The sequence below is a fragment of the Vicugna pacos genome, chromosome 14 (assembly GCF_048564905.1).
Source record: "Vicugna pacos chromosome 14, VicPac4, whole genome shotgun sequence".
Taxonomy (NCBI): Eukaryota; Metazoa; Chordata; class Mammalia; order Artiodactyla; family Camelidae; genus Vicugna; species Vicugna pacos.
This window is the reverse complement of record NC_133000.1, coordinates 30359453-30431541: the sequence shown is the minus strand read 5'-3', so window position 1 is coordinate 30431541 and position 72089 is coordinate 30359453. Positions and strand designations below refer to the sequence as shown.

At 41.5% G+C, this 72089-nt stretch overlaps 1 protein-coding gene across 1 annotated transcript; it reads left to right on the top strand.

Moving 5' to 3' along the window:
- Nucleotides 1-15720: 15720 nt before the first annotated feature.
- Nucleotides 15721-68293, top strand: LOC116283379 (uncharacterized). Its single transcript, XM_072976339.1, has 11 exons — nucleotides 15721-15832; nucleotides 17498-17593; nucleotides 25272-25309; nucleotides 26711-26853; nucleotides 27628-27775; nucleotides 28523-28808; nucleotides 31364-31485; nucleotides 52018-52127; nucleotides 62622-62804; nucleotides 64213-64310; nucleotides 68059-68293. Exons 2-9 carry the CDS (start codon nucleotides 17557-17559, stop codon nucleotides 62773-62775), a joined length of 1038 nt encoding a protein of 345 aa, XP_072832440.1. The 5' UTR covers nucleotides 15721-15832; nucleotides 17498-17556; the 3' UTR covers nucleotides 62776-62804; nucleotides 64213-64310; nucleotides 68059-68293.
- The last annotated feature ends 3796 nt before the right edge of the window (nucleotides 68294-72089 follow it).

The window sequence follows — 72089 nt, the reverse complement described above, 5'->3', positions numbered from 1 at the left end:
ATGACGTGTGTGTGCACATGCGCGCACCTGGGACGTGTGTGGTACATGACTGTGACTGTGTGTGTGTGCGCGCACGCGCACCTGGAGATGTATGTGGTTCTGTATGTTATGTGTGTGTGTGCACCTGAGGACGTGTGTGGTTGTGTGTATGGTTTGTGTGTGTGTGGTACATGACTCCATGTGTGTGTGCACGTGGGGATGTATGCGGAGCAGAGCCAGTGTGTCTGTATGTGTGTTTGCGTGTACATGCATGCATTAATTTTAATAGTAGAAGCTGTCCTTTAGAATTATGTAGTAAAAAATGTATGATGTCCTTTGCTGTATAATTCAAAATTAAAATAATCTTCAATCACCAGAAATTTAGTCCCATTCAGATTCTGATTATTTTTCCATATTGATTATGTCTTCATTTTACTGATGAGGAAACTGTAGCTTAAAGATGTTAACTGACTCAACCAAGGGCATGAAGTTCACGAGCCCAGGGCCAGGACGGAGTCAAAGCCATGCTGCTCCAGAGGCTTGGAGCCCTGCTCACGATCACGTGTGGCCTCTTGGCGGCGGAACAGATTCTGATGGGCTGTGGCCAGCGTGCAGGCTGCCCAAGCTGGGGACTCGGGAAGCCGGGCGGAGAGTACCAGACAGCAGACAAGAGTGAAGGGCTGCTCAGAAGTCAGATAGGTTTCTAGGTCTTGGATGAGGAAGGAGGCTCACTGCTCATCCTTGATCCCTTTGCTGGTGGCTAAAAGGGACAAAGGCCCACGAGAGCTCTTCTGGAAGCTGCCTGCCAAAACCTGGAAAAGGACTGCTTAGGACTGGCTCTGCAGTAGGAGCAGAGGAAGGAAATGTTGCCTCCTGGTGGAAATCCTTTGTGATGGCTGTAGGAGGCCTAGCAGCCTTGGTATGGGGGTGGCAGGACTGGGTCCTAGTGGATGATCGTTTTCACTTCTCTTAAAAATCATTGCTTCATATATTGTATGCATTTAGTGGTTTATTTTAGGATGGTAAATATGGTCTCTGTTACTCCATATTACCTGGATTGATTAATTTTTTATTGTTAATTTTCTCTTCAGTGATTTGGAAGCTATATTGCCTCTTAATGAAAATTCTCTCTAAATTTTTATAAATCATCTCTAAGTTCATAACTTTGTATGCAATTGGACCAGTATCCCTATAAGAGTCTCAAAATGAAACAATCTATTAGATCCTGTTCCTCAATAATGATAAATTAAGCATATTTTACCTCTCTGATGTCCCAAATTCTGTGTGTGTGGTGTGTGTGTGTGTGTAAGTGTTTGTGTGCTCCAGTTACTACTTTTTAGAGAGTTGCTTTAAGTTTGTTACATTAACAAAGAAAATATAGGTATAAACATCTTGGATTTCATTGTTCACTACCACTATTTAATCCCATGTCTTTCCCACTTTTGAGTTATTTACTTATCGGGATTTCCCAATCAACTGGACTCATGATTGACTAATTTTTTTCGAGTGGTGGACTTGGAACACTTACATATCTATATGCAGATTAATGTTCTCCTCATCAACAGCTCTCAGCATGTTGTTGATGGCCCAAGCCTTGTTTTAAAATAAGGCATTGTTTTTCATCATCAAAAAAAAAAAAGTTTCTTAATTTAAGGTGTTGTCTTTTTATGGCTGGCTAGTCTTGTATGGTGAATGGATATTAATAGAGATTTCCTTACCCTCCCTCCTTCTTTTTGCCATAACTCGGATTCATTGAGAAGCATGTTTTTACCATTCCTCAGATGGGCTTCCGCTTTGACTTTCTCTTTAAACCATCATTCCATTCTTTTTCTCCATGCTTATTCCTGAAAAAGTGAGCTCTCTATTGGATTAAAGGTTTTTCCCGTCAGAGATGTGTGGCTCCCTGTCCAAAGGTCCAGAGGAAGAGAAAAGGAAAGATTCCTGTTTCTGGTGGTTACATTTTGTCAGGTTAGAGATCTAGTTATCCGTGTGGCTGCGGTGGAATCTGCAATATCTTGGCTCAGAGTTTCCTTTTTCTGGCTTAATGGGGAGCCACATTAGCTGGGGTCACGACGCTGTGGCCGTTGTGAGGATCCCGGGGCTGAGGCAGCCCCTCTCACCCCTTGTTATTTTGATCTTGCAAACTGGGTCCCAGCTATGTGAACCCTGCACATAGTGGCCAGGATCGCCCCCCAAGTGACGTGTCTCCAGTTCCTCGGCGTTCCTCACTGCTATCCGATAGCTCCAGTAAGGGTACGAGCTGGCTTCCAATGCGGTCCTTCTTCCTCTCCAGGCAGGCCCTCCTTTCCCACTAGTTGTCCCTATACCTTCTCTCCTGTGCTACATACGCTGAAGGAATTCCTCAGCATTTCCAGCAGGTAGATGGCGCTCTTCTATATTTGGACCACTTCAGTGCTTGCAGTGGAAATTTAGGAGGTGGAAAGGAAGAGCTTGGGGGTTCTCCGTATCTAGGGGCTCCCTATCCAGCAGACTCAACTAACTGTGGATTGTAAATGTTCGGGAAAAAACAGAAAGTTTCAAAAAGTAACACTTGAATTTTCCATACACTGACAACTACTTACATAGTTTTCATGTTGTATTAGATACCGTGAGTAATCTAGAGATGATTTAAAGTACACAGGAGGACACAGCAAAAGAGAATGTGACAACGAATTTACGTGTATATTCATGTTTAACTGAAAAATTATGCTCTAAGCTGGAATTTGATGCAACATTGTAAAATGACTATAACTCAATAAAAAATGTTTGTATATATATATATATATATATATATATATATATATATATATATATATATATAAATAAAAACTACATGGGAGTGTGCACATAAGTTCCATGCAAGTCCTATGCCATTTTATACAAGAGGCGTCAGCATCCATGGATGTTGACGTCTGGGGGGAGTCCTGGAACCAGTGCCCCATGTTTACCAAGGGATGACTGGAATTCCAGGCTCCTTATCCCAGCCTGTCAGGTCCCCATGTGGTTTGAATCCTACCTGTACCACACTTCCCTTGTCACTCTCCTCCAGCCCTGGCAGATTGCCCTATGACTCTTGAACAGTCCACACTCACTGTGCTTCATGTCTGGCCCCTAGAAATACCCGTTACTTTCTGAGCATGGCTCTGCTTTCACAAAACGGGCTGCATTGTCACTAGAGAAGACAGTGTGGAATTTCCTTTAAAAGCTGAAAATAGACTTAACTCATAATCCAGCCTTCCCACTTCCGGGCATATGTCAGAAGAAAACTCTAATTCAAAAAGTCATATACACCTCAATGCTCACAGCAGCACTATTTATAAGAGCCAGGACATGGCAACAACCCAAATGTCCATCGACAGGTGACTGGATAAAGAAGTAGTAGTATATTTATACAAAGGAATACTACTCAGCCATTAAAAAGAACAAAATAATGCCATTTGCAGCAACATGGATGGACGTAGAGATAGTCATTCTAAGTGAAGTAAGCCAGAAAAAGAGAAAAATGCCATAAGATATCACTTATATGTGGAATCTAAAAAAAGACACAAATGAACTTAACTACAAAAGAGAAACAGACACACAGACATAGAGAAACAAACTTATGGTTACCAGGGAGAGAAGGGGATGGGAAGGGATAAATATGGGAATTGGAAAAGTGCCCCTCTTGGGGAGATATGGAAATGATAGTTAGCTATCTCGATTGTGGTGATGGTTTTCTGGGTGTAGACATCTATCAAATTCATCAAATAGTTCATGTGAAATATGTGTAATTTACTGTACAGGAATCATACCACAATAAAGGTGCCTGTAAAAAAAAAAAAAAAAAAACAAGAAACGATTGGCGGCATTGTGTCCTACGTTTTTATGTGTCTTTAGTGAGTGGGTCTTCAAGTTTCCGGTCTGCCATATTTTCTGAACCAGAAGTGCCCTCCTTCCCTTTTCTTTGATAAACTGTCAGTGGGTGGCATTTATTCCCATGGTTTCAACTTCTCTCTGCCCACTGATTAACTGTCAAATCTTTTCCAGCAAGGACATTTCATTTCAGTTCCTGAAATATACTTATAATTGACAAGTAGACATTCCCAATTGATTAGCCCATAAAAATCTCAAGCTCTGTGTGTTTGAATTTTTACTCGCTCAGAACTAGTTTTACTTCTTCAAACAATGGCATCACTATCCCATCTGTTTTCCGTGCCATACATCTGGGAGTTTTCCTTTACTTTTCCACACCCTCACCCCCGTCAGTACTACAATTCTATTCCTTAATCTCCCCCAAGTCCCTGCTCCTCGCTTCCCACTGCATTAATTCACACCCCTTGCTAGGCTCACCAGTGCTGTTCTTTAGAGGGAACAATCCATTTTTCTCATTTGTAATGACTAATCTGTGTCACTCTCCTCCTTAAAACCCCAGAGAATTCCCCGCTGTGTATGTGAGGAAGTCCACGCTCCCTGATTTAACGTTAAACCTACTCATCACCTAGTTGCTGCCTTTTTTTCAGCCTCAGCTTCCTTTAGTTCCTCACAGCCTCTAGCCTCACTGACCTTCTTTCCCTAAGTGCAAAGTGCTCTTAGACACGACCAGACATCTGCACGAGACACACAAGCTGCCGAGAATCCCGTCCCCACCATTCACTCTCCTGGTCTAGAGATTTGCTGTAATCTTTCAGATGTCAGTGCAGAAAGCATTTCCTCTCTGACACCTTCCATACCTTCTAGAACCCTGCCCCAGGCAGTGCAGGAGCCCCTCTGAACATACAATATACATGATGCCGAATGACTCTTAAAAACATTGTTTTGAAAACCTATTTAAATTTGTCTCTTCCACGACTGTGATCTCCTTAAGGGATGAGGTGCTGTGTGTTATTTGTCTGGACAGCTAATGTCTGGCACAGACCCAGTGTCATCGGAAACAGTCTGCTGACTCATCAAGAAGAATTGTTGTTTTTGCGACGTAAGAAAGACTACATGCTCTCTGACTTTACACCATGCGGCAAGGGTCAAAATAATTTCCCATAGAACTACACAGGCAAAATATGTGGATTCTTTTCCTCTTTGTGAGCCCGAGATCATAGGCATCCTGGAACATAGGTATCACTCTAAGCTGTTTGTCCTCTAGGCTGTCACATCCAGCATCAGCATATTTTTTAGAAGTTGTAGGGATACGTGTACATCACCCCATCTCACAGCAAACGACGCTTCAGCCTGACCCAGTTTAATGTTCATGTGAAAATCAGAAATCTTCCAAACTGAAGCCTGAGGAAACATTTCCCGTCTCTCCTTGCAGTCTGTCTGCCATCTGCATCAAACATCCCCACTGCTCACCTGCGTCACACCACCTTCCATCTAGAAACATTTTCGGTGGGACACTTGGATGAGAACTAATTACAGCAGTCATAAAAATGGTCCCATGAACGTAGGCTCTGCACAACAAGGATGCTTTGACCGGAGGCCTCAGCCGTGGCCTGCAGGGTCTGTTAAAATTTTCTTCCTGGCTTCAATGCAGACATTGTGCAGAAAATCAAGCCAGCAGTTAAAGTCATAGAAGGCCCACAAAATCCAGAAAAATGCAGTAAGAGCCATCTCCTTGGGAATATTTTTGAAAACCATCAACTAATAGCAAGAAGAGGTTTAAGAGGTTCATTTCAGAGCAGATGATGTCCAACTGCAGGTGGGACAGTTTTGTCATTGTTGCTCGCTAGTTGGCTTTCTGCTGCTTCTAACACGCCTCTGTTTAGAGAAGTGGCTGAGTCGGCCCTCAGAGCAGAAAGGTGAGCTGGGTCTGGCGACAGCCTAGCTCCTCTGCTGTGTAGTAACCCGCTGAGAAGGAAGAGATGGCCCAGGGCTTCCTCTGACTCTCTCTCCCTCCATTATAAAGTCTCTGAAGGGAAAATGGAGTAAAAAATTCTTGATTCAGAATGGTATTGTCAAAGTATAAAAATAATTGTCTTTGAAGGGGAGGATATAGTTCAAGGGGTAGAGTAAGTGTTTGGTTCAATTTCCAGTACCTCAATTTAAAAAAATAATAAGAAAAATTCTTCTTTAAAGAAAGAAAAAGAACAAAGAAGAAAAGAGATCTCAAACAATCCAACTTAAAAAGGAAAAAAAAAACATTTTATACATAGTAATCAGCTCGGACTTTTGCTAGAATAGGAGTTTGGGATTAACAGATACACACTACTATGTGTAAAATAAATAACAAACTCTCAGGTCCTTAATAACCTAGTTCAACCTGAATCTTTTCTCTTTTTTCCCCTAAGCAACCTGTGGAAATATCTGAAATTCTCACCTTATAAAAGAATTCTTTTAAAGGTGGTTTGAAATTTACTGCTTAATACATTTATATGTGGTTCCATGAATATAGGTCTAGTAAGAAAGAAAGATAACAAACCAGTAAGCAAATAAATATATTATGTACAGCCAAGTACTAATAATTGCCACAAAGAAACATAAAGCATATTAGTAGAGAAAATGATTGAATAGGAAAATTGTGCGTGCTATTTTAAATAATGTGGTCAGATAAGTCCTCTCTGAGGGTAAAATAATTTGAACAAAGTCCTGAATGAAGCAAAAGAATAAGCCACGTAGGTAACAGACAAGAAAAGCCTCCCAGGCCGGGAGAAGTGTAAGTACGAGACTTGGAGTTACAAACACAGCTGTCCTGGTGGGGACCATCGGGGCGGTGAAGGTGGGCTGGAGCAGAACGGTGAGACCTGAGGCTGCAGAGACGGGTGAGGGACCGGATCACACAGGGCCTTGGTAGGGACTCCGGATATCCTTCTGAATACAATGGAAAATCACGAAAGTATTTTGCAAAGCGGAACGTCTTGATCTGATTCATACTTTAATAAGACCGCTGTGGGTAACATATGGGGAATAAGCAATGGAAGCAAGGCAAGGTAAGCTGATGGGAAGCCAGTGGGAAGAGTGCTGTTGACCTGGAGAGAGACACCGAGGTTGGGCTGGGATGATGACAGGAGACGGGCTGAAAGGGGGACACGATTTGTCAGTAATGGTCACAGGCCTTAATGCTCGAGTTGGACACACACACAAAGTGGTTCAGGGTGATGGGTATGTGATATTTGGGGCTGAGTCACAGTTTTTGTGCAGAGACCTGACAGGAGAATAAATTGGGGACGTTGACGTCGGTAAGAAGGGTTGGTGGATGTTGAATTCCCCCTAGAGCCACGTCTCTGTTTCTCTGTAGATGAAGTCAGCAGAGCAGGGATGGGTGTTCCTACTTCTGCAGAGAATTGCGTGTCCTCCTCATCGAAAAATTCGAGAGGCCGACCTGCCCATCCATTCGCAACATCTTGAATCTACTTCTTTCTATCCAGGAGGAGATTTCCAACTTAGATGCCAATCAAAAATTCCCGTGTCCAGAGTTAGAGCTGTGTGCCTTTGGGATGATCTCAGAGATGCCTCCACAGAGGCACGGTGTGCTCTCTCTCCCTCAGAGCACACAGTCCCCTTCAGTCCCGTGGGTCTTAGCAGGGAAGATTTCACAAATATTCCCTCTCAGGCCGTCGTGACCAACCTCCCGCTTGGGCAAGCTCTGAAAATGAGCACGAGTTCCGGGCAAAGGGCCTTCTCCGGGGCGCATCTGGCAGATTACATGAGGACAGTGTACAAGAGAGTGGGAGGGTTGACGGTATAAGTGGATTGTAATTTTTGCTCTGAGTCTGATTCTGTCCTTCCGTTTTGTTAAGGAAGTGTTCTTAGGCCAGACATGATTCTCCTTTTTTCTTTCTATTTGATAATCCAAGAGATTTATAGAGAATATTTGTTTTAGGGTAAGAATCTTTAAAAAAAAAAATCCTTGCAAATAGCGTCTTGTTAGGTATTTGGACAAGACAACCAGTAAATTCTCCCAGCAGTATTGAACCCCCTTCTTCCTCCAGGGGGTCTCCAAAGTATACATGTTCCAAATCTGACCCTAAATCGATGAGCCTTTTTTTTAAATCACTTCACAATGGACAAAAGATATCACTAAAGAAGGTAAGAAAACAGCAGGTCCCCATCATCCAGAGTCCCTCCCAAAAGCCCACAAAAGTAAAGAGGAGATGAACGAAACAATTTTTTTTAAACATTCAGGAGCCAACCAGAAAAGTAACTAGCATGTTAATTGGTGAAAGTTAAAGGCTTTTTTATCAACCTATCTTAATAGGGCAAAGGGGGAGGAGAGAATTGGCTTCCATGACAGGTTTTCTTCTACATCTATTGAATCTCAGGTATCTTCAGATTAAAGTGTTTTTGTATTAACCATGGGTTCCATCTGACTTTCCATTCTTCGAACTTTGTTCTTCTTTTTCAAGATTCACTCATGTATTCTGAGCCCCTGGATTTTCCACGTGAATTTTAGATTGATTGTCAACTCCTGCGAAACACCACCTGGGATTTGGGTAGGCATTCTTTGAATGCTTAGATCTATTTGTGGGCTATAGTCATCTTAGAAGAATGAAGCCTTCTGCTCCATGAATATCGGATTATTCTCTGTGAATGTAGGTCTTAATTTCTCTCGACAGGATCTTTAATGTATTGTAGTCTTCAGTGTCCAAGTCTAGTACTTCTTCCTCACCTCTATTGGATGCTGATTCAGAAGAGACACGACCTCCTGGAGAACCTCTAATGCCACGGAGCTGACATGAAACTGAGTCCTGAGAAGTCTTTAAATTCTTTTAAAAATAGGATTAATGTACTTTAATTACTCCATAGATGAGCAATGAATGGGTCACATTAACATAGGATTTTAATCCTTTTAGAATTAGTAGAGTAATACAGACACATTACAAAAATTTGAAATATTGCCTAAAAGAGAAGAGATTTGTAATTCCCACCCAAAGAGGTGACTGTCATGAATGATTTGGTGCTTATGTCTCAGTCTCTGTGTCTCTCAGTACGTCTCTCTCCATCTCTGTCTCTCACACACTCACAATCAGATCAATTTACATTTATATAGATTCCACACATATGTGGTCGTGCAGATGCGACCCTGGATGCAGACAGTGGGTCTGCATACTTCCACCCTGAGGCCTCCCTTGACATTGGGTTGAGACCTGGCACCCACTTTTCCAACTGCACAGCATTCATTCATCCACATGAACCAGAACGAGTGGACCCCATCCCCTCTCCATCAACATTAATGTTGCTTTAATTCCTACTGTTTCAACCAGTGCTGTGATGAACATCCTTGAAAAGGCATCTTTGAATAGGTGTGGAAGAATTTTAGTGGGATGAACTGTAAGGATCAGAATTTCTGGGGAAGAGATGCTTCTGTGGCCCTTTGATGCGTCCTGCACCCTGTTCTCCTGAAAAGGAGCGTCCCTTCACTCTTCCCTCCAGGGGATCTGCTGGAGCCTCTGCCTGCTTAGATTGTCACCAGGGCTGGTTGTCACCTGACTAAAGACCCACCAGTGTGATGGTGGCCGGTGCTGTCTCTGCAGTGTTTCCATCAACCTATGTTCTCACGTGAGAGGTCAAGTATCTCTAACACACACTGGCCACCTGCATTGCCTCTCATTGGAACTGCCCATGTCTGTTCCGTTTCTGTTTAGAACACTGGGTTTCGAAAGGATTTTGGACTACAGGGATGGGAAAACTTTCTCCAAACTTGGGTTATGAAGAATGCTTTTTCCAGGTTGTGGTTTGCCTTTCAAGCAGTTTTTCTGGGTTTTTGCTAATTTTTTTGATTTGTTTGATTTTGTTTTTGCCACAGGAAAAGCTAAGCATCTCCCTTCTGTCTTCTGGCTGTGGTGTCACAGGGGGAACAGCAGTTTCTACCCTGAGATTTTGCACAGAGTTACTAAAAGGGTTTCATTTTGTACATCACATTTTTAATCCACCTGGATATACACTTAAAATAATAAAAATGCTGTTTCAAGTGAAAACAAACAAAAAAAAGTCACCAGCCCCAGCTTAAAACATGTGGGCAGGGACAATAAAAACAACTTTTTTTAAAAGTTTCATTGACAAGGAACACCCAGAAAAGGTAAAAGCACGAAGAGAGAAAGAGGACTTGGGGTTGTCAGGGGCTGGGTGAGAAGGGAGGGGAGTGCGCCCTCTGGATCCATGGTTTCACTTTGAGGAAAGAAATAGTGTGAAACTAGATGGTAGTGATGGTCGGACAACATTGTGAATGCCCCTAATGCTCCTGAATTGCACAATTTAAAAGGGGAAAAGTCTCTATTTTATTACATGAAACCCTAAAAAGAAAAATAAAGGATGCCATAAATGATGTGAAACAAACAAAGGAAACTAAAGAAAACCAAACAAAAACTTCTCCAGCGGAAGGGACATCAAGTTTGGGAGGGGGAGGGGGAGGGGACTGATGGTGGGATTTTGGGGAACATTTTGGAGAAGAAGGTTTGGGTGGGTGCAGAGGGGGCTTTGCCCCTGGTTGTGGTGATGTCTGAACTGGTTCTCGGTTGCCCAGCAGTCCAGGTGCAGATGCAGGTTCAGGAGGAGCTGCAGGAGCGGCAGGAGGGAGCTCGGGTCTCCTGCTGTATCCAGATCGTCCTTTTTTGGTCTCGGTCATCTTCCCCTGCCTCTGACTCCTCTGTAATTATTGGATGTGGGGAGAGTTTTAAGTCTTATGGAAGAGCTCATGCTGTGAGAGAGGAAAAATTTACCTACCTGCCTCCCTTTCCATGTGCCTCTTCAAGTACAGAAAACTTCCCAGAGCTTTCCAGACAGCTCCAACCCAGAAAGTGCCCACACGATGTGTTCTGTGACTGAATTTTTCCAGACAGGTGGTCTAATTCCATTCTTTGCTCTGGTCCCAAAAGTAGCCTCTGGGGACACCTCCCTGTGCGGCCCAGCCCTCGCCCCTCCCTCACCTACACACATGCACCAGCCCTGCCTTTCTGACCTTCGGGCTCTGCTTTGGGGGCTCCTGGTCCTCCACCTGACTTGCAGCGAGGTGGGCACGGTGCCCCAGGTCAGAGCCGGGGGTGCTGAGCTACCCATCAGCCCCGAGCAGGTCCCTGGGGAGAGCCCAGTGTGATGTCTGGGTCGAAGGCCTGCCCCACTGATTTCTGGGCCATGGTGGTGGGGAACCCTCCATATCCAGACCTGCCTGGAGCCTGCGCTGGCCCTCAGAAGAGTGGCACACCATCCCTTCAGTTGGGGAGGGGGCGTTTGTGTTCTTATTCATCAGCTTCTGTTCAGTATGTGGTATCTGGCACTGCAATGACAGTGACCAGCAGCTGACCCGGCCTGGAAGTCTCAGAGCCCTGCCCGGCAAAGAACACTCCTGATTCTGTCCACTCGACCCTCTGCTGCCAGATCAGACTGGGACCTTGTTCAGCTCAGACACCCTGGAGGGAAAAGACACACCCAGAATGTATGGTCTCCACCTCGGGCAGCAGGAATATTCCCCGGCTCTCCACATCCCAGCCAGCCAGCTTTGACCTGGCTGTGGATGTGACCAGCCCCCCAGCCCTATGAGCTGCTCTTGCTTGAGGCAGAAACCCATCCCCAACATGACTGCTTCATCTCCACCAGCCAGGAAGAGGCCGTGGGGCTACCTGGGTGGAATCTGAGTCGTGGCCCGGCCTGAGTGGTCCTGACCTGGGACTCCCTGTGTTACCTTTGGGTCTCTCTGGCCAAAAGGCCAGAGGCGCCTTGGGTGAGACCTGACCCAGCGCCGGCAGCATTGGCACAGCCCCTCGCTGCTGGCTTTCTGGGGGTTGCGGCCTCGAGATATTGGGATGCAGAAGAAAATGCCTCTGTCTCCAACCAAGTGAGCTGAGTAGGGACTTCTCTACAGAGTGGGTGCCTGGTGACTTCGGTTCCAAGTTCTGTTGTGCTCTATTGCCAGGGAAGTGAGGTCACTTCCTGGGGTCCACTTATCCAAGCTTCCTCCTGACACAAAACTCCCCAAGGGCCTTTCTGGGCTGCCAATCACTCGTTTCTCACTCCATGCCATGTGCACACCCAGTGACACCAAATCAACCCCCCCATAGCCGTGGCGAGGCCTGGATGCAGCCAGCACCGCAGCTCTGAGGACACAGCTGGGTTCAGACCTGGCTCCGCCCACTCAGCAGTGCTGTCACCCTGGAGAAGCCACGTGCCTCCCAGAGTCTCCCCAATCCCCCATCAGCACAGTGGGGATCATTCTGGCACCTGCTTCCTAGAGAAGCCATCCTGTCTCTAGACCTAGAAACACCTACTTCATCTGTCACCCCCATGGGCTGGCATCACATGGAGCCCGTGCACAGACTCAGCAAAGGAAGGACCCCACAGAGGACTGGCGGAGCAAAGAGCACATGCCACACAGGCCGGGGTTTGCATTGGGGTCTGTAGAAAGTCACTTTCCTTGCTGCTTGCTTCCCAGCTCCCAGTCGTGAGACTGAAATTAAATACAACTCTGACATCTTCCGCTCTGGCATACAACCTCCTAGGTCAATCTTTCATGTTGACATACAGGCCCAGTTTCCCATCTCGGCCTCTGTGGTGGGCTGCCCCACAATGGCTTCCTATTTTTTACCTTCTGTTCCCACGCCCTTGTGTGATCTCCACACACTACCCTTGAGGGTGGGTGGACTTTGGGACCAGGTTCTGTCATGTGGACTGACTTGTGAATATGTGCATGAGTTCCACTCATTACCAGCTCCAGTGTTCCTTCTCTCTGTCTCTCAGTGCCTGTCTCTCTGACTTATCTCTCTCTCTGTTTCTCTGTCTCCACCTGCTTCTCTGTGTTTCAGTCTGTCTGTCTCTTTTCCTGTATGTATGTGTGTATATATTAATGTGTATATGTGTGTATTTATGTGTGTGTATTGTTCTGGACCAGGGCAGGTCACTTCTGAAAATCCCTTGATGACATATTGATTATTTTGAATTCATGTTACTGAAGAAAAATTATCTTTGAAAATTGTGCAAGAACTTTGGTGGGATCTTCTCTAAGGATCAGCACTGCTAGGGAAGGGATGCACCTGTGGCACTTTGATGTATCCTGCACCTTGTTCTGCTAGAGAGGAGCGTCCATTTGCTCTTCCCTCCAGGGGACCTCCTGGGGCCTCTGCCTGCTCACATTGTCACCAGGGGTGGTTGTCACCGGGCTAAAGACCTGCCAGTGTGATGGTGGCCAATGCTGTCTCTGCAGTCTGTCCATCTGCCTGTGTCCTCACCTGAGAGGTCGAGCATCTCTAGCACACACTGGCCACCTGCACTGGCTCTCGTTGGAACTGCCTGTGTGTGTTTTGTTCCTTTTCAGAACACTGGGCTTCAAGAGGTTTTTGGATCACAGGGATGTGAAGCTTTTCTCCGACATTGGGTCATGAGGAAAGCTTTTTCCAGGCTGTGGTTTGTCTTTCCAGCTGTCTTTCTTGGTCTTTGTTTTCTGCTTTTGTTTGGTTTTATTTAGCCACAAGAAGAGTTAAGCATCTCCCTTCTGGCTCTGGTTTCACATTTAGAACAGCAGTGCCTGCCCCGAGATTATGCACAGAGTTACTAAAAGGGCTTCATTTGGTAAGTCTCATCTTTAATCCATCTGGATTTTCCTCTCAAAATACAAAAATGCTAATTCACGTGAAAACAAACAAAAAATTCACCCGTCCCTACTTAAGATATATGGGCAGACAAAAAAAAAATAAAGCCACCTTTTATATGATTTCATTGATAGAGAACCTCCAGGATAGGTAAAGACATAGAGAGAGAAAGGGGATTAGGGCTTGTCATGGACTGGGGGAGGTAGGATGTGGGGTGCGCTTTGTATAAAAGCTTTTACTTTGAGGAAGGATATAGTCTGAAATCAGTGGTGTTGGTCTCACAGCATTGTGAATGCACTTAATGCCCCTTAAAATTGCACAATTTAAAATGGGAAAAGGCTAAATTTTATTCTCATAAACTTAAATCAAAAATAGAATATACTTTAATAGAAAAGAAAAAAATCTGAATTCATAGAAGATCTGTTCTTTTGGCTTTAATTCTGTGCCCTCTTTTCTAGGCTTAGTCTTATTAGCTCGGCACCTTTTGTAAAAAATTTTGCCTTTAGCCTGAAATATACAGGAGAGCCTGTTTTCAAGGCTCTGATCTTTAAGGTTATTAACACTTTGGCACTTCAATAAAAACAACAAAGTGCAGAATAGAAAATAACTTTTGTTTTGTTAGAGGTTTTACAGAGGCACTGTGACCTGGTCTACGTAGACAACTGCAGACCAAGTTAATGGCAGAATAAAATCTTGGAGAACCATCTTCCCCAAGTCAGACTTCAGACTCCTTTTCTATTAAAAAGGGGAGGGGCTGTGGTTGGTTGTTGCAAACTTCTCGGTGTAGGATTTCTTTGTTCTTGGAATCCTTTGCAGCTGTCCACGTGGGTCAGATCATGGTGTTCCTGTAAAACCTGCAACAAAACAAACTTTTTCTATTCTGCAACTTGTTATCTTTATAGGAGTGCAAAAGTGTTAATATCCTTAACGTTCAGAGCCCTGAGCAAAGGCTGTCCTGTTTATTTCAGGCTAAAGGCAACATTGTTTTCAGAAGGAACAGAACTATCAAGACTAAGCCTAGAAAACAGGGCAGAGGGTTAAAGGAAAAGGAACAGATCCAATATGGAGTCAGATTTTTTCTTCTCTATTACAGTGCCTTTTGGTGAGAGCTAAGAGGATGATTCCTGGGTGGGTTCTCCACTGTCCCAGGCTGGAGTTCAGGCAGGATCCCTGCCAGATTCACCATGACTTTGGACCTGATCTCCCACAGAGAAAGGGACAATTATTGGATTCAAATAACCTGTCAAATCCCTTCAATTGCCTGTAAACTATACCACAGCAGGGGATGTCTCATTGGCCAGTCAACTGCCAGTCTCCCCCGATGCAAGGGACCAGCGTCGCGGCGGGCTCCATTTTGGCCTGGCCAGTGCACCTTCCTACTTTGCTCTCCAGCCTTGGCTTCCTATCTGACGCTTTAAAAGCTCCCGTGCCTCTCCCCTCTGGCATGGTGTAAATGAACAATGTCCTTGCACCCACCTGGGCTGAGCCCAGTCCACGCACACAGCCCCATGCACACAGCCCACCATCTGTTGTCTACCCCTGGGCTCAAGTGTACCCTCTGAACTCCCCCACCCCAAAGGTCCGCGTGCCCATTGCCTCCGCCCTAGGGGTCCAGATCACCATTCGGACCATCAAGCACCCAAGGCCCACAGGCCAGTGGCTGGCAGCCTGGGATCACCCTGACCCATCGGGTCAGTTGAGGCACAGGGTGTGGGGATCAGGGTGCCAGGGCGGGAATTGGAACTGCCTTCAGCCCTGCCTGCCTCACCCTGTAGCCTCAGGCATTAACTATGAAGGTGCACACTAGGCTGGATCCCCCACTGGTGGCAGTAGTCATCCTTAATGGCGCCCAGATTTCCCCACCCCAACCACAGGGTGAGGGGTGAGGAAGTCAGTTCAGGGTAGAGGTGCACTCAGAGTGAAGGGGATCCCATGGTGAGGGGGTACATGTTGAGGGGTATGGGGCTCACTCAGAGTGGAACTGACCTGGCTGAGAGGTGAGGGGGACAATTTCAGGATGTTGGGGGTCCTGTGGTGAGGCATGAGGGGTAAACTTGTGGGTGTAGGGGCCATAGGTTAGGACCTAGCAGGATGAAGTGTCAGAGCAGGGACTTCAGTGTGAGGAGAAGGAGCCCTGTATTCAAGGTCTGGTGGGAGACTGGGCCTGCCCAGAGGTGGGAGGGTATTAACAGGGAGGGGAAGATGAGCAGCGGAAGTGGGGTTGGCGGGGTGTGGCCTAGCCCAGGGCAGTCGTGGTTCTAGTTCAGTGCCAGGACCCAGTCGGTGGCGGGGTGAAGGCTCTGGGGATGGAGACCCGGCGGGACGAGCAGGAGGGCCCCAAACTGGCTCCTCCCCGCCCCAGTGACCAGGTCCGGTAAAGCAGGAGACCCACCCAAGGAGTTTGCGCTGCTGGCAGGTGGAGGAGGGGTGCGCACGCGCAGACGGACAGACTCACGGATGCTGGAACCCATCCAGAATGCGTGGAAGCTGGCAGGAACCAGTTGCTCCTGGACCAGCTCCTGGAAGAGGAACACGACCTGGGGTCTGGGTCGCCTCTTGCCCTCGGCTCAGCTGCCACTGCTGGGCAGTTAAGGGGGCGCTGGTGGGGGCGCGCTGCTCGGGGAGCCGGCGGGTGACGCCTGGGCCGTGCGGCTGGGGAGGAACACAGGGAGGGGTGCGGAGGTGAGGTCCCGGCCAGGCGTCCCGTTAGGACCCTGAGGCGAGTCCAAGCCGCTGCTGTGGTTCATGGTAACCCCGCTATTAGTAATTCCTGAACCCCGCGTTTTTGCCGCCGCTTATTCCCGGGTTTAGGAGAGCAGGTAAAGCCCTGGGAGGTGGGAGGGCTCCGGACGGCTCCGGAGCATCTCCGAGTGGCCCTCAGACCATGGCCTGCTCCTGGGAGGCGGGTGCGGTGCAGGCGCGGGGCCTCGGATGGAATGGGGGCTGCCCCATGAGAGCCCCTGGATTTGCTCCCATCTTCCCCGCAGCCTGACCTTCGGGGCAGCCTCTGAAGTTCCAGGTTCGTGGGACTCAGGTTACAGGTCAGTCTGCTCCTGGGAGGTGGGCGCGGTGCGATCAGTGTGCTGGGATGGCTGCAGCAGCAGCGGGAAATGGTCGCAACCCCATCGCTCTCACAAGGCAGATGCAATCCCGCCATCACAGCCGCCGGCATTCCCTCACAGCACAGCACCCGCCTTCCAGGAGCAGGCTGACCTGTAACCTGAGTTCCACGAACCTGGGGCAGCAAAGGCCAAGCTCAAGCCATGCTCTGGGGAGTTTGAAGCAAATCCATGGGCCCCCATGGGCAGACCCTATAACCCGCCAAGGATTTCGACCACACCGCGCCCTCCTCCCGGGAGCAGGTTGACCTGGGGTCCGTGCCTGGAGCAGCAGAGGCCGAGCCCTGGACAGGCCGTGGGGGAGATGGGGCAAATCGACCAGCTTTCCAGGTCGCTGCCCATCTCCCTGCCACTGCCTCAGGTTCGTGGATCACTTGTTTTCAAGTCAGTGGGTTCCTAAGAGGCAGGCGCGGTGCAGTCAGGAGGCGGGTGCTGCGGGGAGAGGGGTGCTGCCCCAGGGGTGCAGGTGGATTTGCTCCCATCTCCCCGAGGGCCAGACCTGGGGACGGCCTCTGCTGCCCCAGGTTTGCAGGATGCATGTCATGTCAGCCTGTCCCTGAGAGGAGGGCTCAGTGTACTCGGGCAGCCTCAGTGGCTGACAAGGATTTTAGAAGTGGGCTCTAGCCAAGCATAACTAACTCTCCTTTCTTCTGTTGCTTCCTCAGTTGGTGGCTGTATCAGCTTTTTCATTATAGGTTATTGCTGGATAATGAACATAGGTTTCTGTGCTATACAGAAGAAAGTTTATTTAAAATCTATTTTTATATATAGTGGCTAACATTTGTAGATCTCATACTCCCAAATTTGTCCCTTCCTATCCCCTTTCCCTGGTAACCTAAAGATTGTTTACTAAGTCTGCAAGTCTGTTTCTGTTTTGTAGATGAGTTCACAGTGTCTTTTTCTCTCTTTTTTTAGATTGCACATATGAGTGGTACCATTTGGTATTTTTCTGTTCCTGGCTGCTTTCACTTAGAATGAAGATCTCTAGCTCCATCCACGTTGCTGCAAAAGGTTTTATTTTGTCCTTTTCATGGTAGAGTAGTATTCTGGTGTATAAATATACCACGACTTCTTTATCCAGTCATCTGTTGCTACATTTAGCTTGCCTCCATGTCTCGGCTATTGTCTACAGTGGTGCTATGAATACTGGGGTGCAGGTATCTTTTCACATTGGAGTTCCTTCCAGTTATATACCCAGATGTGGGATTGCTGGGTCATAGGGTAAGTCTACTTTTAGTTTTTTGAGGGATTTCCATGATTTCCATAATGACTACACCAAACTGGTTTTCCACCAGCAATGTAAGAGGGATCCCTTCCCTCTACAACCTCTCTAGCATTTATCATTCATGAACATCTGAGCGATGGCCATTCTGACTGCTGTGAGCTGATACTTCGTTGTAGTTTTAATTTGCATTTCTCTGTTTATTAGTGATATTGAGCATTTTTTTCATGTGCCTATTGGTCATTTGTGTCTTCATTGGAGAAATGCTTGTTTAGGTCTTCTGCCTATTTTTGGATTGAGTTGTTTGTTTTTTTGGTTTTAACTTGTATATGCTGTTTATATATTCTGAAAATTAAGCTTTTGTTAGTCATATCATTTGCAAATATTTTCTCCCGTACGTAGGTTGTTGTGTTTTACTTATGGTTGCCTTTGCTGTGAAGAAAGTTATGAGTTTAATTATGTCTCAATTGTTTATTTTTTTCTCTTATTTCCATTGCCTGGGTACGTTGCCCTAGGAGAACGTTGCAAAGATTTATGTCAGATAATGTTTTCCCTATGTTATCTTTTAGGAGATTTATCATGTCTTGCCCATCTGCAACTTGAGACTCTACTCTAGATCTGTGCTTCAGTTTTGAATTTTGAGCTTCTTAGAGAACACCTACTCTTAGCTCATATGTCAGATTCAACATATCTAAAGCTGATTTCATAATCTTTTTTCTTGTAGCGTCTCCACTTATTCAGTGGGATAATCATTCTTCCGGCCTTGAATACCCAAAGGCTTGGAATGGTCTTTCATTTATCTTTCTCTCACCACCCTCCACATTTTGTCGGCTTCTGGAACTGTTTTTGGTTTCAAGAGTCTATTCTGATTACTGATACTCTGATGAAGAGCTTTCATCCCTGATACATGCATTTTTCCTTCTGTTGAATTGTTGGATATTCTCACCCCCCTCTTTCAGTCCACCTACTGTTTTGACCCTCCAACATCTAGAGTCAAGTCAAAGACTTACTACAACCAGATCTCAGCCAGGCAGTCTTGACCCTCCATCATTTTGGCCTTACCTTATGTGTTCCAATCATTATGTGACTTAGACTCCTAGGATAACCTGTGCCTTATTAAAAAGCAGGAATCATCAGTATTTCCTATCCAGTCCTCAGTTAAAACAGATTAGAATTGCCCTGAGAACTAGTTGGAGCCCCATCCCCTTCATAGAGTCTTCCCTATTTACTCCAAATACTTCTAGCTCCTCTTTGTATTCCTGCACTTTTTATGATCGGTAGCCTGTAATCTTGGCTTTGAGTACTGACATGGTACAATTCCCAAGTGGTTTCCAATGTGTCTCCTCACTTAGCTCGTAACTGGAGAAGACTCCTTTGTTCAGCCTCCTTTATACCCCTCACCCTGCTTAGCATCGGGCAATAGCAGGCATCCAGGCAGTGCTTACCTAGTTTATTTATTCGCAGGGTTGGTGGTGTGGAGTATGGCTAATAACTATTAATTCAGTGTTGTAATTAAAAAAGAAAGCCTAGAAAATCTGTAAAACTGTATCTCCATTTTCAGTTTAGCGCTTTACTTCAACAGTTTTCTTAACTCTGAGTTTACGTTCACATAGTGTTCAGTGCTTGTACAGTTCCCTGTGACAAGCAGTTGAGATGTCATTTTGTTTGACTTTCACATTACATTTTATAATGGATATATTTGTACAATGACAAAACCTTCTTTTATAAGTAAACAGCCGGAAGCACAGAGAGACTAAGAGCCTAACCCAGGGTCACCTGGTTGGTGTTTGGCACAGGCCAGGACCGCGGTTCACATCTTCCAGCTGATCCTCTTCCAGTGCCTTTTCATTGCAGTGCTGGGAAATGTAGCCTCATCGGCCAAACTGCCAAGGCACATTGCTGCCCTTTACTTGCCAGTGATGGCAGTGCTACAAAAAGTGGCAAAGGAAAGGTCAGAGATAGGAGTGATAAAAGACATGGAAGTGCTGGAAATGGATCCTCAACCTCCTCCATATTTGAGCGCCTCACAAGTGTCCCACTCTGACAAAGCTGTTCATTGTTTATAACATAGTCTTTAAAATCAGAGTGATCTTTATAGGACATGCTTTTATCCTGGTCCCTTTCCTGCTAGTAGTCACCGTCATGGGCAGAAAGTACCTGACTGTGCTCTGTTTGTCACGTAGGTGGGAGGGAAAGTGGGAGAGGGAGCGGGTTAAACTGAAGCCGAGCTTTTTACAGCTCTGTTGTTCTAGGACCAGAGCAGTTCCACTCTTGCTTTCATCACCTCTCCACCTCCGAGTCCCAGCCACCCACTCCTGCCTGCTTCCCCACATGCCACGTCCTGGGGGAGGGCAGGGTGGTGGGCAATGCCCCCTTCGCCCTCCGCTCTGGGAGGTGCAGGAGTCTGGTTTAACTCTTGAGCTGTTTTGATAATTGGGCTTTTCCAGCTTCTCTAGACATCTCCTTTCCAGCTCTGAGAAATTGGAGATGTAACTCAACCATACATGGGCTATACTAATGTATTTAGTGGCATTAATGTGATGTCTGTAAGATGTTCTGTGACTGGATAGGAGTTTTTTTTTAATCTCTTAGGGTGCTTCACATCCAATTTTAAAGGTCTACAGTATGCAGGTGTAATTCAAGTTCTTACATGTCTGTAAGGCAGACATGAACATTATTTTGTAATATGACCATATGTTCATAGATTACAGTTATTCCACTGGCTCTGTATCTAATAAAAGTTTAAATACCAAACACTTGAAGAAAATTTGTGGAACATGTCTTTTTGCCTGTAACTAGTTGCAAAAACTGAAATCACAGCTCTACCACAAGCCACAGTGTTTCCCAGTAGAGAAATCCCTCTACTTTTACAACCTCTAAGTAATGTGGTGGTCCTTTGCATGAGATGAGGGATGCCAGAGTATTTGGTTGGGAAACTAGAGTGGCATGACAAGTATTCTGGGACTGGTTACAGTCGACTCTCTACTTCCTGTATCCTGGACTACTTACAGAGGCAATGTTAGTGTGGTAACCAGCTTCTGAATGCAAGTGTAGCTAGGAAGACAACAGAGAAAAAAGAAGGGATATAAAGTAATGGAGGCAATTCAGAGCAGTACAAATGGTGATTTTGACACCACCAGCTGCTGACGTGAACTTGGCAGGAATTTGTGAGAAGTGGTGGGTGTCATTGCAAACAGGAGAGTCCTGCAGCTTTTGGGGTGAACAGCCAAAGAGGAGAGCAGATATGGTGGCCACCCGGGGGCTGAGTATTTGTGTCCTGAATGTGAAAATGTCTGGTCTCCTGTTCAATTTTGAAGCCACAACTTCACATGACTCAGGGCATTATTTCCACCAGAAAACCATAAAACACAAACAACCTCTGTTTCCCAAAGTGTTTATTCTCGATCTGAGATGATTGTCCTGTGGTAGGAGGTAAGTGGACGATGGGGCCTATTACATCACCCCCTTTCACTAAAAGTCTACCTCGCTGCTTTTCACCCTACTCCTAGAGGTGCTGTCATTCTGTTAAACCTAGACCTGTAAGACGGGCTTGCCTGAATCCTCACGTGAAGAGGGATTGTTATGTGCAGTTTTAAAAAATTGCTTGGGTCATGTGGTCCTTTGTTTCCTCCATTCGAAATCACTATTCCAGAGCAGATATTATGCATCTATAGAAACTCTATTGTTTGTAAGATGTCTTCAGAAGTTTTGCAGTAGGTTAAAAGGTTTGCTTGGTGGTGGCATCTTGATTGTTTGCAGGAGGCAACCCTCACTAGGGGCATTGAGTGCTTCCTGTCTGAGAGTTCCTTTCTTGGCAGTAGAGTGTTCGTTGGCAGAGTTAGAAAGTTACCTGGTCTGAGAAGCCGAATTTGCCCGCAGCTGGGTATTGGCAGAAGAGTCAGTTATGGAAGGAAGACTTTAGGATTATCTGGAAGCAGAGTTCTGGGATCCAAACCCTGGGAAATCTCAGCTTTTGTTGAGTATGTTCTGCAACTATAGGCTATTGGATAATTTTAACACTTGCTATGGGATGTAGAGTTGGGGAAAGACTTAAACGTGAAAGAACCTTAAAAGAGAATCTCCAAATATTTTAAAGAAGACAGTTCTCAGAATGAGAGCTTTTCTGGAAAGGACTAGTTCTTCTCTTCACAGGGGAAGCAGGGATAAAGTGTAACTGCACTTACGGTAACTTAAAAGGTAAACCTTACCCTCCCACTTAGCTGTTTCCTGTTGTACGTTCATCTTCCACATCTGTAGTTTTAGACCTGATGTGTCATTTTCTGACACTCCATTCTGCTTCTGAGTGAGAGACTGACACAAAATCACATGGCAATTGAAAAATTGCACAGAGGACTTTATTGTTAAAAATGTAGAGCTGTGGCAGGGTGCTGCATTTTCAAGTGACTTTCAGTACAGAGAACACTTAAAAGAATGCAGTGTTATTCCTTTTTTTCCCCATACCTTTAAGCCTTTGAATAGAAGGTTTTCTTTGCAGAGTTTCTGGAGTACATCAGAAAAAGCAGGAAGTAAAAACAGCTTTAAGAAAGTACCAGTATACACGTTGCTTATAGTATGGTATCTGTCTTAAAGTTAATTCTTTAATGCAGGAAGTTGTAACTCTCAATTTCTTAAGCAAATATAAACATTCTTGACCCTTAATGACATTCTTTGTGGGGTGAAGCTGCTTTTGCTTCCATTCTGAGCATTGAAAGGCCTTCTATGATACTCATACCAGTCCTCAATATTTTATTTTCCCTCTGTTGTGAACTTGTTATTAAACTTGAAGGAGATATAAATATCATTAACTTGCTATATATGTAGATATTCAGTGTTACATAGTCAGAAAATTTGCGTACATCACACGTATCTACATAATTCCCCCCTTTCCAACTGTGTTCCTGATGAAAGGATACTGGGAAATGGCATTATGGGGATATGTCTTACAGTACACAGTGTTTCCCCTGTTCCCTCTACCAGATCTGGATGTTCTTTCATCTTTCAGCTTCTAGACTTACTAGCTCTTTTTCTTAAGACAGGTGAAACTCATCCCCCTGCGCACACACACATGTGTACACACACACACACACAGACACATTCTGCCGTAGGGAGTAGCGTGCACCATCCCATTCTCCCACTCCAGCTCTGGAACCACCCACTGGAGGCAGTGTCTTGCACGAATTCATTTGTAAGTTCCTTTTTAAAACTCGAGTGGTCGGGAAATAGAACTGATATCCACACCTAGTAGGCAGGCACTCAAGGACAACTTCTATGGTTAATGCCAGGTTATCTTAATGTTTGAGTACCTGGGTTTCATGTCTTCCTCTACCACCTGTGTGACCCCTGTTTCCCACATTTTTGTCTCCCGCTAGACTTTTTCTCTCCAACTCTGGACTCTTACAATCTTCTGCTTATTTGACATCTTCACTTTGAACTCTGATATCTTAAAACCAACACATGTAAAATCTGAGCTCTTGGTCCTCCTACCCCCAAACTGGATTTTCTGCAGCCTCCCCCATTCAGTTAGTGGAAACTTAATCCTTCCAGCTGCTTGGGTCAAAAATCTTGGAGTTATTCTGACTTTCACTGACATACCACTTGAATTCTGTCAGTAGAACTGATTTAAAGCTGCCTTTAGAAAATATCCAGAACCCAGCCACTTCTCACCATGGCTCCTGCCTTCACTGCTGCTTCCCTGCCCTAAGCCACTGTCCTCTCCTCCAGCACAGCCCTTCTCAGTGGCTTCCCTCTTTTATTCTCTGACCCGTTTTGACTATTCTCACCCGGCAGTCAAGTGAGCCTTGAAAACCTAAGTTAGATTGTGTCGTCCTTCCGCAGTGCCTCCCCATTTCACTCCGGGTAAAATCCACAGTCCTTATAACGTCCTCCAAGTCCATACAGGATCTGCACTGACCCTTCTCCGCAGTTCCGGCCGTGCCCCCATTCTGGAACATGCGAGGTGCACGATGGCCTTGGTGATGGTTATTCCATCCACCGGGGACTTCTCACCTCCTAGTCCTAGTTCTAACCTCAGTCCTCAGTGTGGCCTGCTCTGGTATTTAATACATCACCCTCATCCCATACCCTCAACTCTATTTTCCTTGCCCCTTTTTCCTTTTATCCATGGTTTCTCTTTCCTAACATGCCACCACCTCTGCTGCTCTGTTGTGTGAATTGTCATTTCCACCCCCAACTCCAGCTAGACTCCTACCAAGCTCCGTGAGGACAGGACTTTTGTTTTCTTTATTGATCAATTCCAAGTGCCTAGACTAGTCCTGGGTACATAGTAGGCAGTCAAAAATTATTTGCTGAATAAATTAAAAGACTATTTTAAAAATGAATCATCCTTTCAGGAACGGGTGAGGAAAGGAAGCTGCATGAAGGAAAATGGTGCAGTAAATAATGATATTTGCCTGTTGTTCTTTGTGTGATGTATATGTGTTTTAGTCTTAGTTTGGTATCCCAGTTTCTTAATTTAATAGCTGTATTAAGGTGTAATTTATGGTCAATAAAATTCACACATTATAATTGTACAAATCAGCCATTTTAGCTATTTCTAGAGTTGTGCAACTGTGTCCTCAAAAAGTCCCCTTGTGTCCGTCCATATGCCATTCGCCCTCCCCTCAGTGGCACCCTGAATTTACTTTTTTTTGTTTTTTTTGGCAATCACATCTCAAAAGAATAAGTTACACAGCAGTACTAATATAGCTTTTTTGCTCTTTTAGAAATGACACACTTTAATATGAAATCAATGGTCATTGCTGAATGTAGGTAGTGGTATCAGACATTGGTGAGAAGAATGGACTTGAGTGTCAGACTGGCTGCAGTCTTTGCCAGCTCCACCATTTACCAAGTTACCCAAATTATTTTCTGCCTCAAGCTCTTTATCTGTTATATGGGGGTAATAATAGCAGCTTACAGAGTTGTTGTGAGGATTAAGCAAACAGGGAAACAAAATTTCGTATAGTGGCCAGTTTATGTTAATACCTAAAAAATAGCCTTGCAAGTAGAGAGCAAAATTCAAATCAGTTTCTAAAGTATGTGTAAAATATGATCCAGTTCCTCCCTGGTTTGTAAACACGTATGCCTACTGCAGAATGTAAAAGCAGTCTAATTTCCAACAGAAAAGATCATTTCTCAGCATTTCTTTCAAAGGTAGTTGAAAAATCATTTTTACTAAATTTTCTGTGCCCATCTCTGTCAGAGCTTTGACACCAAGTAGGTAATTATCTACTTTTTTGTTAAAATCATGCTGACCATCAGAAAGTGCTCTGAATTATATTTTAGCCTTTATGTTGGGACATACTGTGAGACTTCTTCTAAATTAATGGGGGGAGGGGAATTCATTGTAGCTTTTCTAGCCTGATAAGCCTGCACTAAATTATCTTTTTTTAACTTTTAATTAAAGTAATTAATTAATTTTTTGCAGGGGGTGGTAATTAGGTTTTTATTTATTTATTTTATTTTTAGAAGAAGTACTGGAGATTGAACCCAGGGCCTTGTGCATGGTAAGAATATGATCTTTCATTTGAGTTATACCCTCCACCCGAAATTATCTTTAATAAAGTCTTTTTCTCTGTTTTGTTATTTTCTTTTATGTACAGTTGCACAAAGTAGGGTCATCAGAAGCCTCTCAATTCCAAAGATGATAATAATGAAAAACATTGCACAGTGACAGTAAATCCTTGGCATATGAAGAAAGATTGTAAAGTCTTGAATGAATAAAGAAGATATTGTTACTTAACATACATGTAACCATGGCTCTCTTCCCTTTATTTTTCACTTTATAATGAAGAAACTCCCCCTCATCAAGGTTGCTTTGTTTGATATAGGGAATATCTAAAGCCTTTTCTGCAAGTTTTTAAAATAAATAAGAGCAGGTAATTTATCAGAAGTGTGAATGGTGGAATCAGCTCTGTCTAGTATGGTAGCCACCAGCCACATGTGGCTATTGTGAATTGAGATGTTATATAAGTGGAAAATACATAGTAGATTTCAGGACTTTGTACAACAAAAATAATGTAAAATATTTATTAATAAGTTTTAAAAGTGTTAATCACACTTTTGAAATGATAGTAAATTGAATATTTTTGTATAAATATAATTATTACTGGAATTAAATTCACTTGTTCCTTGTTATTTTCTAAATGGGATTACTGGAAAAATGTGACTTGCACCATGTTTTATTGACAGTGCTGGCTTCTAACTTATTGAAAATAATATGAAAAGAAAACTTTGATTAAAAATTTTGTAATGGAGTAGTTGATTTACATCATAATAGTTTCATGTGTACAACACATGAGGCTCAATACTTTTATAGATTATATTCCATTTAAAGTCACCATAAAATAATGGCTATATTTCCCTGTGCTGTATGATACAGCCCTGTAACCTATCCATTTTATATGAAGTACTTTTTACCTCTCAATCCCCTACCCCCTTCCTGCCTCCCATCTCCTCCTTTTCCCCATTGGTAACTACCAGTCTGTTCTGTGTACCTGTGAGTCTATTTCTGTTTTATTATAGTCATTAATTTGTTTTATTTTTTAGATATACATATAAGTTAACACATAGAATATTTGTTTTTCTTTCTCTGACTTATTTCACTTAGCATAATGCTCTGTAGGTCCATCCATGTTATTGCAAATGGCATTATTTTATTTTTTATGGCTAAGCAGTATTCCATTGTGTGTGTGTGTGTGTGTGCATGTGTATATTTGTGTGTGTATATATATATATATGTATATATGTATATATACATATATATATATATATATAATATACCACACCTTCTTTATCCAGTCATTTGTCAGTGAATGTTTGGGTTGTTTCAGTGTCTTGGCTATTGTAAATAGTGCTGCTGTGAACATTGGAGTGAATGTTTCTTTTTGAATTATATTTTTCTCCAGACATATACCCATGAATGGGATTGCTGGATCACACGGAAGTATATTTTTAGTTTTTTAAGGAACCTCTATACTATCCTCCATAGTGGCTGCACCAATTTACCTTCCCACCAATCGAGTAGGAGGGTTCCTTTTTCTCTTAAAAGGTAAAAAATTCTCTACATTTATATACTTTCCTTACAGTTTAGGACACAATTTGGCAAAAGCCAGATAGAATTTTATAGCAGTAAATACAGTATTTTTTTAGATGGCCATGCATTATGGATAGATATGTTATTGATGAGTTGGTTCCCTATTTTTGTAGATGCAGTTTTTATAGCTTCACAGACATTTCAGTCTTGCAGAGAGAAAAATTTCTTTGCTTTTTGCTGAACTTGTCTTGGTGGCTTTATCGAATTTGGCCCAGGCCTGCAGAAGTAAATACACACCCAAACCTGAACGATTTGAAAGTCTGCAAGATTTTAAGAGTCTAGATTGTCAGATTTGGACTATAACTCTGGTAAATGACATCAGTGAGTGGACTCAAGAAAACTCAATTTGAGTGCAAAACCTTTCATAAGCCAAAAAAGGCTTTGAAATTGTGGCAAAGCCAGAGACTTTTGTGCACTACATATGGCCACATACCCATGGGGACAACCACAGGCCTTCTGGAGTGCCAAGGGAATTCCATGTGAGGTGTCCAGCACTCACAGGAATCCAACAAGTCCCATCCAGCCAGAGCACATTCATTGCTACTGTGCTGTTTTTAGCAAATGTATTTTCATCAGGTTCAAATTGGTTTGTTGTTATTTTTCTGCATAAAAGAAAAATCAAACAACTTCTTGTTCCCTTGGTGAAAGTAAAAGCCTAACATTTTCTGATTTCTTTTGACAGAGAAAACATGAGCCTATGAATCTAACCTCATCTGTGTTGGTCTGCAGCTGGGAGCAACCAGATCAGTGTCAGTCCTTCTGTAACCATTGGCTGGGAGCCTGCATGTTACCTGGAATGATATATGAAACATGTCACCCTAGCCGTGCCTTCGCTGTGGGCTGGGATGCGAGTCATTCAGAGTCTGCATTATGGAATGTATGTTTCAGATCCAAAGCTAGGAGATCTTTTTTATTAGCCAGAGAATGTAGTCATAAATATATCTATTAATGTATTTATGCAAGAACCTTATTAAAGATATTTTTATTATAAAAATTTACCCCCCAAAATTGAAAATGAAAGAATAGTGGAATTAAAAGTCATTTGTACCTTAATTATACATAAAGAATCTTAAAATCCTTCTAAACATTTTTCTGTTCAAATGTAGATATTTTCCCTTCCAAAAAGTAAAATTATTGTTTCACATTGTTTTGTTTTATCCTTTTATTATATATTCCATAACAATAAATATAATTCTTTTAAATCCCTTTTAAAGGCTGTTTAACACTATATTGAACAGATATGTAAATTGTCCTAGGTTTCAGAAATTTAAAATTTGTCATTACAATACCACTGCAAAGAATATTTCAGTGTTTCTATTTTTAGTTACTAATTTGGACGAAAATTAACAAGTTTGCTTTCCTTCATCTAAAACATTGGTTATTTTATGAATGAAATGTAAGGATTTTAAATAACTTTTCAGTAATTTCAACAAAGAAATTATCTTCAAGGCAAAAATGTATGATGGTTTGCAAGTCTATTATTATTATATCTTCACTTTTACCAGTGTCATATTGTGTGTTTTTGCACAAGTGCTTTAACTACCAGCAACGTAAGAAAAATCTGTGTACTAAAAATGTGAAAATAGTTAGTTTCCTGGTTTGTGTTTTCATTCTCCCAATATAGGCTTTGGATGACAAGCTTGTATTTGCAAAAGTACACACCCTGTGGGAGGTGCTCTGTACATACGCTGGGATACTGCACATAAAATTGCCTCTGAAGCCCAATGATCTGAAAACCCGGTTCTCAGCCTTTGATAATTTCATCTGTTTTATGAAAGTCCTCCAAGTGTATGAAAGTATCATCAAGCTGGAGCAAGAGTTTTTCATTGCCCTATTTGAGAAGAGCTGCGTGAATGACTTTTATATTCAGGATAGAGATATATTCTTCAATCCAGCCACCAGAAGCCGCACTGTAAGTCTAAACCGAGTTTAGCTGCTGTCTTGGGGGTGATTTAGAACCTGCTGTTGAATTATCAGTGATTTGGTTTGGTTGGTTTGGTTTGGTTTTTAAAAGCTTCCCATATAAAGGAAAAAGGAGAAAGAAAAGAAACATGCCTACAGATTCCTCTTAGGATAGTAAACAGTGGCTGGTTAGTTACTCTGTATAAACCACACACTCTCTTAGAATCTTTTTAGGTTTACTTCATCCTTTCTCAGATTAAGTATCAAGGAAGGGACAGTGTTAAAAAAAATTCGGGATTAACAGGCTTGTGAGCTCCGGGATCTGCAAGGCAGCTTTCCCTCCCCTTGGTGTAAGTCAAATGGCAGAACTGAAATAAAGCACTTCATATCTCCTCCGGTGTTAACAGGAAAGGGCTAATCTTGACCTTGTTTCTTCCTGGGTAAAATGAAGATAATATGTCAGGAGGCGACAAGCTCACTTAGGGAAGGAATCATGTTGTCTTGTTCACTGCTGAATCCCAGGCACCGGGAAGGCTGAGTTTAAACAAGTGAGTGAATGAATGATCTGTAGTTCCCCCAGAGTTACCATGTGGGGCAGTGCGGATTAGCAGCTAAGAGCATAGACTCGAGAGGGGAGGGTACAGCTCAAGTGATGGGGTGCATGCTTAGCACCCATAAAGTCCTGGGTTCAGCCCCCAACACCTACTCTAAAATAGACAAATAACCCTAATTACCTCCCCACCCCCCACTAGAATTACCTTATAATCTCCCCGCCACCAAAAAAAAAAAAAAAAAGAGAAGTGGCCAAGAGCGTATTCTCAGGCTGGAACACCTGTGCTGCTTTCTCGCTGTCGACCTTTTAAAAGTCATTTAGCCTCTGTGTTTATCAAGTTCCTCATCAATAAAATGGGGATAATAATAGTACCCACCTCGTAGAGTTGCTATGGGTATTAATGAATCTGTGTCAATGTTAGAACAGCCCTGGCCAATACTAAGTAATATGTATCTGTCAGCTCTTTTCATAGTTACTGACAGATGTTATTATCGACCAAAGAAGTATTAGTTCTTTGTACGGGAAATGCATGTTAGACCATTTCATTTATCATTTTCTATAATTCAGGCTTTTTCCCTCTGAAATACCATTTTCTGTCTGTGCACTAGAAAGCCACAGGGCTTTCCAAATTTCATCTGTCTGGGTTCTTGTCATGATGGCAATACTGCCGAGTATTGACATTTTTTAGGGACTCCTTCTGAGATGACAGCAACCCCTCAAATTCAGGAGCACTTCTCTAACTGATAACATCTCGCATGAAATGAAGTTTTTAAAATGTAACTGCTTCAGACGCTTAATGATGCCATAAATGCAAGGATGTTATATCAAAGCTCTTTAAATAAATCCTGTCATTGAAATAAAGGAAATACTATATTATAGCCCTCTATGACTTTGTTATCTTTGCTATCCATTTATCTGACTCTCTAAGATCAAAGAAAGCAAAGACTGTGATTGATCATTACTACTGTGTGGTTCATGTATTTGTGGATGGAGACAATACTGAAATGCACTGTTTAAGATTTTTAAATGGACACTAAACAGCTGCTTGATGCACATGCATCAACAGAACAGAGAGCTGGGTGCAGGGAGCAGACCCTGAGCTTCCTGGATCAGAGACCCAGCATAGCAGTCCAGCCCAGCAGTCCACATGTTTTATATTTATGTCCCAGCAAAATTAGCAGTGAGAGTCTGAAATGAACTTTGGGAACACTTGCAAACAGCTGTCATTGTTACTAATTTGGGACACCCCGGATCCTACACTGTTTAGTTGGCATCTGTGCACCACCAGTTCTTTTCCACTAAAACCTGTTGTAATTGCTGGTCCCACATCCAGGCTGTGGAATCATCTCATGTGGTGTTTGGGAGGGAGGTAAGTGGAGTCAGGACCCATGTTAAGGCTGGGTGGGTAATCTGGTTCTAGTATAGGAGAAAGGAAAGTAGGTCAGGTGGTAAGGAGAATGACTGGATTTATGTTTTGTTTCTTGAGTAAGCTATATATATAACATCATGTCAAGTTTCTTTATTGTTTATATTCCATGTGCTGCCACCTAATTACTACTGAATTGTGGGGACAAAGAAGCCTGGGTTTTAGAACTGACCCTGCCCCAAACCAGCCAGAGTCCAGGTACATCTGGGTGCCCAGGGAGGGGGCTGGACCATCAGGTTTCCCTCCACTGCAGCAGTTTGGGCACTTGGGTGGCCTAGTTGTTTTTGCTGTGGAAGACTGGCCCGGTTGTAGGACATTAAGCATCTTCATGGCTCTCACCAGTTACCCACGGTAGTTCCAGGACTGTAACATCCATGCGTTCCTTTCCACCTACGTTTGCAAATGAACCTCAAGGGGTTAGTATTAATAATGGGTGAGAATTATGAAAAATTATATGGTACCTCCATCCCTTCTGGCAAGTGAGGGCCCCTTATTTACAAATGACCACGAAGTGTTAGCACCACATTTTATCAACAGAACATGTGAACACGTGGTGACAGTGACGCTTACCTGTTTGCTTCTGCTTCCCAATGCAACTTCAGCCTCCGTCAGAGGACCTCAGCTGCCCCAGCGAACAGGGCCTTCTGTACAGGGAATGGGCTCCTCCTCGAAGCATAGACAAGAAGAAACCCTTAGATCTCATCAGGTGAGCTGTTGTGGAGAGCACTCCAGTGGGAAGGGCTCAGGATTGCCCTCATGGCATCTGAGTGTGACAGTCCTCCAAGAGTGTTACCAACCAGGAGGCTCACAAGAGCTCTTAGCTTTGTTGCCCCAAGTTTATACTGGAGGCTTTATTGCAAAGACATGATTTATTGGGTCAATACCAACATGGCTAACCCAATCCTAACTGTAACTCAAACATTTCCATAGTCCGAACCATTGAGCCCCTCTCCTGGTGGTCACTCACTTGTCACAAAGTTCAAAGCCCCACTCCTCTAATCACATGGTTGGTGTCTCTGGCTGGCCAGTTCCCATCCTGAGTCATCTCATGAACACAAGCCATCCAAGGGTCCACCATGAATAGCATAGACACTCCTATCTTGGGAAATTTCGAGGCTTTAGTGGTTGCCGTCCAGGAACTGAGACCAAAGACCTACCAAATTCTTCATTAAACAGGAGTAAATGTAAGATATCACTTAAATTATAAAATAAGAGAAATACACACTGCTTTACTGTATCTGCTGTTCGACAGCATTTCACTACACCCCGTGACTGTAATATCGCGCTCAGCATGTGACCTCTCAGAGCACCAGTGCCGGCTGCTCCCCGGGAGCTTATGCTGTTTTGGCAAGGCTGCTGGGGGAGGGAGGCCAAGGACAACTGAGCAAACAAAAATAATCGGGCGAATAAGGAAACAATGTCAGATTGAAATGAAGGAAATAACACAGTGCTGAGATGGGAGACTTGGGGAGATGTGAGTCAAGAAAGCTATCTTTGAGTAGGTTACATGTGAGCTGAGATGATGATAAGGAGGCTGGACTTTGATGATCTGGGAAAACTCATCCCAGGAATAGAGGCAGCATGTCCATTGGCCCCGAAGCACAAATGTGCTCAGCAGGTTTGAGGAGATACTGGAGCCAGCGCTGGTGAGAGCGATGAGACACGAGGTTTAGAAGGGCATCAGGAACACGGAAAGGAGTGTCAACTCTAAGTGCAGTGAGAAGCAGTCATGATAGTTTAAGCACTAAAGTAAATTTCTCTCACTCACATTTTGCAGCGATAATGTGGAGAATGAATTGCAGGGACCCAGGAAGCAGGGAGGCCGGGTAGGAGGCACTTGGAGTGGGCCATATGAGAGATGGAGGGAGCCATGGAGGAATGCGTTTGGGGAGTGGAGCTGACAGGATGCAGTTATGGGCTGGCTGTGGATAGTGAGGAGAAGAGGAGGGTCAAGGTAGCCCCAAGTCGGCCTGGAGCCAGGTGCCTGTTCTTTCTAATCTCAGTGCCCCATGCAGGTGCCCACCTACTTGGGCAAACCTCCTAACCTTCAAAGTTAGGGTTTTAAAACACTGAAGTCCTTTTGTTTGTTTCACATTTTATGGAAAGTTTCAAACATGTACAGAAGTAGAGAGAACAGCACAGCCAGCCTGCCTGAATCAGTCAACCAGCTCCAGAATTATAAACTCAGAGTCACTGTTGTTGCATCTTTCATCTCCACCTCCTCCCCTCCCCCACTACGGGGTCATTTTGAAGACAATCCTACATAGCTTAACCTTTCATTAGTCAAATGACAAGGTCTCTATCAAATACAATTGGAGTATTCCTTTTTTTTTTAGGGTTACAAAATAATTCCCTGATTGTCACAAAAATACACTTTTAAGTAGTTTTGGGGTTTAAATCAAGATCCAGACTAGGTTCAGACATTGCAGCTAGCATATCTCTCAAGTGGGTTCTAATCTATAATTTTCCTGTTTCTCATTTTCCTTGAAATTGTTGAGGGGTTTCTCTATTTCCTGTTTGGCTGATTTCATTCTCCCCTGTGTTGTTAGACTTGTTTCTCCATCCTATGTATTTGCTTTAGCTAAGTGATTTGATCCTCCCCTAAAATCTAGATCTGAGTGAGGTTCAACTTTGTGCAAAAATACTTGTTATGTGAAGTTTTGTACTCCTGTCATAAGGTACATAATATCCAGTTGACTCTTTTTTGTGATGACAGCAGCCAATAATGATTGTCACCTGGGATCATTGTTTCATAAGGGATTTTATTTCATGTGGTCATACTCTAATTTCCTCCCTCAATTATCAGCAGGATCACAGTCATGAAGAGGCACTTTCCCATTAACCCGGGTTATCCTGTAGAACAGTTTAAAATGAGGATGTTTGAATATATTTAAATATTTAAAGTTGATACATTTTTCTTTTCTTTTAATTTTTTTTCTAATGGAGGTACTGAATATTGAATCTAGGACCTTATTCATGCTGAGAACACACCCTGCCACTGAGGGTACCCCATCCCCCTTGAGATTCATATTTATAAGATATTTTCCTTCTGTTATTTTTGTTTTATGTTATACAGTATTTGATGGCAGGGCAATGGGTTTGATGGCTCTTTAATCATTCTTTATGGGCTTTTGGGGTTTGTGTGTGTTTGTGTTTGTAAAGAAAACAATTTTCCCAGTGTTTTAAGTCTGTTTTGCTAAGAAAAATATGTTGATCTTTTCCCTGCTCCTGGTCCATGTGTCTCCTTTGTTGCTTCCCACTAGTGGCCCCTTGAGCTCTGTGACAAGACTAGCATGTCGTTAATCCAGGTTGAAGGAGATCTGAAGAGATTTATTCAAAGAGATGAAATTTGTAGACAATGTACTGGAAAGTATTGAGAAAGTTACTCATTAGGAGAAGGTCTGGGGTTGACTTGTTAAGTGCACAGAAATCTAAGCTCTGAACCACCAAGACAATTATTAACTCCAGGGAAAACAAAGTAGGGAAGAAGAAAGTAAGCCTAGTAGACAACTTGCTACAGCTGGGAACAGTCTGTACAGAATCCTAATAATGTAAAGCAAGGACACTGAGCTGATGAAAATTATAATGTAATTGTATCAAAAGGTTGGAAGAATGAAGGTTTGGGTGTGTAGATGAGATGGGGTTTGAAAGAGAGCTTAATCCTCATTTTCCAAAATAGAAAGTTAAATAGGTGATACATAAAGCTGAAAAAGTCAGTGGGCTGTGTTACAAGGATATTAGTCAGAGATAGGGAGTAATTATTCCAAGAGTCAGCAGTAAGAACTGAACGTGGTTGCTTCTGGCCAGGAAATGGGGCGGTTGTTGGGAACTGCTCCTTTTTACAATCGGTGATCGAGAACTGTTTGACTGTTTAATGAATGTATGGTATAACTTTCATAAAAAACATCAAAGCTGAATTTTGAAAAATTGATGTTAAGAATTAGGGTGTTTTTGACAGAGAGTGATAACAATCAGACAAAACTACATTTGAAGGGCTCCTCATTATTCCTAGCCTTTCAGCAAGGACTAGGAGGCAGACTTTCAAAAATTCTTTCTGACCTTCTTGCCGACATGTAAACTTTGGAAGTAATGAACTCCCCGTCACTGTAAATATCCAGGCAGAGGCTGCCTGACCTGCTCTCTAACTGTAGCAGGGTGTGTTTACCATTCTCCAGTTGAATCTGGCAACATCTAACATTCTTTCAGTTTTGAATGTGGCATTTTCAGGATGGAGAGTTGATAAGAATATATTACAAAAAGCTTAACAAGAAAGAATCCAAGACATCTCAAACCCATTGCCAGGGTTTTCTCTGCCAGACACCATCCTGAGCCTGCCATCCGTGAGCCAGGCCAGAAAGCCCAGTCACATGAGAATGAACACACTTTGTCCCTTCTATCTGATTTGGCATCGGGCTCAGCCCTTTTCCCCATGGAATGGTCCACGCCCAGATCTCTGACGATGGAGCTGGTCTCACAGCAGCCCTGTGACCGCTGGTCCAGCCCAAGGGGTCTCCTACGTGAAGTTTCCGAGGACTGCAGGCTCTTCTCAGAGCTGAGTCCCCCTAGGCTAAGCCCACGGAGCTCATCTCAGCTCCAGACTGAGCCGGAAGCCTCAGAGAGAACTCAGAGCTGAGGAAATCCACAGGTTTTACCCAGCACTGCCCAGTCAGTAGTGAGCCAGTTGAGGGAAGTATCAGCAAAAGCAAGACACAACTGAGCCACCTTCTCATTGTTCTGCCCCATCCCTAAACCCTCTGTGTCTGCCTGTCTGTGTCTGTCTCTCTTTGAATACCAGCCTGGCACCGTTTCATGCCCTGCCTCCTTTCTTCTAATCTTGCCTCCCTGGCCTGTTCCATCTACTCCAGGTTAACGGAGAAACATTGAAGTGTTTTTAAAACCTAGGGACAACAGACGTGCTAGATACAAAGAATTCAGGACAGTACATTCCTCCGTCACATCCCTCCTGCCCTCTCCCATTCCCACAATGAGTTTTATAAATATTTTGTCACAGAGACATTGCACTCCCAGTTGTTATCATTATCAGCCATTTCCTTATTATCTGTGGTTTACGATGCATTTGCTCAATGGAAGTTCCCGAGATAAGGCAGGAGCAGTTGTCTGAGCCAGTTGATGATGACCACTTGTGTCAAGCCTGTTAAGAATGATCATTGGGGGGATTTGTTGAATGTGCCAGACTGTCCAGTGAGTGGTGATGATCCCCTGCATCTGCTCTGGAGTTGGCATCATCCCCTCCTTTGCTCTGTTCTCATTTATCTCTCTTCAGCAGTTGAACCAGTGATCTGTACTTCTATGATACTTAAAATACTTATATAACGGTAGAATTTGGAGGCTGCTATGAAAACGCATATTTTTAAAGTATGAATTGAGTCAGAGGCTTAAACTTAAATCTCCCTTGATTTAGAATCAGAAATTAATATGATGGAGGGAGGATATAGCTCAGTGGTAGGGTGCATGCCTAGCATGGATGAGGTCCTGGGTTCAGTCCCCAATGCCTTCATTTAAAAACAAATAAATAAACCTAATTATGCCCCCCAAAAATCAAAGAAAAAAGAAATTAACATGAGGATGAAGCTACAGAGTGATTATGTGTGTCTTCTGAAACTACCTTCTGTCTTTCTGCAGGAAATTCTTTGGAGAAAAGATCGGAATCTACTTAGCTTGGCTGGGCTATTACACTCAGATCCTCCTCCTGGCAGCAGTCATGGGGGTGACTTGCTTTCTGTATGAATATTTTAATCAAAATATCTGTACCTGGAGGCAACTTCTCTTTATTCCTTGTTATCGTGCTTACTTAACTTAGAATGTCATTCTCCAGGAGCATCCATGTTGCTGCAAATGGCCCTATATTGTCAGTTTTTATGGCCGAGTAGTGTTCCATTGTATAAATATACCACTTCTTTAGCCAGTCATCCATTGATGGACATTTAGGCTGTCTCCATGTCTTGGCTATTGTAAATAGTGCTGCTATGAACATTGGGGTGCAGGTGTCATCCTGAAGTAGGTTCCTTCAGGATATATGCCCAGGAGCAGGATTCCTGGGTCATATGGCAAGTCTATTCTTAGTCTTTTGAGGAAACTCAATACTGTTTTCCACAGTGGCTGCACCAAACTGCATTCCCACCAGAAGTGTAGGAGGTTTCCCTTTCTCCACAGCCTCTCTAGCATTTGTCATTTGTGGATTTTTGAATGATGGCCATTCTGACAGGTTTGAGGTGATACCTCATTGTAGTTTTGATTTGCATTTCTCTGATAATTAGTGATATTAAGCATTTTTTTCATGTTCCCATTGATCATTTGTATGTCTCCCTTGGAGAATTGCTTGTTTAGGTCTTCTGCCCATTTTTGGATTGGGTTACTTGGTTGTTCCTTATTAAGTCATATGAGCTGCTTACATATTCTGGAGATCAAGCCTTTGTCAGTTTCATTTGCAAAAATGTTCTCCCATTCTGTAGGTTGTCTTTTTGTTTTACTTATGGTGTCCTTTGCTGTGCAGAAGCTTGTAAGTTTCATTAGATCCCATTTGTTTATTCTTGCTATTATTTCTATTGCTTGGGAAGACTGCCCTAGGGGAACATTTCTGAGATGTATGTCAGATATTTTGCCTGTATTTTCTTCTAGGAGGTTTATTGTATCTTGTCTTATGTTTATCTTGCTGAAGAGACTGTCTTTATTCCATTGTATATTCTTGCCTTCTTTGTCAAAGATTAGTTGACCAAAAGTTTGTGGGTTCATTTCTGGGCTCTCTATTCTGTTCCATTGGTCTATATATCAGTTTTTGTACCAATAGCATGCTGTTCTGATGACTGTAACTCTATAATGTTGTCTGAAGTCCGGAGAGTTATTCCTTCAGCATCTTTCTTTTTTTCTTCAGTAATGTCCTGGAAATTCTATGTCTTTGATTGTTCCATATAAATTTTATTGTGATTTATTTCTAGTTCTCTGAAATATGTCCAGGGTAATTTGATAGGGATTGCATTAAATCTGTAGATTGCCTTGGGCAGTGTGACTATTTTAACAATATTGTTTCTTGCAATTCAAGAGCATGGGATACCTTTGCATTTTTTAAATTCTTCTTTAATTTCCTTCACCAATGGTTTATAGTTTTCTTTGTAAAATTCTCTCACCTCTGTGGTTAGATTTATTCCTAGATATTTTATTACTTTGGGTGCTATTTTAAAGGGGATTGTTTCTTAACTTTCTATTTCTGTTGATTCATCATTAGTGTAAAGAAATGCAACTGATTTTTGAACATTAGTCTTGTAACCTGCTACCTTGCTAAATTCTTCGATCAGCTCTTGTAGTTTTTGTGTGGACCTTTTAGGGTTTTCTATATATAGTATCGTGTCATCTGCATATAGTGACACTTTTACCTCTTCTTTTCCAATTTAGACCCCTTTTACTTCTCTTACTTGCCTGATTGTTGTGGCCAGGACTTCCATGTCTGTTGAATAGGAGTGATGATAGTGGGCATCCTTGTCTTGTCCCAGATTTTAGTCAGAATCTTTTGAGTTTTTCACAATTGAGTGCTATGCTGGCTGTAGGTTTGTCATATATAGCTTTTATGATGTTGAGATATGTTCCCTCAATACCCACTTTGGTGAGAATTTTTATCATATATGGGTGTTGAATTTTATCAAAAGCTTTTCTTTATCAATTGAGATGATCATGTGGTTTTTGTCCTTTCTCTAGTTGATGTGAAGTATTTCATAGATTGATTTGCATATGTTGAACCACCCTTGTGTCCCTGAGATGAACCCCATTTGAGCATGATGTATAATCTTTTTTATGTGCTGTTGGATTCTATTTGCTAGTATTTTGGTAAGGACTTTTTGCATCTGTTTTCATCAGTGATATTGGTCTGTAATTCTCTTTTTTTGGTGATGTTTTTGCCTGGTTTTGGTATCAGGGTGATGGTGGCTTCATAGAATGAGTTTGGGAATATTCCTTCTTTTCAATCTTCTGGAAGAGTTTGAGAAGGACTGGTATGAGTTCTTCTTTGTATGTGTGGTAGAATTCCCTGGTGAATCTGTCCAGTCCTTGTAAGGAGGATTTTTATTGTTAATTTGATTTCATTCCTAGTGATCGGATTGTTCATGTGTTCAGTTTCTTCTTGATTCAGTCTTGGTGGTCTGTATGTTTCCAAAAACTTGTCCATCTCCTCTAGGTTATCCATTTTGTTTCCATGTAGTTTTCCATAATATTCTCATATGATATTCTGCATTTCTATGTTATTTGTAGTAATTTCTCCATTTTCCTTTCTTATTTTGCAAATTTGTGCTCTCTTATTTTTCTTCTTTGAGAGTTTGGCCAGAGGTTTGTCGATTTTTTTTACTCTATCAAAAACAAGCTTTTGGTTTGATTGATTATTTTCTTTATATTTTTTTAATCTCTATTTTATTTACTTCCTCCCTCATCTTTATTGTTTCCTTCCTTCTGCTGACTTTTGGGTGTTTTTTCTCCTCTGTTTCTAGTTCTTTTAGCTGGTGGGTTAGATTGTTTATTTGATCTTGTTCTTCTATTTTGAGGAAGGCCTGTATTGCTGTAAATTTCCCTCTTAGCATTGACATTGCTGCATCCCATAAGATTTGTGTGGTTGTATTTTCCTTTTCATTTGTCTCAAGGGATTCTGTAACTTCAACTTTGATTTCACCATTGGCCCATTGGTTTTTTAATAGCATATTGTTTAATCTCTATCCTTTCCTTTTTTTCTCCTTTGTTTCTCTGTAATTGATTTCTAGTTTCAATGACATTCTGGTCAGTAAAGATGCTTGAGATAATTTCTATCTTCTTAAAATTGTTGAGGCTTCTTTTGTGACCAAGTACATGATCAATCCTAGAAAATGTTCCATGCACACTTGAAAAGAATGTATATTCTATTTTGGGGGGTTGTAATGCAATGGAATTATCCCCTAAATCTAATTTTTCCATTGTATCATGTAATTTCTCTGTTGCCTTATTTATTTTCTGTGTGGAAGATCTCTCCAGTGATGTTAATGTGGTGTTAAAATTTCTGACAGTTATTGTATTCCCATCAATTTTCCCCTTTATCTCTGTTAGTAGTTGTTTTATGTACTTAGGTGCTCATGTTGGGTGCATATATGTTAATGATTGTAATATCCTCATCTTTTGTTGCTCCTTTAATCATTATAAAATGTCTTTATATATCTTTCTTTATGGTCCTATTTTAAAGTCGATTTTGTCTGAAAGCAGTACTGCTACACCTGCTTTTTTGGCATTCCATTTGCATGGAATATCCTTTTCCGTCCATTCACTCTCAATCTGTATGTGTCCTTCTCCCTAATGTGTGTTTCTTGTATGCAGTGTATTGAAGGTTCTTGCTTTATTATCCAGTCTGCCACTCTGTCTTTTGACTGGAGCATTTAGTCCATTAACATTTACAGTAATTAATGATAGATGAGTGTTTATTTCTATTTTGAACTTATTTTGGCAGTTGATTTGGTATTTCTTCTTTGTTCCTTCTTCCTTTTGTGGTACGGTAATTTTGCTTTGTATTATCTTGGATTGTGTTTAGTTTTTGTGACTCACCTGTAAGTCTTTGGCTTGTGATTGCACTTTTTTGTAAGTCTGTTAACCAATTACTGTAACTGTGTGCACTAGACAGATAGTAATGTAATCTCAAACCCAACCTACGAAGAACAAAAATTTAAAAAAAAAGAAGAAAGAAAAAATACTCTGTATTTTCTTGCTTCCCTCTCCCACTCAATGATTTAGATGTCTTCTTTTACAATTTCATGTTTATTCTATTTGTAATTCGTGGTAATTATCACCTTTCCAGTCATGAGATCTCATTTTTGTAGCATCCTGCTCCTTTTCTATTTAGAGTAGCACTTTCGATATTTCTTTTAGCATGGGTTTAGTGTTGCTAAAGTCTTTTAGTTTTCTTTCTCTGTGAAATTCTTTATCTCTCATTCTATTCTAAAGGATAGCCTTGCTGGAGGAAGTATCCTAGGCTGCATCATTTTTTTCATTCAGGACTTTGAATATATCTTGCCACTCCCTTCTGGTCTTTAGTGTTTCTGTAGAGAAATCACCTGAGAGCCTTCTCTTGTAGCTCACTCTTTTTTTTTCTCATGCTGCCTTTAAGATCATTTCTTTATCATCCAGTCTGGCCATTTTGATTATGATATGTCTTGATGTGGGTCTCTTTGGGCTCTTCCTGTTTTGGAACCTCTGAGCCTCCTGTACTTGGGTGTCTGATTCCTTCTTTATGTTTGGGAAGTTTTCAGTCATGATTTCTTTAAATACCTTTTCCATCCCCTTTTTTCTTTCTTTCCCTTCTGGAACCCCTATTATGCATAGATTAGCATGCTTTATATTATCCCATAGATTCCTTATATTCTTTTCATTGTTTTTTTATTTGTTTTTCTCTCAGCTGTTCTGATTGGGTGCTTTCTGTTGTCCAGTCTTCTAGGTCACTTATTCGTTTCTCTGCATTATCTAGGCTGCTTTGTACAGCCTTTAGATCAGATCTCACTTCAGCCAATGAATTTACCAATTCTACTTGGCTCTTCTTTATAGCTTCTATTTTATTTTGACATATTATATGTTTCTAAACACTATCTCTTTTAGTTCCTTCAGTAATTTGATCACTTCTTTTTTGAAATCTTTATCTGGTAGGCAATCAATGTCTATTTAATTGATCATTCTTTCAGGGGATTTCTCTTGCTCTTTTAACTGGGGTTACTTCCTCTGTTTCTTAATGATGTTCATATCTCTCTAGCACTGTGGCTTAAGGAGTATCAGTTATCTATTACGGTCCTTAAAGGAGTTTATTTATTTATCTATCTAAAGCCTATGTGGGAATAAAACTTAAAAAAGAGAGAGAGAATTTTAAAAGAATGCAGGAAAATAATGTTTGAAAACAGTGTATAATCAATAATAGAAGAGCAAGTTGAAGCAGAATAGAAATTGAGTTTAGATGTCTTTCAAACACCTTAATAAAAAGAAGAAAAAAATCAAAACACAATATTGGAAACCTGTGAATAATCAATAACAGATCAAAACCAAGAGAATTAAAGATGAAATGAGAACTGTAAACATATAGAACTCTTTTTAAAGTAAAGATTAAAAAGGTAATAGATAATAAAACATATAAAAAGATTTGAAAAAGATGTGTTCTCCTAGAGACTGTGCGCTCTTAATGGTTTTATTGAGAGGTCTTTGTGTCTTCGCCCTGTTTCACTAACTCAGGTTGCTCTGTTGGCCCCCTCGTCTGTGCTGCTCACAGTGTCTGTCGGCAAGAAGATTGCACCCCTCCAACACTGGGTCAGGTGCTGCTCTCCTTTGCGGTGGGCAGGTGGGACACTCCCCCTCCGGATGCCAGAGTCAGTGCTGTACCAATTGTTCCATTGGTGGGTTCAGCTTCAAGAATAACAGCTTTATGGTGATTTAATTCACAGACCATAAAATGCAGCCTTTTAAAGTGTGCATTTGCACTTTAAGTGCATTTGAGGGTTATATAGCCATCACCCCCAAAAGGAACCAATACATTTTAGTAAGTCACTCCCTAACCTTCCTTTCCCTTAGCCCCCAGCAGCCACCACTCTACTTTCTGCCTCTATGGATTTGCCTGTTTTGGGCATTTTCATATAACTTGAACCATACAGTATGCTGAATTTATTGATTGTTGTCTTTCATTTAGTGTGACTTTGTCATGTCTCATCCATGGTGTAGCATATATCAGTACCCACATTCCTTTTTGTGTTCAAATAGTATGCCATTGGTATAAGTACACCACATTACTTATCCATCCATCAGTTGATGATGAATAATTCTGCTGTAAATGCTCATAGACAAGTTTTTGTTTGAACACATGTTTCCAGTTCTCTTGAGGATATATCAAAAAGTGGAATTGCTGGGATGTATTCTACTTTTAACATTTTGAGAAATTGCTAAATTATTTTTTAAAGTGATTGCACCATTTTATATTTCCAGTAGTAATGTATGAAGAGTCCAGTTTCTCCACATCCTCATCAACACTTTTTATTACCGGGTTTATAGATACATATTTGTATATCATATATCATATATATTTGTCATTCTAGTTGGTATGAAGTGCCATCTCATTGTGCTTTTGATTTCTGTTTCCCTGATGCCTACTGATGTTGAACATCTTTTTATGTGCTTATTTTCCATTCATATGTCTTCTTTGGAGAAACAGCTATTCAAATTCTTTGCCCATTTTAACTGTATTTGTCTTTGTATTGTCACATTTTAAGTCTTCTTGGTCTATTCTTGATAAAAGTCCCTTATAAGGGAAAATATTGGAAATATTTTCACCCATAATGTGGACTGTCTTCTTACTTTCTTGATGAAGTCCTTTGAAGCACAGAAGTGTTTAATTTTTCTAAAGTCCAGTTAACTTGATTTTTGTCTTTTGTTGTTTGTGTTTTGGTGTCATATCTTAGAAGTATTTGTACTCCAAAATCCTGAAGATTTTCTCATTGTTCATTTTCAAAAAGTTTTATAGTTTCGGGTCTGTGATTTATTTTGAGTTAATTTTCATAAATGTTGTTAAGATAAAAGTTCAGTTTTCTTTCTTTCAGGTGTATGTTCAGGTGTCCCAGCATCATTTTTGTAAAGATTATTTTGTCCACATTGGATTGTCATGGCAACTTTGTCAAAAATTTACTGGCTATGTGTAATAGTTTGTTTATGGACTCCCAGTTCTTTTCTCACAATCTATTTGTCTGTCCTTTAGGCAAGTACCCCACTGTATGGATTACCATTTTGTTAGTGAGTTTTGAATTTGGAAACTTCAAAACTTTGTTCTTTTTCAAGATTGTTTTGACTATTCTGGGTATCTTACATTTCCATATTAGTTTTAGGATCAGCTTGTTCAATTCTGCCAAAAAGCCAGAGTTGCATTGCATCTATAGGTCATTTTGAGGACAAATGCCATAATAACAGTAATAAGGCTTCTGATCCATGAACACAGAAGAGCTTTCCATTTATTTTAGGTCATTTTTAACTTCTATCAGTAGTATTTCAGTTTTCAATATATAAATTTCATACATTTTTCTCAGTATTCCACATATTTTTCTTAATATTCCTAAGTATTTTATTCTTTTTGATGCTATTGTAAATGAAAATGTTTCCTTTATTTTATTTTTAGATTATTCACTGCTGTTGTATAGAAATATAATTACTTTTTTTCTATATTAATTTGTGTTTTACAATTTTGGTCAGACTGGGTTATTAATTCTAACAGGTTTTTTTTTCTTTTCTCTCTCTTTTTTTCTTTGTGGATTACTTGGGATTTCAATATATAATTTCATGTCATACGGAATCGAAATAGTTTTATTTCTTTCTTTCTAATCTAGAGGCTTTATTTTCTTTGTCTGGTTGCTTTGACTAGAACCTCTAGTACAATATTGATTTTGGGGGAAATAATTCAGTCTTTCACCATTATGTATCATCTTTGCTCCAGGTTTTTCATAGATGTTCTCTGTCAATATGAGGAAGTTCTCTTCTATTCAGAGTTTTTATCCATTTTTCTATCAATATGGCATATTACATGAATTGACTTTTGTATTTTGAGCTGGCTTTGCATACCGGGATACATTCCACTTAATTGTGGTCTATTTTATATGTACCCAGATTGGATTTGCTTGTATTCTGTTGAGGACTTTTGCATTTATATTCATAAAAGATAGTCTTTAGTTTTCTTGTGATGCCTTAGTCAGGTTTTGGTATCAGTGTTATACTAGTCTCATTGAATGGATTGGGAAGTGTGCCCACCTCTTTATTTTCAGAAGAGTTTGTGAAGCATTGTTTTTGTTTGTTTGATTTTGTTTTTGTTTTTTCTTTAAGGAGTTGATGGAATTCACCAGTAAAGCCATATGGACCTAGCATTTCCTTGTGGGAATGTTTTGGATTACTATTTCCATCACTACTTTTTGTAGGATTATTTGAGTTTTCTATTTCTCCTTGAACTAGCTTCAGTCATTTATGTCCTTCTAGGAATTTATCCATTTCATCTACATTATCTCATTTATTGGCTATATATTTATTCGTGGTATTCCCTTATATTCCTTGTTATTTTTGTAAGGGCAGTAGTGACATCCTTCCTTTCATTTCTCATTTTAGTAATTTGAATCTTCTCTCTTTTTTTCTTAAGTACTGGCTAAAACTTTGTCAATTTTGTTGATCTTTTCGAAGAACCCACTTTTCTTTTTGTTGATTATTCTCTGTTGTTCATCTATTCTCTATTCCATTTATTTCTGCCTTTAGTATTTTGATTAGAATGTTTAATTCATTTACATTAATGTAATTTCTTATCAGGTTGAAGTTACATCTGCTATCTGCTTCCTATATGTCTTTCTTTTTCCCATTCCTCTATTATTATACTTTTTTTGTACAAAGTAAGCAGTTTCAAGTGTGCCATTTTAATATGTTGTTTATTTTATCCTTTTCTTCTCCTCCTCCACCTCCTCTCCCTCCTCCTCCTTCTCCTCCATTGCACTGGAGATTATAATTAACATCTTGTTTTAAAGCAATCTAGTTCACATGAATGCCAACTTAATTTCTATAGTACACAAAAACTTTATTTTGGTATCTGTCTTTTCCCTCCCCCTCCTCATGCTGTCACTGTCATACAAATTACACCTTTATGCATTTATAAGCGCATCTACACAGTTTCATAAGTATTGTTTTATGCAGCTTTCTTTTACAACAAATAGAAGAAAACACTTACATGTAATACTCTATTTATACTGTTTTATTTTTTTACTCATGTAGTTACCTCTACTAGTTCTCTTTATTTTTCAGGCAAGTGTTCTTTCATTTACACCTGCTGGACTATCCCTAGTATTTCTTCTAGGGCAGGCCTGCTAGCAATGGATTCTTTCATATTTTGTTTTTGTAGGAGTGTCATAATTTCTCCTTTAATTTTTTTGAAGAATCATTTTGCTGGCTATAAAATACTTGGTGACAATCTTTTCCTTTTATCACTTTGACGATACCACCCCAATGCCTTCTGGTCTCCATGGTTTTTATCGGAAATCAACTGTCTTACTGAGAAGCCTTTGTATATGTTGAGCCACTTTTCTCTTTCTGCTGTCAAGATCCTTTGTTCTTGTCTTTTGACACACTGAGTCTGATATGCCTATTTTAGATGTCTCTACGTTTATACCACATGGAGTTTGTTGAGCTGCTGCGATGCACAAATTAATGTTTTCATCAAATTTGGGAAGTTTTCAGCCATAATTTCTTTATATAACCTTTCTACCCCTTTTTTTCTCTCCTTCCTTCTGGCGCTCCCGTTATGTGTGTATTGGTGTTGTTGATGGGGTCCCACCAATCTCTGACACAATGATTTTTTTTTTCATTCCTTTTTCTTTCTGTTCCACAGGATGGAAAATCTCAGCAGTTTTATGTTAACTGACTTTTTCTTCAATAAGTTCATATCTACAGAGAAACCTCTTATTGAGTTTTCCATTTTAGTCATTATATTTGTAGCTCTAGAATTTCTAGTTGGTTTTTAATATAAAATTTGTCTATTGATATACTCTGTACAATGAGATGTTCACATACTTTAATTCTTTAGGTATGGTTTATGTTAGGTCTTTGAACATATGTGTAATTGCTTATTTATGTCTTTGTCTAGTAAGTCCAGTGTCTGGGCTTCCTCAGGGAGTTTCTATTGACTACTTTTTCACGTGTGTTATGGCCAAACTTTTCTGTTGTTTTGTACATCTTGTAATTTTCTGTTGAAAACTGGACACTTAAAATACTACAATGTGGCAGATCTAAAAGCCAGATTTTCCTCATCTCCAGGGTTTATCATTGCTTCCATTGTCATTGCTGCTACAGCTATGTATTTAGTTACATTCCTGAACAAATTCTGTAAAGTCTGTATTCTTTATCATGCATATCCATGAGATCAGTATGTGTGCAGAAAGCCTAGTTGTCATCACTGTAATACTGATTGGACAGTGATTTCTTCAATACCTGGAGCCAATCGTTTGAGCTGTTGCCAGATGGCTGTGTGTCTTCATGCTGAGGGATGCCCTCAGCACCGGCAATCTGTCAGCTGCTCTTCCGTAGCCTTTAGTTCTTGCTTATGCAGAACCTCGAGTTCAGCCAGAGTTGAAGGCTTAATATTTTCTCAGATCTTTCCTTGCCATGTGCCACACATGTGTACGGTCTTCTACAATTCTCAGAAATTTTTGGAGCTTTTTAACCCTACCTCCACCCCCAGAACGTCTCATTAATCAATTTTGCCTTCTAAGTTTCCTAGTCAGCATTTAGTTAGCCTCTACTGGTACCACTGACTCAGGCAGTTGTAATGTAAAATACTCACTGCTGATCGTTTTCCACAAACACTCTGGGGACAGGCTGTTTCCACAGCATGAGTTTGAGATAAGTCAAATGGTGACAGCTCTGTGGGGACAGATTTTTTGGGTAACATCAAATCATTTCTGCCCCTACTTTGATTGTGAGACTCTTGCTTTTAAAGGCCACCATTTAGGTGAGGATACGGGGATGGCAATAGATCAAGTTACAATGCAACAAAACTCACTATATTTATGGAGATTTAGCTAGATTTTTCTCAAATAAACACTCCCCAGATTGCTGGAAGCCTTTGTTTAATTTCCAGAGTTCTGCAGAGGTTAATTTTGAAAAATTTTGCCATTGTCATTGCTTCATAGAAGAGTAAGTTTTCCAAGATATTTACTCAGATATTCTAGAAGTGTATCCCATTTGCATTTGTTTTTAACTGAGTTACTTACAAGACTATCTAATTCTACATCTTGAGCCCCATTCACATAAGAGTTCATCTGCATGGTTTCTCCTACAGGGAGCAGTGTGCAACCTGTTGTCAGTTTATTGTTTTTCTTATTAAAGTGTTGGAATTTTTAAAAATATGCTCATGAATAGCCCTTTGTCATTTTTACACATTACAAACTTCCAGTAGTCTGTGGCTATTTTTTTCCCTCATTTTCGTTGCTTTAATGAAGTCCTCACTTTTAAGGATTTTCTGTATAGCAATATGTGGATGATTATCACACGGGTGAGACATTTAACTACTGTCTTAACCTCAGTCTTTGCTCTGATTCACTGTCTAGAACATCTGAACACATCTACTGAACCCCGTATATCAATGGATGCTGACAGCCCTAATTAAAAATATGCTTTTTAAGTAAAGCAAAATATTAACTTTGACACTGGAAAAGGCAAACCTCAAATTTCCTAGCTGATCTTGCTTTCTGTGATCATTAGCTACATCATGTTTATACAGCCGACAGGCATATTGAGCTACTGATTTTATTTCATCGGATGTTAGAATGCAGAACACATTTCAGGGCGACTTATAGCACCATATGTGTATCTTTAAGGATATGTATATATGATGATGTCTTATTTTAAGTATCTTATTTTATTTTAAGTACCTACTTCTGTGAAACACATTATGGAAATCTTGTAACTGCAGAACTGAAATTTTCCATACCTCCATCATCCTGTAGCATCTCTTTTGCACTTAGATGTTGTGTGGCAGAGTATTTTTCTGCTCCCTAGAAATGATCAATGTTGAAGGGGGAAAAAACCCTCCTCTAATAAATATAGTCCAAATCACACACTTATCTGAACAATGGCCACCATTTTAGTCCACACCAATCCATCTACTCATACTGACTTAGATTCCTCAACACAGACAATCCACCACTGAAGTCAGGGTCCTCAGCACACATTCTATCCCCTCCCCATTCCTTGTTGTTTCTGACCTAATTTGTCCAACGTGTCCTGCCAGTCTCTTCACTGCAAGACTGCAGTTTTTAATTTTTACCTTTGAGTTCCAGGCTGCGCCTAGTGATTTCCAGAGAAATGCCAGACACCTGGATCATCAGGAGGGGCGGGGAGGATTTCAGGAAGCTGTTACCCTAACTCACTTGCAGATCAGTGAGTGGCTGTTGTGAGCATTCCTTCATGATCTCTGCCATGACAGCTGCATACACCACAGCAAAATAACGTAGCTCCTCCAACCACATCTGCCTTCATTCATCTGGGTTTCTGCTTTCAGTGACATTCAGATGCTGCTATTGGGAATTATACATATATATATATTTTTTTAATTGAAGTATAGTCAGTTACAATGTGTCAATTTCTGATGTACAGCACAATGTTCCAGTCATTCATATACACATATATATGTATGAATTCTTTTTCATATTCTTTTTCATTAAAGGTTATTACAAGATATTAAATATAGTTCCCTGTGCTATACAGAAGAAATGTAGTTTTTTAAGCTCTTTTTATATATAGTAGTTAATATTTGCAAATCTCAATCTCTGATGGGAAGTTTTAAAGCCACATCTGAAACCCTTGCTGCAGAAGAGTCTGAGAAATATATTTTCAACCTCATAGCCTTTTGGTTAGGAAGTTGGAATAAAGGCTGAGCTGGCTCACCTAACTTGTCTGCCGTTGTGAGTAAAGAGGTCTGGACTTTCAAGGCCCAATGAAATGTCCCAGACCTTCAGTAGCAAACTCTTAAAGCAACCAAAATGCTCCCGTCTACCAGAGCATGACTTGTCCTTAGACACTGCTGGACATAACCACCAACGCTGTCAAAGGCATCGTCTTCATCTGGAGCACATTTTGTTTAGATGTCTAATATCCTGATTAACAGGACAAGCTAGTTTGGATTCCCAAGGTCACAGGCAGCCTTCTGCCTGACTTTGGTGTGTATATGTTCACTGAAGAGTCCTCTCTCAGATCAGCTAGAGCTGCCTGGTGTGTGGTTTGCCAGAGGATGTGTGTGCAGTTCTCCCCACCAGAGCCCTACCAGTTGTTTTATTGCAGAAAGAGAGAGAGCAAAAGAGACAGAACAGGAAGTTTTGTCAAGCCTCAAACACAGTCACCCCCGCCCAGGGCTCTTGCTCTGGGACACAAAGAAGTACAGGTCAGCAGTGATGTAGCCCCGGTGTACTCCAAAACATGGTGTGGTTGTACTGTGCTATCTGTGTCTTTCATGGACCCTGCAAAGTTCTCGGCTTTGTGAAATGGGGAACTAACTAACTCCCACCCATGCCTGTAGCTCCCAGGGTTTTCACCCTTACGGATTTTGAGGATTTGCTGGCAAATCATTCTTTTTCACCAGGTCATTTCTCGGTTACATTGCAGTCCTGTGACTTCCTCACCAGAACTGCTCCTTAAGTTCGGGATTTAGTGAAAGATGCCATTTTACACTGTAAGTTCATGTTCAGAGAGGAGGAGGAAGACAGCACAGATCAGAATTGCTGTTTTGCTTTTTTTTGTTGTCGTTTTCATAAGCCGTCTCCTGTTGTCAAATAGACACTGAGCAAATGAATGACTGTTACACTCTCATTTGAAGGATGAGGAAAATGACACTCAGGGAGAGGAGGCAAATTTCCTGAGGTTCCAAAGACAAAAAGGGAAGAGCACAGAATAAGATCCCTGCAAATTTCTTGGCTGTCATCAGCCTTTAGGTCAGTGACAGAGTGCCGTGTATAATAGTAAAGATGTAGCGTGCATTTAGAAGGGTGAAGATGTTTTTGTTTTTGTTGATAAAATCACACTGTATTTTCTGGGACTCTGAAAAAGAGAAATGGGTCAGAAAATGTTAGTTTCTCATCCTTGGTCCTTCCTCAACCTCACAGATATGGACCCTTCCATCTGTAGTAGGAATAAGACAGCCCCAGCCTTCCCGTCTTATGAGATCAGTACTCATTCATTTCATCCCTGCCCACCTGTAGGTGATAAAGCACAGCATGATTTTCATATCCTGCTTCACTGATTCTTGTGAAATTAGGTGTTTGAACATTGCAACTCATGAAAGGAAGCTGCTTTTTTTGATATAAACTGCAGTAATTTTCTTAGCAGAGAAGGAAATTGAGGATTTTCTTCATTGAAAATCAATAGAGATTTCAAGAGCATCTGTATTTCTGATGTGTAGATTAAAATGACAAAATCTAGAGGGATTACAGAAACAGAAGGAAGATATCAAAAGTGTCTTTAAAGAGCTTTTCTAAGACTGGGCTTCTAAGGACAATGTTAGTTGACAGAGACCCTCTTCTCACACAGAGTCCCTCTCCTTATGTTGGAAAGGGCCAGTGTTTCCCCTGTGTGCAGTCCTGGTATTTGAAGTGAGTTGTGGGGTAGGACGGTGCACATGGTGCTGCCTTCAGTTTGTTCATCCTAAGTAACACCTAGCAGTCAAAGGGAGAATGTGCTGCAACCTCATGATCCAGCCATCATGCTCCACGGGGTGTGTGCTTATCACAGCTCATCCCGGCTCAGGTGATGGCAGAGCAGAGAGTGGTGGCAAGAGGTCAGCCATGAGTAGCAGGGAGCAACTGGAGTCAGTTGGGACCCAAGTGGCTAGGAGTTCCAGGTGGAATTCCCAGGACTTCCCACAGCTCATTCATTCAGCTAATACTTCTCCAGCACCTGTGATGTGCTGGTGCTTCCGTTGTGAACAGAACCAAATCCCTGTCCTCATGAAGGTGACGTTCTAGTGGACATGAGAAATGATACACACAGAAGCAGATCCAGGTCAGGACACATGAGTGCTGTCTATTTTGGAGTGCACAAGGTGAGATCATTTGGGAAGGAATGTATGATATGGGAAAATATGGGGGAGAGAATGGCCACATCCCAGGTCTTATTTGGGTCCCTGGTATGCACCTCGCCAAGTGTGGGTCCTTGGTTTGCACAGGAACGAATTCCAGAGAAAGCCACAGTTCAGTAAATGTAGATTAATTCAGACAGATATATACTCCATAGACAGATTGGGCTGTTTCATAAGGCAAGAGAAAGGCCATGATGTGTGGCAGTTGGGTGCTCCAGTTTAAAATAAAACTAGATACACACTCCACAGCTAGAGTGTGGGCTGTCTCCCTCAGCAGAGAGAGCAGCCACGAGGTTTGGGGTTGTTAGTTTTTATGCACTCAGTATCTTCATATGCAAAAATGTCAGAGGAATATTCCAACCGCCTTGGGGAAGGTGTTGGGATTCTCATAAATTGGGCCACCACTCACCCTTTGACATTTTATGGTCAGCCTTGAACCTGTCCTGGCACCTGTGGGAGTGCCATTTAGCATCCTGCTGTATTTTTGTGAGCGTGTATAGAAGCTCAAGATCTACTGGGAGTTGACTTTTCCACCATCTTGTTGCTAATGGCTGTGCCACTCTTTTAATGGCTGTGCCCGGTTCCCTTACCTCCTGTCTCATGAAGGAGCTCTGGACTGATTGCACAATTGCAGAGCAGGGGACAGAGTGGAATGAACTTCATAAGTGGAAGGTGGAAGGCAGTGTTGGCAGTAGAATTCTCAAGTCAATTATAAGGTAAGTGTTTTCTGTTTGCTGGGGGTACCTGGTGTCACATTAGGGAGCTGTGAGCCTTGGGGACTTCAGTGAGTGGGTGGCTCACTTTGTATACTGTGTTGCTTCTTAGGCGGCCCAAGGACAGTTGGCTTATAGGTGACCCATTAACTCAAGCAGGGGTCTCTTTGGGGAATTTCTGCATGTGTGTCTAACATGGGTCACATGGGGAGCAGGACCGGCCAGTCACAGCCAGGTCCACAGTCACCTAGTGCACTCAAGGCTTTCATCGCATGGATGTGTCACCTCACCCTGGATGGGGACAAGGGCACAAGTGGTGGGGCAGCTTCTCAGCGGTGGAGGCATTGCTCTCCAGACCCAACACTCAACAGCATGGACCCCTGGTTTTGGCCACAGTCTTGGTTAGATGAAGCTGTTGGGTAGCTAAGCTCATGAGACGTGAGTGCCATGCTTCCATTCTCACCAAGAGCTCTACTTTTGAATGTTCTGATCAGACAGCCACAAATTCTCCCTATCCCATAAAAAAAGAACAGTCTCTTTCAATTGGGGAAGGGCACAGAGAAGGAGAATGGATCATCCCGATAGCAGGAGAGGCCAAATCAGTCCTGCCATCAGGGATCTGACAGACGAGCCAGCTCAGTTCCACTTACTAGTTGTTTACTTGGAGGATCTGGGGTATTTGGGTGACATGCAAGTGTCAGAAAATAGTACACTAGGGCTTTGTATATTTTCTGGTCCGGTGTTTACTCACGCCATTGGCGCTGTCGTGCAAGGAAACAAAACTTGGTGGACAACAGGCCATGGCCTCTGCTCCCTGGTGGGGCCAGGAGATTACAATGTTAAGTATGACAGCGGGGGCATCATTTCTATTTTGAGAGGCCGGATGGCCTTACATAACTCTCATGCTGGATGTCTAAGTTGCAGAGGGAAACTGGATTCCATCCAGCTCTCCAGCCAAGGAGGAGACCAGAATTGGCCTCTCCCGCCAATTGTGAGTTCTTCGCCTCCACTGACAGTAGCATCTATAGCAAAAAGCTGGGCTGCCACCTGCGTTTCCGTGTAAACATCCGAGTAGCCACAGCAAAGGCCTCGTGAGTGTTGGTGTGCCCAAGAAAGCGGTGTGTGGGATGGAGGGAGGAGTGCCGGGGTCAGACACCGGGCAGGCAAACAGTCAGTGACGGCATCTCTGCAGCGCAGGCGCCATGGAACTGAGACAAATGTAGGCTTTTTTTGGAGCAGGGAACCTGGACAGTGCCGTGTTTTTGGTAAGAAGATCCTGGGCTCTGGATCCAAGAAGTCATTGGCTTGATTCCTGACCCCAACCCTCACCTTGGGCAAATGTTTGAAGCTTTCTGTGCCTCTGTTACTTGGTGTCCCAAATGGGGACAATAGTAGCAATTACCTCTGAGAGTCAGGAGGGCCTTTATAGTTGTCATGTCATTACACTCACAGCAGCCCACGAGCACGGTTCTAGGTCCCCCATTTTACACGTGGCAGACGGGTAACCTTTTAATCAGTAATCACACAGCTAAGAATGGTCAGAACCAGCATTTGAATTTGATCCCTGTGTCCAGATTATTTCCATTCTCACCCAGTATTACTGGAAATCTAGTAAAGTCAGAACAAACACTGCTGGGAAGTGGGTGTTTGAAACATGTTTGTCGTCTTCGCCATTGGGGAGTGTTGGGTTCACGTTCCTCAAAGCACGTCCGAGGCTCCCTGCGTCTCCGGCTGCCCCTGGTGGGGTCTGCAGTGCTCTGGAGAGCTTCTCCTAGTTCTCTAACCCAAGGCTCTCTGCTCTCAACAGGTTGATTCTCAACCTTGACTGCTCAGTTGAGCTAATGTCTAAAAAGAAAAAACGGTGGGGAGGGTATGGCTCAGTGTTAGAGCACGTGCTTAGCATGCAAGAGGTCCTGGGTTCAATTCCCAGTACCTCCATTAAAATAAATAAAGCTAACTAATCCCCCCAAAAAGGAAAGAAGTATTTTAAAAACAATACAGTACAAAGGCCCCACTCCAGACTGGGACACACTATGTTTTAAAGGCTCCCAGATGCTTCCCATGTGCAGGAGGGTGAGAGCCACCCCTATACACTTCTCATGAGCTTGTCCACTCACACCCACTAGACTCTTGAAACAGGAAAACTACTTGGCTCAGCCTAGAACTTTCTCCTGATTTCTAGACTTATATCTGCCTACTGGACGTCTCTCCTGGAGCCCACAGGCACCCAGCCAGAACTGAATCAGTTGCCTCCTCTCATGACTTGCCCCTCTACCTGCCCTTCTTATTTCAGGGAATGGCACTATAATTTAGACACTGCCAAAGCCAGAAAGCTGGGCGGCATCCTTGACCTCTTCCTGCCCTTCCATCACACCTGTGGCCAATCCGTCCACCTGCTGAAATGTTTTCTTTTCTCTCCTCCTGGCGGGGCCTCAGCAGGCCTTCACATGAACCAGCCAATGGGTCTCCCTGCCTCTATCTTGTCTCTTTCTAGATCACTTTGCATGTCTCCTCTACCTTGGTGGCACACAGAGTCCTTTGTGATGTGCACCTGTTATCTCTCCCCATGGTTGCCTCACCTGCCTCCCACACCCTGTGCTCACTTCTAGACTCTTTGCAGTTCCTGGAAGGGATCTGGCTCTCATTGGCCTCCACCCTTTGCATGTGTAGCTCCCCAGGTAGAAATGGCCGTAATATTATACATTCACCTGATCACTTCTAGGGCATCTCAGAACTCACCACAGTGGTTCCCTCCTCTGGGAGAGCCTTGGCTACAGTTCTGGCTCTCTGCCCCTAGCACCCTCTGCTGCCTGTTATCCAAGCCCTCTTAATACGCCTTCTCAGCCATCATTTCACAATGAGTCCTGTGCACCTAGGAGCCCCCGGAAGCAGGGACTGTGTCTTTTTTCTCTTTATTCTCAGTGCATGGTAGAGACTCATGTATAATGGTGGAGGGAACAGTGGTTATTCTGGAATTTCTCTAGAGTTGGGGCCAAGGGGTAGCAATCTGGTTGGAAGAAGGGCTTAGGGGATTTACCTTGAAGCCACATTTTCAATTTCATGTTGTTTTTGTCTACTATTTGAAGTTACAAGTCTTAAAACAGAATGACGATTTCTAAAAATTACTTTACCGATGATTGAGGAAAATGGCAGTTTTCCATACTTAAGAATATTTTAATTTTGTGTGACTGGGGTGGTGGAAAATAAAAATGCAGGGGCTACTAAAGCATTCTCATCCCCTTCCCCACCCTCAGGTCCTTCGGACAGAAGAGAAAGAGGACTGTGAGGAGAAGGCTTGCAGGATGGACCATGCATTGCTTTTAAATCATGACAGTTACTTGTGCTTTTTTTTAACTTTCTTTCTTAATGGAGGTACTGGGGCTTGAACCCAGGACGTTGTACATTTTAAGCACATGCGCTACCACTGAGCTATATCCACCCTTCTCCACGATATTTGTGTTTTTAGTGGGCATAATGTGCTGGTAGCAGGTACTATAGCATCAGACACAGTAACCTGCCTCTGATCATTACGTTAATCTCTTTCCCCTGAGCTAGAGAGCTAGATAGTCTAATTTCACAAGTTCAATAAATTATCTACATTTTCTTTTCTCTTAAAAAATAGGCATTATCTCATGTTTCTCCTTAGTATCGCCTATAAATAAAATGTGATTTTATTAACCATTTACCAAAGTGTTAAGGGTAATAAATATTAAGTACAGATTTCTGAAACATCAGTCATCACTGAAGATCCACATTCTGCTGTTCTCTCTCTCTCTTAGTCACCTTACTTCTAGAGTTCTGGAAGAGGGGCCAGGCAGAAATTGAGTAAGAATGGGACACGGTTGAGCAGGAAGAACAAGTCCGGCCAAAATAGGAGGCGTGGTATCCCCACATGGATATAGATGAGATAACCCAGGAAATGTGGGTGCTGTTTAGATGCACTTTAGTCTTTATTTCTGGACTTGTCAGCCTTGGCTGCATGTTGGAATCACCAGGGGACCTTAAAAAATGTTGGTGCCTGAATTCCATCACTGCAAACTCTGATGGTACTTAGTGGCCTGGGGTGCATTCTGGCATAGGGAAGTTTTGATAGCTCCTCTGGTTATTCTAACGTGCAGCCAAGGTGAATGAGCACTGCCTGGAATGGTGGACACAGAAGAGAAGTGTAAAAAGGGGGAAAAGGAAAAGACTGGAATAAATGTATAAGAAAACAGACATTGATTTGTATCCTTTCAAAACACAAATAAAAAAATTCAAATTAAAAATTAGCCGCTATGACATGTATGTAGAATGAAAGACACATTGGTTTATATAGCTGTCTCCCATTATTTCAAATGTGCCTTCATTATTGCGGTCTCCTTTTCATTGTAGACTAGGTGCCCATTTGTCTTGAACTATGTCGCAGTCACTGCTCCCCCTTCGTTTTGGGATGTGCACAAAGCAGACTGGCTCTCATCCTAAAGTAAGAGAAAGTGTAGAAGAAGCAGGGAAACATTTGTTGAGGTGCCATCAGTGTTTGAGCAGTGTTTGAGCTAGGCATTTTATATAATTGTAAATGAGATTTTATTGCTGCCACTCCTGCTGTAAAATTAAAAAAATAAAACTATATATCTTTGTATAAACATCCCAGAGCTATGAAAAGATGATTTTTTGAGTCATCTGCATTATTGCTTCTTTCCATCAGCTGAGATAATTTAGAGCTGATGGTACTTGCAGTCAGCAGCAGCAGGACAGTAGGTTTTGGGCATGAATAACACTTGGAAAGAAAATGCTTCTACAAGGAGCATCTGAAAATGTCTCCAACTATAGATTTAATAAACTGAATCACAGGTCTTCAGAATGTTGGCACTGAAAAGGTCTAGATGGAGCAGGTCAAATTCCCCTATTATAAATGGAAAAAAATGAGCTTCAGCTGCAAATAGAAAGTGACATTTCTCTTTTACAATGTAATAAGCTTCTAATAATCCCCATTATGAATAGTTCCCTTTGTTTACAACTGAAGATGGGGGTCAAAGCATATGTTGGTGAAAGATTCTACATTCAGAGATGAAAGCTGAAACTAAGAAAAAATTAGATGTTCATAATGTTTTTGAGTCCTGAAAAAAAAAATGTATCATATTGGCAGCAAACAAAAAATACTGAAGAAAAGATTTTTGGTCATTTAAACTGCCAATATTAAACTTAAAATTGCCAACTAATTAGTTTAAATTTTCATTGGAACATACTTGTTGAAAAATTGAAAATGAAGACTCATTTCACTTTATCATTCTTCCTTATTTAAAAAATTGTTTAATTTTTTTTTTAGTTATTTAATTGAAGTGTTTTATTTTAACTGCTAATGCATGCTGCATTGTTTAGAGAGGCCAGCGTTGTGGTAGTGAGACCTTGGGAATGAAGATGCCTAAATTCATATTTGAACACAGCAGCTTGATTCCTGAGCGATCCTGGACAACTTAACTTCTCTGTGCCATAGTTTCCTATAAAATAAGAATAAGAGAGTTGCTTCCTCATGACTGTGGTAAGGACAGGTCAAATTAATGTACAGAATCTACTTGGAAGACTTCCTGGCACAGAGGAAGTGCCATGTACTTAGTTCCACATATTACTATACTACATCTGCTTTTATAATCCAGGTAAATCTTGAGTCTTACTGATTTCAACTCTAAAAAATAATCTAAATATAAACTAAAAATTCACAGTTATAGCAAATTAACACATAAAGCTCAACCAAGAAATACACAGTGGAGACCAGTTAGCTGCACACACCTGTGAAACTTCCTGTCCAGCACGGACTCTAAGCTATCAGTACCATCACTTCTGAAATCTAAGGCAAGCTCAAGAATAGAGTTTTACAGCTTGGCCTCGCCAGGTACCCAGACCCCTAAGCTCAGACCATGGCAGGGAAACAGTTTACTTTTCACATGTGCATTTTCAAAAAATAGTATTAAAACGAACACTGTACGTATTTTGTTATGTGTTTTACATCAATAACAGAAAAGAAAAGGAAAATAACCCCATGCAATTACAAATAAGGAGGCTATGTCTGAAAATTATTATTTTTTTAATTATGTTTAGGATTTAGTGACCAGTTAGGAGAAAAATCATTTCATTTGTGTAAAACCTTGATTGACTAAACTTGTTTTTTTAAATAGGAAGAAGAGCATGTTCCCTTTACCACCTGGGGAAAGTGTATACATATAACCCTTTGTGAAAGTGCTCTTTTTCTGGCTAAGAACCTGCCACAGACTTTTTAAAATCTAATGTGAAATGCTGAGAAAACTGAAAATCAAGCTGGGAACTATGTAGTCTCATAGAGAAAACTTTTTCCAGAGAACATCTGAGCCAAAGCAGGCCACCACTCTGGAGGTTCCACAGTCTCTTCTGCTCACAGTGCTTCCCCCAATTCTTTCACCTCATTTGTTCAAATCAGATCAGTGGTTTAGGATTCTCCAGGGTCTGAATAAGACACCAGAAGGAGGCATTAAGAATTCTACAATTTTCCAAGAGTAACAACCAAGGTAAAATGTCTAAGAATAGCCTAAAAAAAGGATAGTAGGAACTATCAAATAAATAAAAATAAAAACTACTGAAAGATATAAAAGATGCTTTAATCAAATGATTCTCAATTAAAATATCATATCTCCAATATATCAGAAGTTATAAAATTGATTTGGGGTTATTGTGAATAAAATCATATTAGTAATATAATAATTAATAAGATAATGAGTTTTTTACTAGTTCAAGAATAGCCAAATTAGAAAATAGGATAGGAAGTCCAGATATGGGCCCTGATATCAATAATAATTTAATATAAGGGATGGAAGGCATTACAAATCAGGGAGCTAAATAAAGGATATTCAGTAAATGGAACAGTTGTTAGCTACTTGGGGGGAGAAGAAAAGATTGAAATCATACAGTGAACCAAATATTGTGATAAATTCCAGAAACATTTAAAAAATTAACAAAATTAGAAAAAATCTAGAAATAAATATGGATGAATATACAACCTCTAGATGAACAGTAAGTTTCAGAGGAAAATATATAAAGATTTCCATGCATCAGAAGCATCCTAATTTTAAACAAAACACCAGAGGATGTTATTTGATTACAAATCTGACAAGGGGCTAATTCCTTCAATACATAGTTCAGATCAATTCAAAGATAGCATCAAAAATTCTCAGGAGCGTAGAAGGCAGAGAAGATGAACACGCATTCACAAAGGAAAACTAGATGTCACACTCCAATTGTAATTCAGTCAGTGCCCATTAAAATGAAATAGTTTTCCACCTCTCACGTGACACAGTTCTGTTTATGAGGATGTAGTGCCAGTGATCACCAAACCCATGCCTAGGTTACTGGATATTTTTTGTGAAGTATGGTTGATTTAAAATGCTGTGTTAATTTCTGGTGTACTCGTCCAGCCTCCTTAGAAAGCAGTATGGCATTTCATATCAAGAGTCAAAAATATTCATATGCTTTAATCCACTAATTAAGCTTTGAAAAACTTTTAATCAGGAAGTATTTCAAAATGGCAGGAAAAGTCAGTATGGATGCAAGTCACAGACATACTTTTATATGTATATATATATAAAATCTCAGCCAAAATATTCTTCCAAACCTTCACATAATAGAATATTATGCAGCCATGAAAAAGTGTGTCCATGAAAATATTTTATGATATGTCAAAGTGTTATGCTTATGATAGGCTTGAGAAAACTATTAATGTATAAAATGATTTGCAATATACAAACAATGCAACGTTCTGAAGGAATTATGTCTATAGGCAGAAGCATTTTTCTTATTTTATTTTTATTCAATTTTGAGAGTTGGAGTCTTTTGATTGTAGGTGACAAAATCAATCTCCAGTGTGTTTAAAACAACAACCAAAAAATGGGGATGCATGGGATTTATTGGTTCCTGTAAATGAAAACCTCAGGTCTGAGGTCTGGCTTCAGTCAAGGAGAGATACTGTAGCCCAGATGATGTCAAGGGCTTGTTTTGTCCTGTCTTCATTCTGTGTCCAAGGATGTCTCAGCATGCTGCTTCTAGACACTCAGCATCCCAGATCACACATCCATCCAAACCAAGTGAGGTCTCTTTTGGCAGCTTCCTCTCTTGATAGAGGAAGCTTATCATTCACATGGGCACCAGCACGTGTCTCCTCACATAATAGTGGCTCTTCCTGGGTTATTTGCCAATTCTCAAATCATGTGTGAGGCCAATACAATGAGGGATATTATTTGTTTTAAACCAACTGAGAGCTACCTCTGGTGCTTCAGAAAGAGTGGGTCAATCGAGCTTAAATCACAGGACTTAAAACAGAAGGGAGGTTATTTATCCTAAAGCAAATTCTGGGTCCTCTTCTAAGAGTGGGGACAGATCCAGGACAGCAGTTCTGTCCACTACTGAGTACTATCAAATTACCTTTAATGAGCAAATATTAAAGTTATGATCAGAAAAGATGATAAGTAAGAAGAAACTTGAGGAAGGAGAATGGAAAGCTTTCCTGTTTCTTAAGAAATATTGAACGCATTAAGTGCTTCGAAGAAAAATGGAAATGTGTCAATTTTGCAAAAGTTCTGAAATGAATTACAATTGATTTCACAGACCATGTAGGAGACAGTGCTATACAGTTAGTGTGTTTTGGGGCTCTTTGAGAATTTCCGTTCTTTCACTTAATAGTTGCTTCATTTTGGGCAAATTGCATCATCTCCACGTGGCTGTGTTTCCTCATCTGTAAAAGAGATATAATATTACCTTCCCCACAGGGTGATTGTGAGGATTTGGAAAAATAGATGTGTGCTGAAGCAATAGTAAGCATTTAAAGAATCTTAACAATTATGTTTACTTAATACATAATTAAAAAATTATTATGCAGACGTTTAAAAAATGCATACTATTTAAATGGCCTATATGTGCTGTACAAGAGAGGAAGGCTTAATAAACCTTTTATAATACATTTTTCTCAGCCTTATCTAATTTTCACGTTTAATTCCACACACACCAAAAAGTTATTCCTTTCACAAACATGAAGCATTTAACTTTGAGCAAAAGGATAATGAAAGAGAGTAGAGGAGGAAATAAAATGCTTTCTCTACAAACTGATGGCTTAAAAACAAAGAAAAACACCTTTTGAAGACTTTGGTCACCATATTCATAGCTAATACTTAGGTAGAGTTTTTCACATGCCTGTGGTTAGTGTTCTAATTGTTTTCCCAATTAGTAAATCATTGACTCATCACAATAGTCCTATAAATTGCTATTATTATCCCCTCATTATATGGGTGAAGAGATTGAAGCCCATAGAGGTTAGGAAATTTGCACAAGGCCCCACAGCTAGCATTGGAGCTGGGATCCAGATGCAGGAGTGTGGCTCCAGGAGGGGCTTGTAAACACTCTCTCTGCTCTCCCCTGCAGGTGCAAGCCAGCCTCCCGCTGTTACTGTAAATAACATGATGTGGCTCACTTAGTCTTGAAATTCACATTCTTTGTAGCTTTCTCTCTGAGGCAGCCATCAGGAGCAGCCAGGGACACTGAGTACATGCTTCTGGACTATGACCAAGAAGGTAGATGGAAGGAAAACAGTTTAAAAGTGGGATCTTTAAAGTGCATTCTTCAGTGGCCAGAAAAAAACCTGCCTAATGAGGAACTGAAACCCTATCAGCCACGTGAAAATTATGCTTCAGACACCCCCGTTGCCCTTGGGTCTACACAGTCAGAACTACAATGGATCAGGGACATGAATCTTGTGCAAATGCAGGGAGAATGAATACCTGCCATTTTAAGATCTCGAGGAGTATGAAAAGCATGTGAAGCTTTCATCAGTAGAGGCCTGCTGTCACTTCCAGTATTTCCCTCATGGCATGTCCACAGCTTCACTGGTCCTATTCAGAATGAAGACGACAGATTGCACCTGCTGACCCGTGAATCAATGATAGGTTCTACCTTGAAAGGAAGCATATCCCGTTCATGGGTTACAAGTAGTTCATTACCTATGTAATTCTATTGATGTAGAAGGGATATTTTCATTGGTTCTGCTATCACAGCATTTTCTCCAAAAGAACATGTGACCAGTTACTCCATTTTCACCCATTTAAAGATATTCTTAACAGGCTTCCTTTAGTGCAGTTATAGGTTTACATAAAAATTCACAGAAAGTGGAGTTCCCATATATTCCCTATGCCCTGCACACAGCTGCTCCTGCTGTCAGCATGTTACATTAGTGGATGCCCTCATTCTTTTTGACATCCTTCATTCCTCTTCCCCTAAAGTTTAAGATGCCTGATATTCACGTCTCTTGTGGCATTTATGTGCGATTTGCATCACTTCTCACGTTTATGTGAGGTTTATAACACATGCATGTTGTCTGTTTTAGCGTGGTTTGGGGGCAAGTTTTCTGTGTAAAAATACGATCATTAGTGAGTCTCATGCTGCTGGGTTTTTGGGGTGTCATGTCCTGTTGGCCATTGCTTCTGTTATTGGAATCATTGTCTACAGGCTTTCCGTGTTCACTGTATTTTCTTCAAAACTTCCCAAGAACCTGAATGGAAGACACCCAATCCAGAAGTACTTGACTGTGCAGGTGGGCCATGCCCATCACTGCTTCCCTCATCAGTTTTATCATCATCGTGACCCTGAGGGCCATATATGAGAAAGTGGCAATCATGATGACTGACTCTGGTAAGCTCCTCCTGCAGCTGAGGTCATTTCTACACCAGTTTTAGAACCAGGTCAAAACAGAGACTATATCTTTTAGGCACTTCAATTCCAGTACACTACAGTCTTTAGAAAGCTTCAAGTGTGAACATATTTTCTCTAGCCAATGGGAGAAGTGAATTAGCTCCAGCTTTGCATTAGTAAAAGGGACAAAGGAAGCATTAGAATGTCCAAGCTCTGTGTAAACAGGTCAGTGCTTAATAATAATTTCAATTACATTAGATCATGTACCTATTGTTGAAAGTAAGTAGTCTCCATATTGCAAATAAGGGGAAGAGGGTCGTGGTTCCAGTGGCAGATTTGCTTGTGCGTTACGGAGAGGACAAGTAATCACAGTGTTATGTGTCTTCCCCCCATGCTGTTCCTGTTGGTGTAGCTCCATTCTCATCAGCTGTGGCTTCTTTAATAAATGTTTCTTCTCTCTGGCTTGTATCCCAACCAGCGGCTTAGCGGCCCAAGTTAAGTGCTTCCCACACGCTGCATGTGGCTGGGTCGTTCTCCCAGTGGTCTGCTCAGTGGTCATCTTCTGAAAACACTAAGACCATTTCAAATTCTGAACTAGGAGTATGACACGTTTTATGTTCCCCAAATGCTTCTAGCACGTTGCCCCGTGTTTTGTTTGTTTTCTTCAATAGTCCTACCTTACTGCCATTCAGGGAGACGAGAGAATATCATTTAGCAGGATGTTTAAAAGTAGCGTTCTATCAACTTACACCTGACAGAGGACAGTTATTGCCCAATGGATACTGTTCTGCTTATAAATTTTAAGGACGGCTGGCTTTTTTTTTTTTTTTTGCTTTGTGTGATATTGTGCCCATAGTGGGAGAAACCCTTAAAATAGTTTTTACACTTGGAATTAAAATAGTAGCAATGTTAAAGAATTCAAAACAGCTTAAATGAAAACATTGTAAATTGTGTATATTTATTTACATATTTACCATGTTAACTCATGTGTCCGTGGCTTTGATTAGAGTCTCAAAGCCGTTCACTGTTTTACAGACTTTACTTTTCTTTATTCTAGCTGCAGAGCTCAAAAGGACTAGACTGACTATGAGAACAAACTAGCCATGAAGGTGTTCTTGTACCAGTTTGTCAACTACTACTCCTCGTGTTTCTACATCACATTTTTTAAGGGCAGATTTGTGACTTACCTGGGAGATCTAATGTATTGGCTGTGAAAATACAGAAATGAACATGTGTGAATACAGCTTTGTGTTCTGGCAGTCTAACATGTTTCAGGTTTTCTCTTAGTTGCCCAATGAAGAGTGTCTTTACTCTCTGTTCCTTAGATTATTTTTGGCATAAAATAAAGACTTTATTTCATGATAGAGCTATCTAAAATTTAAGTGAGATTTTCTTTCTAATATTCCAGTGTGACCCAGGTGGCTGTCTCCTTGAACTGATGACACAGCTGACAATAATCATGGGAGGACAGTAAATCTGGAATAACACACATGAGATGTTACTTCCGTGAGTACTAAGTCATGTGATCTTGGGGCGAGAACGGCCCACACATCCAAGTCATTTTCCTGCGAGCTCATCTCTAAAACAGTGGAGACTCTCTGCTTATTAAAGCTCTCCAGATAAGATGATCCAGCCAACAGTGTAAACATACCTGCTGTTTAATAATTACTCTTTAATACCTTCCTTTTTGTGTTTAACGTAAATCCCCAAGTGCTATAGTTTTTGCTTATTAGCTCATCAATGGGGACTGACTGATCAGAGCCCTTTGAGAGATGGCCTTTTTAGGGGCCGTGAACTAAGTTTTCCCACAACTTCCCAAAACTTTCTCCTCCTTTTATACATGCATTTAAAAATCCATAACAGGAATTTGTTGAGTGCCTAGCATGTGCTAGTCACTGTATTAAATGTTGTACATATATGTGTGTGTGCGTGTGTGTGGAATTTAATCACCCAAACAATCCTTATTCTTATCTTCCTTTTGCAAATGAAGATCCTGCGGCTTAAAGAGGGTAAATGATTTGCCCAAGCTCTCATTGCCAATAAGAGATCACTGTGGGACTCAGATGTAAGACCCTATCTCTCTGAATCCATGTTCTTCTAAGAACAGAGAATCTCTTGGGGTCCTAAGGCACAGGGTTACATAATATTTTAAGAGATACTTCTCTAAAATAATAACTACAGACGTTTTGACATACTGTTCTCTTCCTAAAAATGAGAAAAGCAGATGTTAGCAAAGGTCACCCTGTCCTTTTGATTTTCACATAAGCCCAATCCCATATCAAAGTGGACAGCCCAGTGTTATCGGCAATTTCTGAACATTTCAAGGAGATTACTGTATTTGCTTTCTGTTGCTGTTGTAACGAGTATCCCCAAACCTCATGTTAGTAGGAAGAAAAAAGAAAAAGTCTCCACTAAACAACACAAATTTAACCTTGTAGGGTTTTTGAATGCAGAAGCCTGCTGAAGTCAAATTATTGGCAGGGCTGTTTCTGAAGGCCTCAGGGGAACCTGTATCTTTGACTTTTCTGGCTTCCAGAGGCCACCTGCGTCTCTTGGCCTGTGACCTCTTTTCTCTCTCTCAAGGTCAGCATGGTTGTGTGCCTCTGACTCTGATTCTGTGGTCACATCTCCTCTCCCCTCTCCCCTCTTCTGCCTCCCTTTTCCTCCTTTAACGACCCTGGTGATTACACTGCGCCCACCTCTATAATCCAGCTCGTCTCTCTTAGAGATGGCTGGTTAGCAACCTTAACCACATCTGCAAACATAGGCCCCCTTTGCAGGGAACCTGACCTCTTCATATATTCTGGGAATAAAGACATAGACATATTGGGGGGGGAACATTTTCCTGCCTACCACACTAAAATTTTAAGATAATTTCTGGCTTTGAGTTTCTGTTCTCATGAAACTGTTGATCTCTCCTCTGTCTTGCCTTCCAAACCAGCATTCTGCTCCTGGCCAACCTAACTGCAGAGCTCACCCCTCTCTGTGGTGTCCCCCAAAACCACTTACACAAGCAGGCCTTACTGTTGTTTGGAGCATGGAGGAGAAACTCAAACAACTTGAATTTTGAAATAAAACACCTCCATCATCTTAAAATCTTCCATGCCACTATAAAAAATTTATTTTTTTAACTTCGTTTTATAATTTAACTATTTTAAACTTTGTTACTTTTTTTAAACTTTACTCTTTTTTCTTATCATCCTTCATTGTAGGTTCCAGAAACCTGCTATTCTGCCCACCGCAACCAAGTCCCCTTTCATTGTTTCTCCTCCCTTCCCTAACCTTCCTTCTCTCTCCCTTATTACCAAGTTTCGGTCCAATCTCTTTATAGGGCAGTTAAATTATTTCTTCTTTCTTTCTTTCTGTTTTTGCAGAGTGAACACATTTGGGTGTCAGTGTGGCCTTCCACATTTCTTCACAAGGGCTCCATCTTTCAGCTTCAGTATGGATTACCGGGGTCTGTCTCTAAACAAAGGCATTTCCCTTGTCCCCCAGCTCATCATGCCCCTCAAAAAAAAAAAAAGATTGTGATCTTTGCTGTGAAATGAATCTTTTTTATTCCCTACTGTGCAGTAGACAACCCTTGCCCTGAGCTCACACTCAGATATTTCCAGAGGAGTAAAAGTAGCTCATGTGCAAATAATACTATTTTTATTTGTGAAAAGAAATAGATCAGATAGAGGATATACTTAATTCAGATTACTCAAAAGCATTTCCTGAAGGAAATAGGTTAATTATTTAATCACTAAATTTTGTTGAATCTGGTTATCAGTGAGCTAATTTACCAATCAAGGAGAAGGATATATTTCCTAAATTGGTACTGAGCAATTCATGTGAAATGAAACTTGATCACATGAACTAGTTTAAATTAAAGGATGCATTATAGAATCTGTGTTCTGTTTACACCTTCGCTTAAGTAAGCACATTGTTGTAGGTTCCAGTGAGCTGAACTATGCCTCCATGTATTTCTACTATGGGCTAAAATATTTAGGGAATATGTTTTGAATTATGTTTCCCTTGTTTGAAATCCAGGAATGCTGAATGGTAGCCAAGTTCGAGGGTGGCTTGTGTTTTCATCACTTCCTCTTCTCTTTGTATAAGGTGCCAGTTTCCTTGTTAATTTTTCATATAAAATCCTAACATACCAAAGATCTATCAATTACTCTTGCTGCTTCAAAACTATACCGATCCTCAAAAATACATAGGAAGGGAAAAGGAAACTTATCAAATTTAGCAACCATTTTCATGCTATTTAAATATGTCTAAAGGAAAATAATGAAATGAATTTCACCATAACTCACCTGCCTCCACCCCTCCAATTCCATGTGGGGTTCTTGAGTAGGATTCTGGGAGCAAATGAAGAAGGACAGTGATGCCGTGATCCAGGATCCCTCTGGGGTCTCCCCAGCACTTGGATCGGCACCTGATATAAAGTAGGTATCAGTCCGAGCCAGCTGAGTGAGTGACTCACAGGCATCGAAAGCGTAATATCCGTGTATTAACAGCATTCTTTGTAGGATTCAGAATATAAAATGAGAGCCCTGTGGCCATCCCAGCCTCACATACTATTTTGATATTGGGGTCATTTCTGGGAATGTTATTCTGTACTTGACAAAGGCTAGTACAATTCCAGGGTTAAACAAATTGCCCTAGGGATATTTTATGATAAAATATTAGGAAAAATAGTTCAATGCCCAAAATGTCAGAGCGTTGTCCTTTGGTGTTTAGATAATGTATGGCTGTAATTTTCTTACTTTATATGTTTTCTACATTTTCCACCGTGAGTATGCACTACTATATAATAAGAAAAAGCAAATGTTTAAAAGAGAAAATCTCTTTTCTCCAGGTATGATTTGGTTAGAGGATGAGTCAGATACATATGACAAGACAATCTTAAATGCATGTGTCCATAACTCACTCTTTAAATTCAGGAAAAGGAAACTCAAGAATGAAATAGATTAAGAGAAACAAAGATACTTGTATTCAAGATTAGCAGGTGGGAGTGTCCTCAACCAAAATGGTGATAATCTATAACGCAGGGATTAAATGTGATAATGATGGTACAAAGACAACATGAAGTAGAAAATGCCACGTGGCAAGCACTGAGTAAACGGCAATTTACTATGATTGTGCCAATATATGTGGTCAATTCCCAAGCAAATGATTGTGTAACCCCTGCTAGAGGGAGAAAGCTTCCAGCCTTCCCTGGAGAAGGGGGAGGATCCAGTGTCTGTATTTTTTAAGATGTCTACAGGTGCTTCTCATGTGCAAATTGATATCCTTGCGAGAGAAGCGTAACCAAACAGAAAACCCAGAAGACCGAGGACAATGATGGATAGACGACAGCCCAAGCTTTTCTGCTACAGATGAGTGGTTCCACTCAGGAAGACTGAGCAAGAGGCTCACAGTCTTAGCTAAGGACAAGCAAGTCGGGACTTCTAATACGACCTAATGCAATCGACAGGAGAGGGCAGTTCAGCACAAGAAGGGAGCGCCAGATGAGTTAGCATGGAAGATTCATCCTGGATCCAAACAATGATGGATTTGGGTCCCGGAGGTTAAAAGCCCTTCTTCCCTGGGGCATGGACCGGATTCCACAAGAGGCTGAGACAGGAAGTATGAGGCAGAGAAAAATTCCCCCAGGAGACTCCCGAGTCTGGGTGCCAGGGAGGGTGATGGACGAGCGCGGTCCCAGCGCCATCCGCACCGCAGGGCTCCGAGGGGCTGTGGAGCTGCGCGCCCCCGGACGGACCTCAGACCTGACTGCAGCGCTCTGGGCTGCGGCCTGGGGAGCGGCTTCAGCAGCAGGCTGTCCCCGTCATTCTCGTAGGTGCCGCAGTGACACCCACCCCTGTGGCCACGGTGTTCCCAAGCCAAGGGTCTAAGTGACTTCAACATTATTTGCAGGTGACCACAGCCGGCTAGCCCGTGCTGCTCAAAAGGAAGATCCCACATGGGGTTTTGATGTGTCAGGGGGTTTGCTAATACCTGTCCTGCTTTGAATCGTTTCATCCTGACAGCAGCCTGGGCAGTGGAAGTTTCATCTTCCAATTTTATTTCAACATTTTTTGTTGAAAGTATAGTTGGTTTACAATATTGTGGTAATCCTTGGTGTACAGCATAGTGATTCACTTATGTATATATATATATATATATATATATATATATATATATATATATATATATATATATATTCCTTGTCATATTCTTTTTCACTATAGGCTATTAAAAGTTATTGAATGTAGCTCCCTGTGCTATACAGTAGGGCCTTGTTGCTTGATGCAAAAATTACTAAACAAAGTATTTGCAGACTAAACCTAGCCATGTATATGACAGAGTTGATTTTATCTCAGGATTTAAATGTGGTTTTGATCTCCAGGATCTCTTTATGAACTTATAAGTAAAGAGCCTGTGGACCACTGCTCAGAAAAATGTTTTAAAATCATAAGATTTAGAGAATAAAGAAGGAAGATAATTATACTGAAAAGCAGATATCAAAATATAGAAATGAGCATTTGTGATACAGTAATATCTGAATTATTGGAAGAGCGTGTTGAATAAGAGGATCCAGTGGTGGGTCTACTAACCGCAACATTCTGGCATAGCAGTGAGTGTAAATCATCTTCTGAGATCTGCAACAATTGCATTTTGAATGTAAATAAAGTTAAATAACAAATAAGCCATGAAGTGTGGATTCAGATTCAGGGGAATCTAGAGTCCATATCCCCACCACTTCCCAGAGCTCCCTGCTCTTCCCCTAATGTCATTGAAAGAAGTAGGGAAAGTTTGTGAAGCGGAGGGCATGTTCCATTGCAAAGAAATCTCGTAGCAACCTGGGAGCATTGCCAGTGAAAGGTTACCCCTGAGATCAGAGGCAGTGGGAAACCTAGCATGGGTAGCTCTTTACAAGTCACATCATATACTCTGTGTGTGTCCATGTGTGTGTGCATACAGACATGAACGCATGAATTATGTATACACCTGCTTTTCGTGTGAAGCCGCCTCACTGTCCAAATTTGAAATCCATCCAAACGTGCAGTGCAGTCAGCCGAAGCTCAGCCAGACGCTAAGTTGTCTGTTGTTGTTCTGTCTCTTGTGCTGAACTCCATGAGTAAACCACGCTCCAGCTGTTGCTTTCAGGGACAACAGCTCTGTAGGCTACAAGTCCATGCCTTGTTTCACTGACAATTCCGATTTCATTACAGGACAAATTGCCGTTTGTAAAAGGGGGAAGCATTCAGTTGGCCCAAAAGCCTCTGAGTGAGGGAAAAACGTAACCTTAGAGACAGCTCTGAGGGACAGCATCCAGGAGGGGGCAGAGCACTGGGCTGCGAGACGAGGCTGTGTTTCTTTCAAGCTCTGAGCTGAATTTGAAGTGTCATGTCACTTCTTTGGCCCTTGATATGTTCAGCTTAAAATAGGTTCTTGGACCTGTTCGATCCAACGTTAGAGTATCACTTTTCTGCTCGGTGACCCTCCATGGCTCCGTAAATCCTTCAGAGGGAAAAATGCCCACATCCTCACGGCAGCCTCTTAGGCTCCACCCCAAAACCACCACTAATTTCCTATTCATTGTGGCCCACACCAGTCTCCATGCTGTCTGTCCAGGGTGAGGGACCTCCAGGCCTGTGATCACTGTTTCCTCTGCCCCTCCTCTGCCCACCCCTTTGCCTCCGTCTTTGCCTTATTCAAAGGTCACTGCCCCAGCCCCACTCCTCCCTACCACACATTTTTCGCCCTCCTTTATTTTCTGCTGCAGCACTTATCACCAGCTCACTGACCCTGTATTTCTTTCTTTTACTAATTTTCTCTGACGATTTTCAGTCTGGAAAGTCCATGGTGTATCATAGTAGAGAAATGGGGGGAAAAAAGGCAAATGAGGGAAGGTATCTTCTAGAAGCTAAAATGCCCACCTGAAAAGGAGGTAGGAGATAAAGTAGTAGTCGTTAAAATTTTGGAAAACCCAAGGTGCGTACTCAGGAATAGTTTTCACAATATTTGTGGGTAGGGTGGCAGCAATATACAGAAATTTATCCTGAAAACAAGAAATTAAATTCTTGGGAAGATGATGTGTTCAGATTGAAATGCCATTAATACTTTTATGACCTTGGTCTGATAATATCCTGTCTTATAATTTGATCTGTTTGGTAGCTGGGTCATGAGTCTCATGGTGCCACAGTTTCGGGAGCAGAACAGACCACCCCACGATGGGAACGGGACAACCGTCTGTATCCCATGGGCAAACTGGGGTTTTTATATGAATACCTTGAAATGAGTAAGTCATCAGTGGAGATTTCGGTGCTGTCAGTTATACTAGAGTATGTTTTGGGTCCCAGAAGCATCAGTTACCGAGCCAAACAATGACCTAGCATACCGAAACGGAGCCCGCTTTTCTCCGTTAAATGCAATTATGCAGTCAGGCTTTCAAATAGGGTGCCTGTGTGTATCTTTGTCAATATTTATGTTGTACAAAGCTGAAGATTTACTGCCAAGGAATGAAATGGAATACTCATTCAGGTACGTCTCCACCATTGATTCTCAGATCCTTCTGGTCATGTCGTCTAAGGATGAACTCAGAACCGTTACTAGACGTGACTCAGCTCGGGCTGTAGCCCGTGTGGCACAGCTGTTGGCTGATATCCTTCTAAACAGAGTCATGTATGCCAGCCAGCCTGTGCAGAAAGCCCGCAGGAGCATCCTGCCTCATGGCAGCAAGGTTCACAGGGTCACCCCTTCCACATCTCACACTTACCTTTGACATTGTTCCTATTTCTTCTGGCCGATGGTTTCTGCCTGGTTCGTTGAGTGACCTCATGGCACATCACTGGCTTGAATTCAGGATGAATTGGCTGATCTGGGGTATCGGTTGAGCACAGATCCCCTCCTTCTCCAATGTCTTTGTCCATTTCTGTACATTTGCTTGGGCTCTGTTCCTCTTTGGCTGAACTTGTTTTTGAGCTCTCGGTTGCCTTTAAATGGTTGCATCTCAAAATAGATTTCCATAGGAAACGTCATCTTTTCTATTATGCATGGCGCACTTTTATCTACTAGAAGGCTGATGATGTGTACGTTTTGTATCTGAGCCCTTACAGTACACCACTGCCTTGAATTAGTTTTTTTTTTTCTCCTTAGGAGACAGGAAAGGGTTTTTGTCAATAGGCTTTGCATTTATGCATGCGGGTTCATGTCTGCAAAGGCACCCCTTTGTGCTTCCTGTTTATAAGTCTACAGATAGAGGGAGGTTTTTTCTCCTAAATTATATTCTATATATAAAATAATTGCTTG

What these genes read in the sequence shown, in the direction of transcription:
- LOC116283379 (XM_072976339.1), top strand. Translation starts at nt 17,557, where the DNA reads ATGAAGATCTCTAGCTCCATCCACGTTGCTGCAAAAG. An exon ending in CATCCACGTTGCTGCAAAAG is followed by an intron (nt 17,594 to 25,271) that starts GTTTTATTTTGT and finishes TTTTATTTTTAG; the next exon opens with AAGAAGTACTGGAGATTGAA. An exon ending in AAACCCTTAGATCTCATCAG is followed by an intron (nt 31,486 to 52,017) that starts GTGAGCTGTTGT and finishes TGTCTCATGAAG; the next exon opens with GAGCTCTGGACTGATTGCAC.